Source organism: Meriones unguiculatus, chromosome X (genome assembly GCF_030254825.1).
Source record: "Meriones unguiculatus strain TT.TT164.6M chromosome X, Bangor_MerUng_6.1, whole genome shotgun sequence".
NCBI classification, from domain to species: domain Eukaryota; kingdom Metazoa; phylum Chordata; class Mammalia; order Rodentia; family Muridae; genus Meriones; species Meriones unguiculatus.
The window spans coordinates 14,043,239-14,109,060 of NC_083369.1; the positions used below are offsets into that span (position 1 = coordinate 14,043,239).

The 65,822-nt window shown below is 38.2% G+C and overlaps 1 protein-coding gene across 2 annotated transcripts; it reads left to right on the forward strand.

Moving 5' to 3' along the window:
- The first annotated feature begins 5,839 nt into the window (after nt 1-5,839).
- On the forward strand, nt 5,840-42,572 carry Cysltr1 (cysteinyl leukotriene receptor 1). Of its 2 annotated transcripts, XM_021664651.2 has the most exons (3): nt 5,840-6,200; nt 34,513-34,599; nt 40,410-42,572. In XM_021664651.2, the coding sequence occupies exon 3, from the start codon at nt 40,436-40,438 to the stop codon at nt 41,456-41,458; it is 1,023 nt and encodes a 340-aa protein (XP_021520326.1). In that variant the 5' UTR covers nt 5,840-6,200; nt 34,513-34,599; nt 40,410-40,435; the 3' UTR covers nt 41,459-42,572. The 2 variants fall into 2 exon arrangements, with proteins under 2 accessions (XP_021520326.1, XP_060230855.1); XM_060374872.1 differs by lacking the exon at nt 34,513-34,599.
- Nucleotides 42,573-65,822: the final 23,250 nt, after the last annotated feature.

A 65,822-nucleotide genomic window follows, 5' to 3' on the forward strand; every position in this document is an offset into this window, starting at 1 on the left:
TGTACTGTATTTTCTGGCTTTTGTTTCAGAGACAGAGACAGAAACAGACTGGCTCCTACATAGCCCAGGCTGGCCTCAAACTTGCTATTTAGCCCAAAACGAAATTAAACTTGTCATGTTCCCTCTGCCTCCTGGGTGTTAGAATTACAGATATATGCCACCACATCCAATTCATATGGTGCTGAGGATCAAACTTAGGGTTTCAAACATGCTAGGTAAGCACTCTTCCAACTGAGCTATATCTCCACACCTTATCTGAAATTTAAACTTTGTGAATAGGAAAAGTGGTGGTATCATCTTTTATTATTATTATTATTATTCCTAATAAGAACGCTAAGACTTACAATGACAGAATAGCTTATTGAAGGATGGCAAAGTTCATTTTGGAAGAGCATGGCTTCAAATTCTTCATCTTCCATATAAGACCATCGGGATATATTTAGTCTGCAATAAAACATGATTAACAGTACAGCTAAATTACATCATAATTGTCTCTATGGGAATGGAATCTAAAAGACTACAAACTCATGCATGACATGGAAAGTCAAACCCGGATCCAAGTTCTTTGTCTCCTGAACCTAGCTGTTGATTCACCATGGGAAGCATACTTTGAAATCTCAACATTCTCTCTCTATATCCCCTTCAAGAGTCTATCTTCAAAGGAGGATAGATTTCTCACTTCCCCCAGTCCATCATTGTATAATCCTAAGATAGTTTTTTACATACAATTTCCCCGCCCAGAGTGGATGACATTCCCTGTGAGAGTCAATCTTCTTCTCCTCAGTGGATTTGAGTCAGAGCCATCTCTTAGAGGACTTTTGGCATGAGCAACATAAAAGAATTTCTAAGTAATGCCAAATCACTTTGAATATCAAGAGATTTCAGGAGCTACAGACTTTAGACTCTCTTAAAATAACTCTCAATAGACTTGAATTATAGCATCACATTTACTAGGAATTTGTAGCGAGATGGTTTATCAAATTTTTTCCTTTCATTTTCCTCAAACAAATATAAGCTTAGCAAAATTTTAAGTGGTTATGGAGCAGTTAAGGAAAAGCCTTAGTCATTAGATGGTCCTTCTCTAATTCCAGCCCTACAATCATCTTCTTGGAGCAGAGACTGAGATGAAGGTAAGTCCAACTAGCCCTGTGTGCTGACATAACTTGACATAAAGCTAAAGTCTTCTGAGAGGAGGGATCCTCAATTGAGAAAATGCCTCCATAAGACTGGGGTGTATGCAAGCATGTAAGGGATTTTATTAATTAATGATTGATGGGGAATACCCAGTCTACGGTGGGTGGTGCCATCCGTGGGCTGGTGGTTGTGAGTTGTATAAGAAAGGAGGCTAAACAAGCCATAGGGAGCAAGCCAGTGAGTAGCACTACTCCATGCCCTCTGCATCAGCTCCTGCCTTCAGGTCCTTGGCCTGCTTGAGTAGCTGCCCTTACTGTTTTTGATGATGAACTGTTTATACGGAACTGTGAGTGAAATGAACCCTTTCCTCCCCAAGTTGCTTTAGGTCATTATCTTTCATCACAGTGATAGCGACCCTAACCAAGACACCCTATTTCTTAGGTCTGGGTGGTATTTGCAAGTTTCCTGACCACACACACCCAACAGACTCAGATACCAAAATGACCTACCAAACCAGCTCTTTTCATCTTTCGCACTAATCACTAGCCAGACACAGGGACAAACATTGTGTAAGGGAAGGTAAAACTGGAGAGATCGTCATAATTAACACAGCTTTTATTTTGCATAGTTTGTTATTTTTAGTGCAGTGTGCATTTGTTCTTTTGGACCTATCAGGATAGGAAAAAAAAACTAATCAAATGTCTTTTTTTTCCTCCACACCAAAGCCTTCAACGTCCACACATAGTCACACAAACTCTGCCTTAAGTAGTGCTCACAGATACTCCTTGATATAAAAAATGAAACTGTTTATACTTGACTGCATAGAAAATTTGGGTTCTTTATGGACATTTGTCAATTATTTATATGATGTTAACTAGTGACATTCTCCACTGCAAACTAAGTTAATAATTATAACACTTCTTCTAAATTACTGTTTTAAAATACAATAGTCACATCCACATGTGGCTATGCTACTGAGCACCTGAAGTGTAGCTAGAGTGGATCAAGGTTATATTTTTATGTTTATTAATTTACATTCCAGTATAAATAACTGCATGTGGCTAGCAGCCATAACACTAAACAGAATATTAAAATGTATGGACAATTAGCTTAGATGATGAGCATCATGGTCTACACTATTCTTCAGGAATTTCATTCTCAATCTAATGCAGTAACAATGTCCTTAATTCACTAGAAATATCAACTCAGCACTGCTTTGTATTTACAGGCTAGGTACTGGAGAAGAAAGAAGGAAATTAACTGGTGAAGACCATGTTTCAAAAGCCAGACTTATTTTCCCTTTTTCTGCAAACAAACAAAAAAAAACATTAATGAATAATGTCCCCCCAACCATGTGTGTGTATGTGTGTGTGTGTGTGTGTGTGTGTGTGTGCATGCTCGTGCTTTACTATAGGTATAGTAGTAGTAGTTTACCCATTTTTCCAAAGCACCATTTGTATTGAGTATTGACTTGTAAGACAATTTTAGTACTAAAGGGAAAATTACACTTCTTGACTTGGTGGTGAATGAATATTCTTGTTGCTTTTGGGTCATTTAGACCAAAATGTTTGACAGAGAAAAGTTAAGGGAAGAAGATTCATTTTGGTTCACAGTTTCAGGGAATTCAGTCCACCAGGATGGGAGGGGGTAATAGTGAATTAGTCTTAGTCACTTGTGGTGGGCTGAGCATGACAGAGACTGTTTATACCATGACAGACCAGGATTTAGGGAAAGCTGAACCAGAAGCTGAACTTCAATGCCTGCCTCTAGTGACCAATTTCTAACAGACAAACAGCAGCTCATGAAGGCTCACAACCCTAAAATTCCACAAGCTGATGAACAAGTATTCAAAATGTGAGCCTATGCTCAGAGAGTGAGAGACATTAGAACACTTAATTTTAAATGGGGCATGTTCATCAAATCCCTTGCCTTGGAGCTCAGAGAACTCTGTCGAAGAGGAGAAGGAAAGAGTGTAAGATCTAGAGGAGTAGTTGATACCAAAGAAACAGTGAGATACAACAAGATTGGCACACACATGAACTCACAGAGACTGTGCTAGCATGCAAAAGGCTTGCACAAGTCCAAGCCAGATGGAGTCCCAGCACTGAGATGTGGAAGTAGACATGAGCTCCCATCTCCAATTAACAAGTGCTCAAAAAGGAAAATTAGGGGTTTTTTTTTCCAATGTAATCTCACTTAAGGGCAGGCTCCCATGACCAGCAGGAGATGGTCAACACAAAACAAACACAAAGGTATTCCGTAGATTGTTTTTGTCTCATGTTGCTTTGTTTGAGCATTTTTATGGTGTGTGTGTGTGTGTGTGTGTGTGTGTGTGTGTGTGTTAGGGAATATGTTGGTAATGTCACAGAATAAACAACTAGGAGAGCTAAATTGTAAGGTGTTGGAGAGAAGTGTGTAAAGACATTTTTTTTATTTTTATGTTCTTCACATACATGTGTTTATGCATTTCTCATGATATTTCTTTGTTTCTTTTTTATTTTTTAGTTAGTTTGCTTGGGTTTTTTAATTCTTGATTTTGTCTTTTTCATTTGCCTGTCTGTTTTTTTAAGAGAGAAAGAGAAGAAATGGAGTTGGAAACACAGGGAGTTGAGGAAGATCTGGGAGGAGATTGGGGAAGAGAAACTGTCATCAATTATATTACATGAAAATAACTTTATTTAAAATAAATAAACAAAATTTTGAAAAGTGAACATACGGGGGACCTTTTAGATTTAAGCCAAAACACATTTTGTGAGAGCCTCTTCCCCTGTGGTCTATTTTCTTATCTGCAATATGAGAAAGCTGAATGGTGTTACTTATTAAACAAACTAAACAAAGCAGTGAGCTAACACCTGGAGAAAACAATAATAAAACAGGTATGCCATGCCTGTTTCAATTAAAATTAATATAAAATCTAAGCAAGATCCTTTTAAAAGCCCCTTTTCACCTCTGAGTTTGTATAATCTCCTTGCTGTGTAAATACCACATGACTGAAAACTTATTAATTTTCTACCTAAGTGGTGTTTTAATAGCACAGATTCCTCATCTAATACATATGTGAGTCTTCATTTTCCTTGCCATCCCTTACTTGGTTTTCTCTAGCACACTTTTTTTTTTTTAATGTCAGAACTGAAAAGATCTAGGAAGTTTACAAAAAGTGAGACGATCGAAGCAGAGAAGTGTCAGTCTACCCAATTCACCATTTCTGAAAATGTGAGGAGACGAATGTGAAGAAATTAGATGGAGAAGATTAGATGGTGAGGAGAGGAAAGGAGAAATGGAGTAGAGTCAGTTATGAAAAACACAGTAAGAGTCAGCAGCTATATAGGGGAGTGCCTCCTCACTGCCACACCTAAGGCAGTAGTGCTGCTGTCTTAAAGCTTTCATGTCCCCTGGCAGCTCAGTGTCCAAGTGGGTATCCTAGTAAGGGGAACAAGGACTGTTTCTGACATGAACTCAGTGGCTGGCTCTTTGATCACCTCCCAAGGGAGGAGCAGCCTTGCCAGGCCACAGAGGAGAACATTGCAACCAGTCCTGATGAGACCTGATAAGCTAGGGTCAGATGGAAGGGGAGGAGGACCGCCCCTATCAGTGGATTTAGAGAGGGGAAGACTTAGAGAGGACGTGAGGGAGAGAGGGTGGGATTGGGAGGGAATGAGGGAGAGGGCTACAGCTGGGATACAAGGTAAATAAACTGTAATTAATATAAAAATAAAAATTAAAAAAGAGGGGAAAAAGCTCTTTTCTTTAGTATCTAAATATAAATATCCCTTCTACCATAAGTCAAACTGCTTTTAAAGAACACATGTTAAAGGGGAAGTAAAAATGCATACTCTGTATCTCTTGTAAACTTCCTTATAGATCTCTTGGAATCCCAACTCCACTGAAAAAATACTAGCTAAAATACCAGTTAGTAAATTTCCGAAGGATAGGCTTAACATCTGTTGTTGAATCCAAAGTTATCTTCCCTTTGAAATGTTCTTGGATGACCTTTTCTTTCAAGCAACTTCTGTAGAAGAGGATAAAGAGTGATTTAAGTCACTCTGCTACCTAACGAGACAAAATTTTAATAATTTCTTCCTTGTAGCCCATAACAGGCCAGAAAGCCATTGGTAGACACTTATAAGTACATTTGCAAGATGTTCCACCTAGTTATTAATAATAAAGCTATGTTTAAAAAATGTTGATATATATGTCTATCCCAACACAGGACTTTCAAATTTCATGTAGCTCATTTACCCAGTTTACTTCATAGTCTTATCAATTTGTTTTTAACATTGAAATTTTGCCTCAGGTTCTAATTAATAGGCACACACAAGATTGGCATGTCATTTTTCTCCTAGGGTGTAAGGCACGAAAATGAAAAGAGGCTTTTAAAAAAAATTTTACACAGTCACAAATGTCATGAAAGAAGAAAACACACACAGAAACTACAGGGGGTGAGGGACATGAAAAGAGAGTTGGAAGGAAAGAGGGAGGGAGAGAGGAAATATGTCTTAAGATCTTTTCACATAATGCCAGGATTATCTTTCCCCGCCTACAAACAGCCTAACCACCCTCCAATCATAAAAAAATGAGAGAGAATTAAGCTGAACACCACTCACTCCTCCTTCCTCCCCACCTCAGAGCAGTTGCATGACTTCCTGAGGTTTCTATTGCAGTAGCCAGAGATAAACACATAAGCACATAACCTGCAAGTTTCGAGCTTCTGGTCTTTCTCCCTCTCTGTTCTTTCCCTTCCCCCACTTTGCACCAGGGAAACTAAACTCTGGCGTGGTTTAAGCAGTTTGAGAACGAATAAGAAAGAGGAAGAAGAATCCAATCCGTATACATTGGCTGGCAACTCTGCCATGCCCTGACCTCTCTCCTCTTGAAAAGAAGCTTTCCTAAAGAGCAGGAGCCCTGTGAATGGAGTGGACTGTCCAGAGTATCCAGATTTATTCTGCAGCTCACCAGCCAGCGTTAGCTCTAAGGCGGACTGGCAGGTTGGATTTTCTGAAGATTTGGATCTTGCTTCAGGGAGGAAACTCAAAAGAACCTTAAACTGTGAAGCTCCGAAGCAGCAGGTAAGGAAATTGGGTGCGTGGAGTAAAGTTCAACTGAAGGCAGCTTTTACAAACTACCTCTCACAGTTTGGGGATAGCTGCTCTGCCTTATCTGCCTTAAATCAGGCTGCTAATCTAAATTCTTTCTGCTGTGGGTCTTGGCCAGAGATTTGATCCTCTAATCAGCCTGTCAACAAGTGTTGCTCACTGCCTCTGCTGCAGGCAAACCATGGCCAACAGTCAAGGCAACACTCCCCAAGCCTCCAGCACCTTTACAATTCAGCCAGAAGTGCAAAATAGACCTGAAGCTCCTATCTTAAGGCTACAGTTTCTCGAATGCAGTGAGTGGTGGGAAGAATATATACAGTGACTGCTGCAGATAAAATGGAACAGTGGAAGTCTGACCTAGAATTTTCACAAGGCAGTTTCACACCTTTAAACTTCTAGGCATCCTATAATTGAGACAGGATGTTTTTCCCAGCCCTCTCCTCTCCTCTCCTTCATTCTCACTAGTTCTCATTCTACCCTCTCCCGACTGCTCCCCCTCTTTGATAAAAGAGAAAAGAGACTCAGATGGGTTAAGGGATTTCCTTGAAACATACCACTTTGTTAGAAATTAGCAATTTGACTAAAGACTACAAAAAGAAGACCCTTTCAACTACAGATAAATAGGAGAAATGCCTTATAATCTACTTTGTCACTTAGAAAAAGAAGAAATGCCTCTACTTTGTCACTTAGTAATGAACTCACTAGGCTAACACAGAGCTAAGAAATCATAGTATTTAATAAAATGTTTGGGGCTAGAGCATTTTTCTTCTTAGCAGTTAAGACACTGTTTTCAATGGTATGCAGATAGATTGGCACGTACTGCTTCTGTTCTGAAACCAAGGAGATCAAACTATCATTTATTTAGAGTGCAACTAACTTGGACTTGTTTGTGTAGTGCTTTAAGAGTGATAGCAAGGATTTGTTTGTATAGTGTTTTAAAAATGATAGCAAGCATTTTATAGTGATTTATAAAGTACCATGACCACAGTATATTTTAGTTGAAATTTGTGTCTACATGCTTTTAAACTTATCATATCTGTAGCATAAAGTTTAAGTCACTGAAAAATGATTTCCTGTTATAATTTTATAATTAATACTCCAATCATCACTAAAAGCTACCTGTGTCTACATACTAAATAAACACAACCAAAAATATTATATTTTACATCTATTTCTTTTAAAAATACTGCTCCTCATTCTCTGAAAATCCTAATTATGCTGGTAATCCAGGTCCAACAAAAAAATAATCTAGATCATGGTCCAATCAGTCAAAACAGAAAATTTCACAGATTGGGGCAAGGCTGAACCTGCGGTGTCATACTGTTATCCTTTCTCACTTCCCATTACTTGCTCCTCCTTCCTTTAATCAAACTTATGATGCATTTATAAACTCTCTATCTGAAAAGAAACATTCTTTTATGGCCCAGGGAATTATGAACAGACCCTGGGAGTATCAGGGGCTGATAATGAGGAATTCTAAAGAGAAAGAACTCAAGAGCTATGCCAAACTTTGGGGCCTCAATACCATGAACACTAACTAATAAATTCTCAATTGGCATAGCTCTCTCTCTCTCTCTCTCTCTCTCTCTCTCTCTCTCTCTCTCTCTCAACTTCCAACTTTTATTTTTATGGGGAGAGGGGATTGAAGCCAGGTTTCTGAGCATACTCAGCAACCAGTCTACCACTGAGCTACATCCTTGGCTCTTACTTCTGTCTATTTTACTATTTCTCATGTTCTTAATGAAATGTCTCAATAAAGCAAATATTGTTCAAGCTCAATACAACGTCTTATCTCCAAAGGGGGTAAGACATAGTCCCTGTGCTTAGGGGAAATCACAGTGCTGTTGTGACTATAAAACATAAAGAATGTAACAGTATGAGATAATTAAACTAGTGTCATTTTTTTATTGGTAAATAAGACCAGAGGTAAAATACAGACTGGATAGAGAAGGCTTTAGAAAGGAGGCAAAACTTGGGACTACGCTCAGCAAATTTGCCTGTGGTAAATGGCCAAAATGCTGCTGTGTTTGAATTCCATTCTGGTACCAGAAATAGTATCAGGGGTGCACTTAACACCCGCAAGGTGCACCAAGAAGCCTAATTAGCTACAATGGACTGAGTGGGTGGAAAAATGACAGAAAGGAAATCTGAAGAAAAGTTCAAGGCTAGGTTGGTGGTAGCAGAAATGGGATAAAGAACTCAAAGAGACCTATAATGGAAAGACTAAATGGAAGTTGGGAAGTGATTAGAATAGAGGCATTGTTAGAATAACTGAGAAGTAATTCCAGGACATTAGTCTTATAGAATACAGGCAGTGGTACTGCTGTTATTTGTAGCAACAGATAACTTGGGATAAAAGTGGGACTGTAAGACATGATGAGCTCTTGTTTTGACCTGTTAGTTTTGAGGTGATGATAAGAATCAAAGAAGAAATGTCTGACGGTGATTAGAAATTAATCGCCAGTAATAACAGATACGAGATGGAGACCAATGTTATATCTATAGAGTGTGATAACAATGGGTAATAAAAACTCTAAATATATCTTCAGTGAAAAAATTAAAGATTGAAACAGGCAGTGCCTACATCTTCAGGTAAGAGAAAGAAGAGAAGTCCACAGGAATGTGACCCGCAAAAAGATAATTATTCTCAAAAGTCTTGAGGGAAGGTAACAGGCCATTTATTTATTTATTTTAAAATGAAAATATAATTACATTAAAACATTACAATAAAATATAATTACATCATTTTCCCTTTCCTCCTTCCAACCCCTTACATACACCATTTCTTGCTCATTCTCTGTCTTGCTTGCTCTCTCTCGTGTGCGCTCTCTTGCTCTCTCAAATAGGTTATTCATTTTTTCCTTATGAATATGGATGCAAAAATTTTCTTTTTAAGTATAAAATCCATTTCAATTTATTTATTTACTTACTTATTTATTTAATCACTTTACTACCTGATCCCAGGCCCTTCCCTCCTCTCCTTCCAACGTCACCCTCACATTCCCTCCTCATTTCCTCAATCCCCTTATTCTCAGAAAAGGAGAGACCTTGCATGGGTACCAACCCACCCAGGTACATCAAGTTGCAGCAGGACTAAACACATCCTCTCCCACTGAGGGCAGACAAGGCAGCCCAGCTATGTGAAAGGGAGCCAAATGCAGGCAACATAGCCAGAGACAGCCCCTGCTCTAATTGTTAGGAGACCAACATGAAAAACAAGCTGCACATCTGCTACATATATGTAGGGGGTCTTGGTCCAGTCCATGCATGTTCTTTGATTAATGGTTCAGCCTTTGTGAACCCCTATGAGACCAGATTAGTTGATTCTGTAGGTCTTCTTGTAGTGTCCTTGACCCCTCTGGCTCCCTCTATCCTTCCTCCCACTTTTCCACAAGACTCCCCAAGATTGATCAATTGTTTGTTGGTGGGTCTCTGTATCTTTTTCCATCAGCTGCTGGATGAAGCCTCTTAGAAATAGGTTATTCATTTTTGAACTACCCCCAGCCAGCCAGCAAGAACTAGCATAGAGTCTCATACACGCTATGAACACAAAAATGAACATTAAATACGCTAATATAATCAAGCCTTGGGAAGGTCTGACTCAAGATTAAATTCTTCCAGCTTAAATTCATAAGTTCCTTGCAGCCTTGCAGTAGTTAACTCTGAACTTTCCTGTGGCAGATCTCAAAAGGAAAGAATCGAGGCCAGAGAAATAGAAGTTCAACCTAGCTTTGGCTCTGGCATTTAACCAGCTATGTTCTGACAAATTGAGGCATATCAATATTTCTTGGTTTCTTTGTGTATCAAATGACATAAGATAATGATAGGGGTATTTTTATGAATCTATTGCAATAATATATGTGAAAGCAACTGCACAACTCATCATCCAAAGGGTTTTTATTTAAAGTGCATTCAATTGAGAAACAAACAAACAAAAAAAGCATCATAACTGAATGCATGTGGGAGACTGTTGAGTTAGCTGCTTCCTACTTTCTATACCACACCTGTAGGGCAAAGGCCTTTTAGTATGATCTACCCCTAGGTTTGCCACTAGCACTGCATGCCAGTATGCTCTATGTATGTTCAAAAGTGAATTTTGAAAAGAGTAAAATGGCATTTAAGAATTATTTACTTGATCATACTACTTTTGATTACCCTGCTTCCATTAACCCTAATTCTTCTTTTTCATTTTTTATCAATTGATTCAATATACATCCCATTCTTAGTCCTCTCCCTCCTCTCCTTTCAGTCCCTCACTCCCTCCCACACCCCTCCTCCCTTATTCCTCAGAATAGGGGAGCCACCACTACCCAGAGAGCCCAGCACATCTACTCACATGGAGCACAGAGTTCATCTTCCTCCCCTGTGACCTAGTAGGGCAATCGCACCAGGGAGAAGGGATCAAAAAGCAGGCAACATAGTCCTGGCCAGAGATATCCCCCACTCCCCTAACTAGTGGGCCAACATGAGGCCTAAGATGCCCATCAGCTACTTATAAGTAGAGGACCTAGGTCCAGACAGTGCATTGTGCTTGACTGGTGCTTCAGATGCCATAGGCCCCTTTGGGCCCTGGTTGGTTGGCTCTGATGGTCTTCTTGTGGAGCTTTTGTCACCTCTAGGTCCATTTATCCTTCCCCCACCCCTCTTATCCAGTAGACTCCCTATGCTTTGCCCAATGTTTGGCTGTAAGTCTCAGTATCTGTTGCTGGGTGGAGTCTCTGAAAGGACAACTCTGGCAGGCTCCTGTCTGCAAGCATATCATACTATCGCTAATAGTGATAGGGGATGGCTTTTTTCCATAGGGTTGGATCCAGCATTGGTTGGAAATTCCTTCAATCTCTACTCTATCTGTTTTATCTTTGTCCCTGCAGGCCTTATAGGTAGGATAACTTTAAAATTGAGGTTTTTGTGGGTGGGTTGGTGATCTCCTCTGTCCACTAAAAGCTAAGAATTAAAATAACGTTTTCCATTAAATTCAGAATGTAATACAAGCACTTCACTACTGTATCTTAAAGTCATTTGTATAACAGATAGTCATAATGCAAACTCCTTTCCTAAAAATAAATAAATACATTATATATTTTATACACACATATATAAACATTTATAATATATCCCTTTTTAAAATACAAATACCTTACATCTACTATTACTCCTTACCTCAATGTCATCTGGGATTTTGGCCATGTAAACACCTATGTGGTCTGATTCAAGGACTGTTGAGAAAAGCCTTCCTAGCATAAACAAATACCTGAGCGATATATTTATACTACTCACCCTACAAAAAAATTGCTTCACAAGGGAGAGTGCCAATTTTCTGGTCCTCAGTGAGGAAATACAAGTGCTATAAAGTCTGACAGATTCATTGCAAGTAGTGATATATCCTTATGCCTACAAAAAGGCAATAGAGGAAGTCATTTGATTTGGTTAAATAAATACAGATATCATAAGTACTTTAATACAGGTCCTAAAATACCCTCAATTTGCAATTACTTTTGCCTTTCAGAATTCTTCATGGGTTACTAGAGGGTACTTGTTTAAACATAGCTTTGTACTACATCAAAGTCTTATTCTGCTCATTCACTCTATTCCACTTTGTACTATCACATCATGGTTTCTCCCTTCTCTGTGCCCTGCCACTCCTTCTTGTAGGTTCGAGAAGTGAGTAGGTTCATATGGGGAAAAGAAATTGAAATTTCATGGACAATTTACTAGAAAGGGAACCTTGTAGGAATAAAGGGAGGAAGGAACATAGCAGAAGAATAATTAGACAATTAAACACACTCTATACCTGACCCTAGCCTATCAGGTCTCATTGGGACTGGCTGCATTGTCTTCCTCTGTGGCCTGGAAAGGCTACACTCCCCCTCCCCCCAGAGAAAGGTGATCAAAGAGCCAGCTGAATTCATGTCAGAGACAACCCCTGCTCCCCTTACTGATCTGCTATGGGCTATGTCTGAGCAGGGGTTATAGGTTATCTCCATGCATGGTCCTTGGTTGGAGTATCAGTATCAGCAAAGACCCCTGAGCCCAGATTTTTTGGTTCTCTTGGTCTTCTGTGGAGTTCCTGTCCTATCCAGGTCTTCATCTCCCCATTCTTTCATAAGAGTCCCTGCACTCTGATCAAATTTTGATACCCTGCTGGGTAGAGTCTTTCAGAGGCTTCTGTGGTAGGCTCCTTTCCTGTTCCCTGTTTTCTCCTGCTTCCAATGTCTATGCCGTTTGCCTTTCTGAATGAGGATTGAGCAACTTCCCTAGGGTCTTCCTACTTGTTTAGCTTCTTTAGGTGTACAGATTTTAGCATGTTTACCTTATATTATATGTCTAATATCTTCTTATGAGTGAGTATATACCATGTGTGTCTTTCTGCTTCTTTCTCGGGATGATTTTTTTCTAGTTCCCACCATTTGCCTGCAATTTTCATGATTTTCTGTTTTTTAATTGCTGAGCAGTATTCCACTGTGTAAATGTACCACAATTTCTGTATCCATTCCTCAACTGAGGGACGTCTGGGTTGTTTCCAGATTCTGGCTATTACAAATAAAGTTGTTATGAACATGAGGCATGGGGGGTGAGAAGGAGGGAAGGACTGGGAGGAGAGGAGGGAGGGAGGGGGTTACAGCTGGGATACAAAGTGCATAGACTTTAAAAAAATAAAATAAATTAAAACAAAAATAAAATTTTATTGAAGTAAATAAACAAATTTATGTTTAAAAAGACATTTTGATGAACAAAATGAAAATTTTAAATTTTAGTACTTGTAGAATGAATAATACATTTCAAGCACTTGGAATCCCACTTTAAAGAAATTGGCAGAAAATAAAAAAGAGTTTAGATACAAACTTATGGAATCTCCAGGCACACTCAGGGCTTTTTGTCTCTTTGCTTTGCTTGGTTTTTGGGGTTTTTGTTGTTTTTGTTTTTGTTTTATCTTTCATCAATTCCACTTCAATAAAAAGGACTGGAGAATACAATTGGCATCATATTTTTTGAATCTTAAAGCCTCAGATTGAATAAGCTTTTTCATCTGTCAGATCAGTAGCCTTTGTTTTAGCATAGGATTATGCATGTCCTGTCATGAACTAAAACAGGCTCAATGAAGCTAAGCTAACAATAACAACACTCAAACAGCTCTGACATTCTGTGTACTTGTTCCAATGTTCCTAAGAAGTCTCTGTGTTTCATGTGATATTAAAAGCTGCTGTTTTTCATTCCAAGCTTAATCTTAACTTGAATTCTTATTTAACATAAATAAATTATCTCCTTAATAACAGATAGTTTGCGTCCAAGATTCAGGGATCCCAATAGTGAGAGGTTAAGATCATGACTGAGAACTAGCTGTGAGCAATAGCCATAGTGTTTCATGAAATTCCAAATAGTTGTTGATTAGCACAGAATTATTTTAGTCTGGAAGACACTGAGCCATATACTTAGTCCTTACAAACTATTCAAAAGCATGTAGCTTTTCTGTAACATATTTTTATCACCCAATCTAGGGGTAGAGGTACCCACCACCATCTCATTACCCACACTTAGGCATTCATCAAGATCTCTGTAGCCTTTCTGTGATTTGTATTTCCCTTCTTATTAGGTCTTATATAGCTTTGATCTGACTACCATGTACAGTGAGACACTCAGTACCTTCATCTGTAATGCCACCAACTTAGGTTCTTTGGAACTTCAGAGTGTCCTGTGTTTGTATTCCAACTATCCAACAGCAAAACTGCCTGTCTTCTTAACAGAAAGAAGCTCTTGTTAAAGCAACATCTAAGAGTTGTCACCAATGCAGTCTCAACACGCCTGGAGCTTTCCATAGCAGTGAGAATACTTGCTAACCATGACCTTGGAAATACCAAGAGGGGGGAAAAAACTACCTATTGCCCCTGAGTGAAGATCTTTTATTACCACAGGGAAAAAAGTGATGAAATCATAGCTACCGCTTGACTTTCTATAGATGAACCCTTATGAAAGATGGGGTATCTTGCTCCAAACAGTCAATAGCCCATCACTCAATAACCACACACCAGGAACACTGTATATGAGTATAGCACATAAGGAGCTCTGTTTCAAGTTTCTTTTTTTTCCTTTGTCATACAAGTAGAAGCAATAAAGCAGTTGAAAACAAGGGTCATAAGTTCAGGTATATAGGCTAGGCTAGACTTATTCATCACCATGCAAATAAAGCTAGAAGTCTAGATGAATTCACTTCATCTAGTCGAAGTAGGTTGAAAATCACAAAATATTGTTGGCTAAACTATTAGTACAGATAATTGGTATAAATGTAAGTACAAATTGAGAGAATGGAGGGCTTATGCAGTCGACGTATCAGAACATAAAACCTGATTTCACTCATATTTGTTTATCTTCCTATAAGTTTGTATATCCATCTAACAAATATTAGTGAGTGGTTTCTCTAGCAATAGATTAATATAACAGAATTCCTGCCCTCCCTGGCCTTAGACTTACAAGATTAACAACACTACAGTAGACAAGTAGAGGGCACTTAGAACTTGCTCAAACAAATTGGGGATACACAATGCTGCACCTTCATAAAATATATTACCTAAATTTTGCCACTGCCCAACAAAAATGGAGAAAGTATCTGTTGGAAGAGTCTGAGCCCTAAATTCTGGCCTCCCAAACTTCCTCTTCTATTTTGGCTTTAGCCTAACTACCCCACTCGTGCTGGCAGCCATCCAATAGCACACACAGAAAACATCATTTACTAGAATGGTAAAGGAAGTCTTGAGGAAGCATTGAACCCAAAACAATTACAAAACTGCATCCGGCTACTGATTTAATCTTTTGATCTCTTCTGTTTGCAGTTTGAAAGCACCCATCATCAGCCACACCCAGGCTCATATCTTTGGCTCTTCAGATTCCCATCAGTCTCAGAACTAGTCAATTTTTGAACTCATAGTCCTCTGTATCTCTTATATATTTTTCAAGTAGCCTCTACCCTCCTATAGGCATTGACATTTTATTTCCATTTTATACAATTATTTATATTCCTGCACCATGGCACCCAAATTCCACCCCCTCCCCAAAATATGACCCTCACTCTATCTCTTAGACACCCACCTTTGGAAGTTAAGTACTCTGACATGAAAAAAGCACTTAAAACTATAGTTACCCCTCTGAAATTGATCACCTAGGGGGAAAAAAGGAGCAAAACTGAATAAAGCAAACTCACCCGCATTACTGGGTTCATTACCTGCCTAGGAAGTCCTGTTAACAAAAGTAGTCACACACACAAAATATCATTACCGCACAGTAATGAATGGGATAGTAGATTGTGTACATGGATTCCTTCATAGAGGAAAACTTTAAACCGAACCTTGAAGTATAAGCAATGATATCTCAAGCTCCCAGGCTCACCTCTGGCTGTGTGGAGGCACAAAGAGATACATACTGGCCAAGTGTCAAATAGACAAGGAATAAAGAGATACGGATTCTGAAATAAGGTGATAAAACAAACAGAGTCAAATATTTCAAAATAAGACTCAAAAGCACTTGATAAAGGATACAGGTGGTGTGGCATCAAATACAACTACTAGATTCTATGCACTCATAATTAGAAAGCTACTTGCGCATCCAGGAGGTGGTGATGAATTCCTTTAATCCCAGAAATTGGAAGGCAGAGGCAGCCTTGTCTACAGAGTAAATTCTAAGACAGCCAAGACTACACACAGAGACCTTGTCTCCAAAAACCAAAAATTAAAATTAAAATTAAATTAAATTAAAAAAAACAGAAAAGTCACTTGGAGAGGCTAAGTTGAGATGAAGATGGTTAAGTATTTTTTTATAAATTAAGTAACCTATGTATAGCAGTTGAATGGAGAGCTGAAAACAAGAGACTCAAGTTTAAGCAATACATTTGTTTGTTATATATTTCTGTCATCCACATGAAAGTTGATAAATATTGCAAATGGAGAAAAGCAAAAAACTGAAGGCTGAGCCAGGGATGGCCGTGCACACTTGTAATCCTAACACTCAGAAGGCTAAGGCAAAGGATTTTGATTTTAAGTTCAGCCTAAGATACATAGTGAGACCAGTCTCAAAAACAAAGGAAAAAGAAAAGAACAGAGAAACAAATGCTGGCATTTTGCAGACCTTGACTACACTAACAACCTCAATAAGCTGTCTTCAAAATACATTGCTGATGATATTAAAAGAAGGAGAAAAGAGGGACCAAGTCAGGAACCTGACACAGAGGACCTCTGAAAGGCTCTGCCCTGCAGACTATCAATGTAGATGCTGAGACTTATGGGCAACCTTTGGGCAGAGTGCAGGGAATCTTAGGAACAAAGTGAGAAACAGTAAGATCTGGAGAGGACAGGAACTCCACAAGGAGAGCAACAGAACCAAAAATCTGAGCACAGGGGTCTTTTCTGAGACTGATACTCCAACCAAGGACGATGCATGGAGATAACCTAAGACCCCTGCACAGATGAAGCCCATGGCAGTTCAGTATCCAAGTGGGTTCCATTGCAATAGGAACAGGGACTGTCTCTGGCATGAACTGATTGGCCTGCTCTTTAATTACCTCCCCCTGAGGGGGAAGCAGCATTACCAGGCCACAGAAGAAGACAATACAGCTACTCCTGATGAGACCTAATTGACTAGGATCAGAAGGAAGGAAAAGAAGTCCTCCCCTATCAGTGGACTTGGGGAGGGGCATGCAGGCAGAGGGTGGAGGAAGGGAGGGATTGGGATGGGAGGAGGGAGAGAACCACAGAGGGGATACAATGTAAATAAAGTGCAATTAATAAAGAAAACAATTAAAAAAAGAAAAAGAGACAGGGTTGCAATCTTAAAAAAAAAAGGAAACAATAAGGATGGATATAACAGTATGGTAGAAGAATTGCTCTAATTGACAGTGGATTCTCATCCACTGTATGATAGGTATCTGCCTTCCAGTGCTGGCTTTCTTATTAGTTTCTTGCTTGCTTGCTTGCTTTCTTGCTTGTTGAGACAGTACATCATTTAGTACCCCTGCTGGCCTAGAACCCGCTACATAGACTGTCTCTGTCTCCTGCGTTCTGGAGGTAAAAGGCATGTGTCACTATATAGGACTAATTATGTGTTCAGCTTTACCTTATGTTCAAAAACCCCTCAAACTCAAACCAGTGAGAATTCTTGAAGTAACAAAGGGCATATTGTCTGTACATGAGCTAGTAAAATGTTTCTTTTGAAGGTCTGGCATATGGTAAGCCAGCCATTCACTGCGTTTCTGTTGCAAATGCAAGGTATTATGTTAACTACTCAAGAGAGAAACTGGAGAAGTAGAATGAGAAATCAAATAGTTAAAAGAGGAAATGTGAAGATGTAATCCTTGTGTCCGCGGTACTTACAATACAATTGAACCTAGCCTTGCTTTCAGCTACATTAAACCATCGTTCAGCGGCCACACTTACCCATTGTCTTTTTCCTTTGTCACTATTCCTTTCTCAGTATACACTCTGTTGTACGTAAGTTTACTATTACCCAAATGAACTAAACTTTTCTAGAATGGTATATAACACTTTTATCAACTTGCTGTGACCTAGTTCCTGCATTCTTTCCCAAATTGATTCCCACTTTTAGTCCTCATAGTCCAGTCAAGCCACAGATGGCCACATATCCAAATATACACTCATGCATACAAATAACCTGCCACCTTATATGGCAGCTCAAGCAAATTTACATATCCCCTAATTATGCCAGGTTGTGCCTCACAATGACGTATCTCACTCATTCCACTTCCTTCTCACTGCCTTCCCTAACATTATCTTTTAGAAGGCCTTTTCTAACATATAGTCACTATTCATAAATTATATTACATTTCATTCTGCTTTGATTATATTTTGTTTTTCTAAGGTAAGGACTTACTATGTAGCTCAGGTTGGCTTGGAAGTCACTGGGTAGCCCAGGTAGGAGTTGAACTCACGGTCCTCCCACTTTTTCAAAAAATGGGCTTTTAGGTATGAGCCACCATGCAGGGAATTTATCTGTGTATTTATACATTTCTGTTGCAGCAGCTGTGATGACATTGTATTTAAACTTGTTAATATATCTGTGTCTTTCCCTAGGATGAAGGAAAATATTCATGGGGAGGGTGTATGTATTCTTTTTCAACGAGCTTACATAGAATATAGACATACTAAATGGCTAACACAGTATCTTTTAATATAACTATCATATCATGGGATAGAAAACTAATTTTTTTTAGTATTTTAGAATTTTTTAAATTATTTTTTATCAATTACAATTTATTCACTTTGTGTCCCAGTTGTAGCCCCATAGCTCATCCCCTCCCAATCCCACCCTCCCTCTCTCATCTCCTCCCTGCTCCTTTCCAAGTCCACTGATAGAGGAGGTCCTTCTCCCCTTCCATCTGACCCTAGTCTATCAGGTCTCATCAGGACTGGCTGCATTGTCTTCCTCTGTAGCCTGGTAAAGGTGCACCCCCTGCTTAGGGGGAGGTGATCAAAGAGCCAGCCACTGAGTTCATGTCAGAATCCCTGTTCCCTTACTAGGATAACTACTTGAACACTGAGCTGCCATGGGCTAAATCTGTGCAGGAGTTCTAGGTTAGCTCCATGAAGGGTCTTTGGTTGGAGTATCAGTCTCAGAAAAGACCCCTGTGCCCAGATTTTTTGGTTCTGTTGCTCCCCTTATGGAGGTCCTGGTCCCCTCAGGTATTTCTATCTCCCCGTTCTCTCATAAGATTCCCTGCACTCTGCCCAAAGTTTGGTTATGAGTTTCAGCTTCTGCTTTGATACCCTGCTGGGTACAGTCTTTTAGAGGCTCACTGTGGTAGGCTACTGTCCTGTTCCCTGTTTTCCCATTTGCAATTCTGAGTGAGGATTTGTCATCTTACCCAGGGTCTTCCTTCTTGTTTAGCTTTTTTTAATTTTTATTTATTTTTATTAATTATAGTTGATTCACTTTGTATCTCAACTGTAGCCCTACCCCCACCCCCCTCCCAATCCCACCCTTCCTCTCTCTTCTTCTTCTATGCCCCTCCTCCAGTCCAATGATAAGAGAAGTACTCCTCCCCTTCCATCTGACCCTAATCTATCAGGTCTCATCAGGACTGGCTTCTTTGTCTTCCTCTGTGGACTGGTAAGGCTGCTCCCCCTTCAGGTGTTGGTGATCAAAGAGCCAGCCCCTGAGTTCATGTCAAAAACAGACCCTGTTCCTATTATTGGGGAACCATCTTGGACCTTGAGCTGCCATGTTCTTCTTCTGTGCAGGGGTTCTAAGTTATCTCCATGTATGGTCCTTGTTTGGAGTATCAGTCTCGCAGAAGACCCCTGTGCCCAGATTTTTTGGTTCTTTTGCTCTCCTTGTGGAGCTCCTGTTCCCTCCAGGTCTTTCTATCTCCCCCTTCATTCATATGATTCCCTCCCTGCACTCCACCCAATGTTTGTCTTTGAATCTCAGCATATGTTTTGATACCCTGCTGGATAGGGTCTTTCAGAGGCCCTCTGTGATAGGCTCCTGTCCTGTTCTTTGTTTTCTCCCTCTTCCGATGTCCCTCTCATTTGTCTTTCTAAATGAAGATTGAGCATCTTACCCAGAATCCTCCTTCTTGATTAGCTTCCTTATGTGTACAGATTTTAGTATGATTATGCTATATGTCTAATATCCACTTATAAGTGAGTATGTACCAATGTGCATCTTTCTGCTTCTGTGATACTGCTCTCAGGATGATCTTTTCTAGTTCCCACCTTTTGCCTACAAATTTCATGATTTCCTTGTTTTTAAATTGCTGAGTAGTATTCAATTGTGTGAATGTACCACAATTTCTGTATCCATTCCTCAACTGAGGGATATCTGGGTTGTTTCCAGATTCTGGCTATTACGAATATATCTGCTAGAAACATTGTTGAGCATCTGTACTTGCTGTATACTTGAACATATTTTGGATATATATGCCTAGGAGCGGTAGAGATGGATGTTGAATTAACACTATTCCTAAGTATCTGAGAAAGTGTGAGATTGATTTCCAAAGTAGTTGTACAAGTTTACATTCCCACCAGCAATGAAGGAGGATCCCCTTTCTCAACATCTTCTCCAGCATGTGTTGTCACTCGAATTTTTTTATCTTAGCCATTTTGATGGTTGTAAGGTGAAATCTCAAAGTCATTTTGATTTGCATCACACTCATGACTAAGGATGTTGAGCATTTCTTTAAGTGTTTCTCTGCCATTCCATATTCCTCTCTTGAGAATTCTCTGCTTAGTTATGTACCCCATTTTTTAATTGGATTACTTGTTTTGTTGCTTTTAAACTTCTTCAATTCTTTATATATTCTGGATATTAGCCTTCTGTCAGATATAGGGCTGGTGAAGATCCTTTCCTAGTCTGTAGGCAGTCGTTTTGCTCTAATGACAGTGTCCTTTGCTTTACAGATGACTTTCAGTTTCATGAGGTTCCATTTACTGATTGTTGATCTTAGAGCCTGTGCTGTTGGTGTCCTGTTCAAGAAGTTGTCTCCTGTGTCAATGAGTTCAAGGCTCTTGCCTACTTTCTCTTCTAACAGGTTTAACGTGTCTAGTTTTTGTTGAGGTCTTTGAGCCACTTAGACTTTGGTTTTGTGCAGGGTGAAAAAAATGGATCTATTTGTATTTTTTTGCATGTAGACATCCAGTTAGACGAGAACTATTTGTTGAAGATGCTATCCTTTTTTCTATTGTATGGTTTTGGCTTCTTTGATAAAAATTAAGTATCCGTAGGTGTGTGGGTTAATTTCTGAGGCTTCTTTTCAATTCCATTGATGCATCATTCTCTTTTTATGCCAATACCGTGAAGATATTATTACTATTGCTCTATAGTATATCTTGAGATCAGGGATGGAGATACCTCCAGACGATCTGTTGTTGTACAGGATTGTTTTAGTAATTCTGATTTTTGTTTGTTTGTTTTTGTTTTTCCACATGAAGCTGAGACTTGTTCTTCCAAGTTCTGTAAAGAATTGTGTTAGTATTTTGATGGGAATTGCATTAAATATGTAGATTGCTTTGGGCAGGATGGCCATTTTCACTGTTAATCCTACCTATCCATGTACATGGGAGATCTTGCCATCTTCTGATATCTTTTTTAATTTCTTTCCTCAGAGACTTGAAGTTTTTGGTTTTTCATACAGGTCTTTCAAGTGCTTGGTTATAGTCACACCAAAGTACTTTATGTTATTAGTCGCTATTGTAAATGGTGTAGTTTCCCTTATTTCTTTCTCAGTCTTTTTGTCTTTCATATACAGGAGGTCTACTGACTTTTTTTTAGTTAATTTTGTATCCAGCCACTTTGCTAAAGGTGTTTATCAGCTGAAGGAATTCTCTGGTTGAATTTTTGGGGTCACTCATGTATACTGTTATATCATCTGCAAATAGTGATACTCTGACTTCTTCCATTCCTATTTGTATCCCCTTGGTCTCCTTTAGTTGTCTTATTGCTGTAGCTAGAAATTCAAGCACTATGTTGAAGGGATATGGAGAGAATGGGCAGCTCTGTCTTGTCCCTGATTTCAGTGGGATTGATTTAAGTTACTCTCCTATAGTCTATAAGTTTGATGTTGGCTATAGGGAGCAGGATACAGCTGGGATACAAAGTTAATAAACTGTACCTAATATTAAAAAATAAAAATTTACTTAAAAAACAATATATACAAGCAGGTACTGCTATATACAAGCAGGTACTCTTGTATATAGGGCATAGATGTTCAGAATTGTGATGTCCTCTTGGTGGATTTTTCCTTTGATGGGAATGAAGTTTCCATCCTCATCTTTTTGATTAATTGTGAAAGTCTATTTTATCCAATATTAGGATAGCTACCCCCGCTTGTTTTCTGGGTCTGTTTGCTTGAAAAACACTTTTTACAGCCCTTTACTCTGAGATAGTATTTATCTTTGCTGCAGAAGTGTGTTTCTTGGATGCAGCAGAATGTTGGATCCTGTTTCTGCAATCATTCTGTTAGTTTGTGTCTTTCTATTGAAGAGTTGAGTCCATTATGTTGATAGATAATAGTGACCAAAGACTGTTAGTTCCTTTTACTGTGGAGTTGGTGGTCTTACTGTGTTTCTATTAATTGTTTTCTTTTAATTTTTTGTTGTGAAGTTATCTATATCCTGTGTTTTCTTGGGTCTAGTTGATTTTGTTGGATTGCAGTTTTCCTTCTAATATCTTCTGTAGTTTTCGAAGTTGCTGTGTAAATATTGTTTAAGTTTAGTTTTATCACGAAATATTTTGTGTTTTCCATCTATGTTGATTGAAAATTTTGCTGGGTATAGTAGTCTGGGTTGGCATCTGTGGTCTTATGAGTCTGCATGATATCTTCCCAGGCCCTTCTGGCTTTCATAGTTTCTGTTGAGAAGTCTAGTGTGATTCTGATAGGTCTATCTTTATATGTTACCTTGCCTCTTTCCCTTGCTGCTTTTAATATTTGTTCTTTGTTCTATAGATTTACTGTTTTGACTATTATGTGTCATTAACAGTTTCTGTTCTGGTCTAAGCTATTTGGTGTTCTGTAGGCCTCTTGTATGTTAATGGACTTCTTTCTTTAAGTCAGGAAAATTTTCTTCTATGATTTTCTTGAAAATATTTTCTGGACCTTGGAGCCTAGAATCTTTTTTTCATCTCTTCCTATTATTCTTAGATTTTTGTCGTTTCATGGTGTCCTTGATTTCTTGGATGTTTTGTGTTTTCCTGATTTTATTTTTCTTTGAGCTATGTATCAATTTCTTCCAGTGTATCTTAAGGACCTGAGATTCTCTCTTCCATCTCTTGCATTCTGTTGGTGATGCTTACCTTTTTTGGTTCCTGATCTTTTCTCTAAGCTCTCCAGCTCCAGGGTTTTCTCGGTTTGTGTTCTCTTTATTGACTCTAATTCTATTTTCATGTCTTGCACCATTTCATTTCCTTCGTCTGTTTGAATGTGGATTCTTGTCTTTCTGTGATGGCCTTTTTTTAATCCGTTTCCTCTTTATGTGCCGCTATTTGTGTGGCTATATTTGCCTGTATTTCTTTGAGTGCTTTGTTTGTTTCCTCTTTATTTGCCTCTACTTATGTGGCTATTTCTTCGAGAGTTTTGTTCGTTTCCTCTTCGTGTGACTCTAATAAATCAATAAGCATAGCTTTAACAAAAAGTTTCCTGTGTTTCCAATGAACTAAAATATCCATTGATTTTGGGGGTTGCTGGTGAAGCCATGATATCCTGATTTTTGTTGGATGTTTCCTTACACCAACTTCTAGCCATCTGCTTATCAGTAACCTTCGCTGTTTGTTCCTGGAGTCTGTACTTCTGACTGGGTCTGTCTGTCTCTGGAGTCTGGAGTGTTCTTCGGGAAGATGAAAGAGCTCCACCAGTTTGAGAGTGGATGTTCGTGTTTCAGCTGTAACTAAGGTTGCAGGCTCATGTACACAAGTGTAGGTGTGTGTGTAGAAGTGTGCCTTCAGGGACAGGGTGCTATATCTTGTAGATGTCTGGAAGGGTAGAGCTTAAGAGCAGGAGTGGATACTGCCACTGTTCACAGGCACAATGCACATGTGCAAGTTCCCTGAATAGCTCAGTGGCCTAAAAGCCTCTTGTACTGTCCTTCTGGTATTCAGATCTGTCTGGGCTCCAGGAATTGTTTGCCTAGACTCCACTGGTAGACCCACAGAACAGGGTCTTCAATGTTAAGAACGCTGTCCTAAGGAACCCTGTGTTGCCCACCAGTGGTGGTGGGGAAGTGTGGGTAGGAGAAATACAATATCTGGCTGCTAGCATAGAGGGACCCTGGATCTGGGGCTCTGCAAGCACTCACTTGAAGGCACTCTCACTCTCTCTCTCTCTCTCTCTGGCTTAACAGGAAAGCACAGGGGTTCCCTCTGTTCTATATTCTCAGATTTGGGCTCACAGAGGTAAATGAGAGTGTAGGAGATCCGCCAGCTCAGTGGTGTCTACTGCTTGCCTGCCGGGCAGAGAGACTTGTACTTGGGACAGCCACCTCTGCTGTCTCAGGCATAGGGCATGGAGGCTCCTGCTTGGGTCAGTTGCCTCTGCTGTGTCTGTCACTGAGCAGGGAGGTTACTGTTTGGGCTAGCTGCAGTTACCTACCTGGGAGGCCCTTACTGCCACTGATTCTGCTGCCTCAGTCACCCAGCCCAGAGGCTCCTGCTTGGGACAACCACAGTGGTCTCTTCCAAGGAAGGAGGTCCATGCTTGGGGCAGCAGCTAGTGCCTGCCACCTCTGCTGAACCAGGAGGCCAGTGCTTGGGGCAAGGGAAAGTGAAGGGGGGTTGAATATTCACCACTCTCAATCCCCAGAGACAGCAATGGGTGACCTAGATCCAAACTGTCCCTGCTCACGGGTTGTCCTCTCTTGCCCAGAAATCCTTAAAGTCAATGTTCTGGCTTTAGCTGCCCTCCATTCACCAATTTCAGAGTTTCTGATCCTGTGTCCCTCAGATACAGTGCACACTGGTCGATGCCATCTTGCACCCCCTAAAAAACTATTTTATGGAGACTATAAAGTAATAAATTGGCTTAAAGATGGGTTGGATTGCATGTGATATTGATAGGACAAAGAATACACATGGCCTGGGCAAATAAAAGGAAATCAAAAGATAAATGGAGTTAGTCAGAATGTCATGCTTATAAGCTGTCCATATACTAAACAAGAGGAAAGTTAATACAAGGCTGAATGAAATGCTGTTGTACTACAGAACAGTTCTTCAAATTGAATTAAAAGCTTATTGGACATTCCTGAGAGGGATAAGTGATAAGACTGGACTGTGCTATAAGACAGGTTAAACTGAAGAGAAACAAGAATTTTTTAAAAACTTGAAATTTCTAATATTCAGTGAATGGCATTTCTATATTATGACCAAAAAGAAACAAAATGCACAGATGAGTCCTTGGCATTTATGTGACCCTTTGTATTCAATCGCCATGGCTTGCACATTACCTGGCATTGCTTTATGTATCAAGTGTTTAGTGAAACACATTCAGGCTACTGAAAAATAGAGGTTCACCAGACTATTCTGGTGTCTAGGGTTGGCCCTAATTCATTCTGCTACTAACAACAATGCTTTTGTCTTTCTGAATCATAAAGAAAATGGGATACAATGAGATGTTCTCTGGATGCTCTTCTATCTCTAATAGAGAATAAAGACAAATTCATTCCAAACACTTTTTTTCTTTGAAGTAGATTCTTCTCTCATACAATACATCCTAACCACAGTTTTCTCTCTCCACTCTTCTCAACGATCCACTCACCCTCCATTTCCCTACACAAAAGAGCAGACCTCAGAGAAATAACAATGAAACACAACAAAGCAAGATACAGTAAGACAATGCAAAAACCTCTCATATCAAGGATGAAAAAGGCAAACCAGTAGGAGGAAAAGGGTCCTAAGAGCAGGCAAAAGAATCAGAGATACAGCTGCTCCCACTGTTAGGAGTCCCACAAAAACACCAAGCTAAGAGCCATAGCATATATACAGAGAACAAGGTATAGGCTGGTTCCATAATTGCTGCTTTTGTCTATGTGAGCCCTTTTGAGCCCTGTTTAGTTGATTTAGAGGATCTTGTTTTCCTGGTGTCCTCTATCCCCTCTGAATCCTAAAATCTTTCTTCCACCCTCCTGTGGGATTTCCTAATCTCCTTGAAGAGAAACCCCAATGGAGATTTTCAATTTAGACTCTCCACATAATTCCAAACAACCTTTTTTTTTATGAAAAGTGCTAAGGAAAACCATCTTTATTCACAGAAAACAACATTGTCTACTTAAGAATCTCAAAGAGGTTACTAAAAACGTATACAGTAACAATTGAAAATTGACAAAATAATAATCAAAATATCTTTGAATGAAATAATTAGGCATACATCTGACAAAACTAAATATAAGATTTATACTATAAGTGTACAAAACATTGCTGAAAGAATAAAAATGAGCCCTGATAAATGAAGCAAGGTGGGTGGGTATATGGCTCAGTGAATAGAACACTTGCCACAACAGGGTGATCTCCAGAACTCAATCCAGATATGGTAAGGTACATCTATAATCCTAGGCCACCTGTCCTAGTTTTAGTTCTATTGCTGTGATAAAGTTCCTCCAAAACACAGCAACTTAGAAGTGAAAGGGTTTACTTTAGTTCAGAAGTCCAGGTTATAGTGCATCATTACAGGGTAGCAAGGCAAGAACCTAAAGCAACTAGTCACATCCTCACTCATGAGAAGAAAGAGAATAAATACATGCATGATGAGTGATCAGCTGGCTTCCTCTACTCATATAGATGCCAAATTGAGATTAACTTTGGAATAAAAAGTCAATTGGTAAAATTTAAAAAGTGAGATTTCATGGCATCACTATCGAAATGGTAACTGAAAGGGGGGCTCCAGAATAGAACTTTAGGAAATCTTTTTTATAAGGTTGAGGACAGAATCAAGAATAGGTGAGAGAGAGGCTAGGAGGGAGTATGATACTACCAGGCTCTTTAATATTCTGAATGTAAATGTTCTCTCTTCTTTTTTACTACCAAACAAACATTTTAATTGTCAAAATTTTAAGTTACCATATAATAAAGTGTTAAATATTATGACATTTTAGAACAAAGTATATTTTTGTGATCTCCCTTCCTTTCCTTTCCATCTTCCTGACCCTCCTACTACTCTGATCTCCCACTTGTAGCTTCCCCACTCCAGTCTCTTTTCCTCTTTTATGGATATCAGGTCGGTTTTTTTGGTTTTTTGTTTGTTTGTTTGTTTGTTTTGTTTTGTTTTGTTTTTATAGACCCTTCCAGTAGCTTCCTTTTTACTGAGGTTTCTTTCAATATTCTAATTTGTATTTCATTTTCATTGGCTTGTTTAGTAATCTCGTTCACCTTACAGTGGATAAAAACATAGCTTTCATTAGCTTTCATACCTTTTCTTTTTTATTTAAAAATTCAAGCAATATTTTTAGCTCCTATTCTTTCCTCTCCCCTAACTCTTTCCAGATCTTTCTCAGTCAATTTCTTGTTCATTCAGAGGCTGTGGGGCAGATAAAAAATACCAATGCAAAACAGGGTGCTCTGGGGTATGGTTGATATACTAGTGTTATTCTATTGAATAAAACTGATTTCTCCTTTACCAGCAGGCATCAGTTGTAAATAGACTCTTGTTTAGAGGTGGGATTTTGTGTCCATCTCCCTTTCTCAGGGTTGGGAACTTTTCTGGTTTGAACCGTGCAAGTCCTGTGCATGCTGTCACAGTCTCTACGAATCAATGTATATCAATCCTGCTGTGTCTGGAAGAAACTGTTTCCTTGGAGTCATCCATCACCTGTGGCTCTTACAATCTTACAGTCTCTTCTGCTTAGATCCCTAAGCCTTGGGAAGAAGGGTTTGATAAAGACATCTTATTTAGGGCTAAGTATTCCAAAGTCTCTCACTCTCTGTCACTGTCCAGTTGTGTGTCTCTTTGTTAGCATTCGCTGAAAGAGAAAGTTTCTCTCATGAGAGTTGAGCAATGGATATAGAAATGGATCTATGGATATAGCAACATGTCATTAAACATCATTTTATTGTTAGGTTCCGTATGATTCATTCTATGATCATGTCTGGTATTGGAGTCTTATAAAAACCCTGAAGTGTGACACTATCCAGTTACTCTTTGAGTAAGATTGTATAGCAGAATATGCATTAAAAAAGCAAATTTGAAATTATGATGATATATTTATAGTTCTTTCAAAAAACTGTCACTGAGTGAGACATATACTCTTGCTTCAGGCAATCAGGACCTTCTGTGGTAGGAGGAACTGTGATGAATATGCAACTAATTTTGCATTTATGATTTACAAACAAATTGAAGTTTGCATTTTTTTCTAACTGGGATAAAAAGTTTTAATTATGTATTTAAAGTAGAATATATGTGCAGAAATTAATTCAATAAACAAACTTATCTATCATCAAATATCTTTAAAGGTACAATATAATTTGATTATTAAAGTTTTATTCACATGGCAGATTGCAAGAGAACATGAAAAGGTGACTATTGTTATAGTACTTAATAGGCATGTATAACAGTATCACCAAAGAACCCATTGCCCTCAATGCAGAAATTATAATAAAAGTCCTTTCAAAATAAAATATATCTCTTATAAAATTAAATCCTGGATGTTAGGTGAATAATTTCAATTATATATTTATATGTGTGTATACATTTCTAGAATCATTGTTTTATTTTTTATATTTTTTTATTTTTATTATGAGTTAAATTTTATTAACTCTGTATCCCAGCTGTATCTTGCTCCCTCATTCCCTCCCAATTTCATCCTTCCTCCCTCATCTCCTCCCTGCCCCTTCTCAAGTCCACTGATAGGGGACTTTAGTAACTTATATAGATATACTTGCTAGCAACCTTAGTACATCACCTATCTTATTTAACTTTTTTGAAGTTATTCAAAATTCTAACTTCACCCAACTGATAACATCTGAATAATTTCCATTTGTTTCCTTTGTCTAAGATAGAAATAAGACAGATAGCTAAGGCTAACATGGACGACGTATTATTCCTGGACACAATAAGAACCACAAGTGTGAATAAAACCCCAGCCTTAAAAAATTAAAAAAAAAAAATTAGTTGCCAGTCCACAGAGGAAGATAATGCAGCCAGTCTTGATGAGACCTGATAAGCTAGGGTCAGAGGAAAGGGGAGGAGGACCTCTCCTATCAGTGGACTTGGAGAGGGGCATGGGAGGAGATGAAGGAAGGAGGGTGGGATTGGGAGGGAATGAAGGAGGGAGCTACACCTGGGATAAAAAAAAATAAACTATAGTTAATATTTAAAAAAAAAAAAAACTTACACCCCAAATTTGTCTTGCCTATAACATGTTCAGGTGTAAAGATACAGCAGAGATTGAGGGAATAGCCAACCAATAACTGGCCCAACTTGAGACCCACCCCATGGAAAGAGCCAACCTTTGTCACTATTAATGATACTCTGCTATGCTTGCGTACAGGAGCTTAGCATAACTGTCTTCTGAGAGGCTCCACCCAGCAGATGATGGAAACAGATGCAGAGATCCACAGCCAAACAATAGGCCAGCTAGGGAGTTCTGTGGAAGAGTGGGAGGAAGGATAGACGGAGCTGGAGAGGTCAAGGACACAAGAATGCCTACAGAATAAACTAACTTGGGTCTATGAGGCCTCACAGAGACTGAACTACCAACCACAGAGCATGCATGGACTGGACCTAGGCCCTAAACGTATGTAGCAGATGTGCAGTGTGGTCAGCATGCAGGTCCCCTAAAAATGAAAGTAGGGGCTGTCTTTGAGTCTGTTGCCTGCCACTGGATCCCTTCTCCCTAACTGGATTGCCTTGCCAGGTACCACTGGGAAAGGATGCACTTGTCCTGCTGTGACTTGAAGGGCCTGGGTGGATTGATACCCTTAGGGTACTCCCCTTCTCTGAGAAAAAGGAGAGTTGGGGAATGAGGGGAGGGGGACATGAGGATGGGACTGGGAGAAGAGGAGGGAAGGGGCCGGGATCAGGCTGTAAAGTGATTCAATTAATAAATAAATGGAAAAAAGAAAAAAAAAATACTATTCTAAAAATAATAAAATATACAATAATGATAAAAAATTTAGTTGGATCTCAGTAGATTTATTAAAAATAATTAAACTAGCAGTTCAGAATAATTTAGATAAGCTTCACTAGACCTTTCATTTTACTCTGTTTATGATTAGACCATAAGCTTTGACTTGTGTAGGCAAAGCCAGTTCAATCCAATACATGTTAATTCAATTTATAACTTTCATTCTCCGTTTATTTATGTAGCCACAGGGCTAACTTACAATTCACCCTATCCACTAAGGGACATGTTACCTGTACTACTGTTTTGCCATACTTGAGGACATATGGTAAAAGTTGTTTCTTTAAATCAACAGTGCCCAATAGCAAGCAGTGATGATCAACTTTCCTCTTGGATTCTTCTTCAGTGGCAACTTGTGGCGTTTTGGAATTATTACTATTTTTTTTTTTACATTCCAATGCAGTTTCTCTTCTCTCCTTTCTCCTAGTTCCTCTCCCCATCAACCCCGACCACCCCCACTCCTCTTGAGTTTCCCTTTAGAAAAGGGCAAGCCTACCATGGATATCAAGCAAACATGGCATACAAATTTTCAGTAAGACTAGGGAACGCCCCTTGTCTTAAAGCTAGACAAGTATGAGGGAAAGGGTCCCAGAATGCAGGCAAAAGAGTCAGACAGCCCCTACTCCCGCTGTTAGGAATCCCACAAGAAGACCAAGCTATGCAACTGTAACATATGTCCAGAGGGCTTAGGTGAAATGATGATGTGCACAACAGATATTATCTAAAAAAAAAATTAAACTAACTCTGCACTTTAGATCTCAGAAGATAAGAAATTCTCCATAAACCCACAAGAAGTAACAGTTGTCGTAAGTGAAAGTTGGGATCTTTACATCACTGATTCCACTTAGTTTAAATGAAACAAATTTTGAAACCTTTCTACTTGGGAAGGAAAGAACCTGTTTATTTAGGTTATTAAAGGCACAAAACAGATATTGTCCACATTAAGGAAAAGACATATTTTCCCAGCAATCCAATCCTCTTTCTTATAAACTTTGCAAAGCAGATTTCAGGCATCCACGAAGATCTGGGTGGATAAATGACTGTCCCTGGAACACTGGAGCCTTGTGATCAAGCAAGATGGAAATCTGGGCATCTGATATAGGAGATGATAAACAAACAACAATAACTTCAAGGATGAATGAACACCAAAACTGGTTGTTGCTCTTTGCCTCAGCATTCCCAAATGTGAAACAGGGATCACAATGACATTTACTTTACAGCATTACCTTCAAGCTTATAGAGTGAGTGTATGTAATTGTGTAGTCTATTTTAGAAAGTTCATTGTGTAGAGATATACAACCTGGATATGAGTATAAGTTATTAAATCTATTTTCACATGAAAATATATACTAACAGAACCAGAGATGTAACTTTAAAAAGGGTAAGAACCCCGAGAAGGATCTGTGAGCCCTGGAAAGTAGAGCAACTTCTTGTTATAATAATAATCATTTAGTTTGGAAAACAGAATCATATCTAGAGCTATTGTGCTGCTTTTAGAAGGCCTGGCTAACTATATTACATTCTACATACAGCCAAGATTACAAACTAGTTATGTCTATTTTCTTCACTGCAGCTATAAATCACTTATATTACATGCTCTGAAGGAAAAAAAGAATAGCCCTAATCTTTGCAGATTTATTGAATGATAAATTAGAAGGGACTTTAAATATCATAAAATCGAACCCTATTATATTACAAGTAAGTGAAGGCTTAACATAGAGGAAGTTATTTTCCAAAAATCACTTAATTAATCATCCACCACAGCCTGAAGTATGAACCAGGTCTGCTGGCACCTAGTCCTTCAAATTTCCAATCATGTTTTTTTTTCCATATAAGAATTCCCTCTTATTTTGAAAACACATAATAAAATGATACAGAAAATAGGTTAACTCAAATAAACCAATGTTTAAAATGCACTATGTACTATGCACAACAGGAAATATAAAATTAATCAAATGTTATGTTTGATGTTGGTGCTAGCAGAACTCAAGCAATAATAATAAGGAACATTATACTGTGTGCTCACAGATGACTATGACAAAGCAATAAATAAAAATCATCAAGAATGGTACAAACAATATATCTCATCACATCAAAGTAGAGAGATGTTAAATTGAGTTAAGATGCTCAATAATGACTCTTTGTTTTACTAAAAATAAAAAGAGCACCAGTACCATTTCATTTATAGAAGATACCAGCCTAAGGACTACTTGGGTAAAAATAATACATAGTTGTTACATGCATACATAAATACATACATATACATGTCACATCTACAAAACTCTAGGCATTTAAGTTTGGTCCTTGTGTTCTTACAATATTTTTGAGCTCTCTTATTTACTTTGTTAATTAATTCTCTTATTTGCTTTTAATGTATTCAAAGTCTAGCAAGCAAATGCCTTTTTCCTTATAAGAAAATATCCTTTATAATAATAATAATAATAAGGGATCTATAAATTTTATTAGCCAAACATGAGCTAACTAAAAGAATTAAGTTATTTGAATCAGAATCATATCAGGGCTGGGAATTATGGTTCAGTGGTTAAGAACACTTACTATACAAGGATCAAAAGCCTTGTTCAAATCCCCTGCACCCACGTAAAAACCCAGGCATAGACACATACACCAATAACTCCAGCTCTGGGGGTATGGGGATAAGGACAGGAAGAGTGCCTAAACTTGCTGGCCAGCCAGCTCAGTCACAAAAGGACATCTCCAGGTTCACTGAGAGACTGTCTTGAGGGAATAAAGCAGAGAGAGATAGAAGACACCTGGTATCCTCCTCTGACCCCAGTGCATACACCACACACAGCATATGTATCTACGGCACACACTCACATGCACACACACATACACGCACACATGCACACATGTACACATGCAGGCTGTTGATGAGGTTATTGTCATTGGTAAGGGACTGGGGTCCATAGCCAGCACATACACACACACACACAAACATAATATACCTCTTCCTTGACTTCATTACCTCCCCTGCAGACCGTTAAAAATGGCAACATCTAAGACTGGCAGAAGCCGCTATCAGAAACGGGAGTCTGCAAGTCAACCAAAACAGAAAGAGGGTCAAGATACAGGAGTGCGTATCTTGTCGAGATACTGAATGTGTGCTATATGTAAAAGAAAAACTCAAAAGGAACTGGGGTTCCTTACAGTTACTAACTTAAAGGAAAAAAAAAACGACACTATTCACTGGCAATGTGACACTTACTGACTTGTGCATATTAATGTTAGGTTAGATTTTAATTGCACAACCACCATGGAAATGAGTAACTCCTTAGCATGCTAAATTTGTAAGATCACATTTCTCATATACGCATTTTAGGGATTCATAAGCTTCCTTTCTTGCAGCAGTCTCGGGAGAAACGGCAGCTTTGTTTAAACAAAATTCTATGACAGTGCTGAAGTTATTATTTTTTCTAGATTAGATGAGCGGAATCATATAATTTAATGATCAGAACTATTTTATATGTTTGAAATTCATTTAGTATATCTTTACCAGTGTTTTGAAACATGGGAAAAGCAAATAATTTTTTTAAAAGTTACTTCTTGATTAACAAAATTTAAAAGCCAAAACTGAGTAATTCTCAACCAGCAACCAATAGTTGACAAAGACTACAGAAGGTTCCGAGGTCAACTCTTTACCTGGAGAAAGCAGGATGATGGAAGGGGGAGAAGAACCTGGAGCTGCTCTGAAAAACAGTTATCTAAATATGGGGTGGGCACATTTTATGTCTTTGAATTTCCTTTCTTTTCTTTTTGATTTCCCCTTTTTTTTTTTTTTTTTTTTTTTTTTTTTTTTTGGTTAGTTGATTTCTGTTGGAAAGCTCCAGCTTGCTTCTGCTTTATGAAAATAAACTGGAGGAAGGTGTTTATTTTCTTAGCACTGGGACCACACAGAAAGAAACAGTGGCCAGCCTCTGGGGAATCTTAATGGAAGACAAGAATGAGGGTCGCCATAACACAACAAAAACTGAGAAGTGTCAGGTTGCTACTGCCTTGGAAAAGCCTTTCTTTATTCATTTCTGGCATATTTGTTGCATCTGTTTGATTCTTAATAGTAATTTTGTTGAAAGGATACACAACCCTTAAAGTTAAGTACCAAGACTCTAAAACTATTGCTCTCCAGAGTATATATGTGAAACTAGTGAGCAAAACCAGCAAGTACTACTATAAGTCTGGGAATCTAATTCAAGCTTTATTAAGCCATTCTTCTTTCAAAAACCACTGTGCCCCAAGCCATTTAAGACATTTTTGTTTGATAGTCTAACTCCTACTCCTAACAAACTAAGTCCTTGGATGAGAATTTCCAAATTATTCCCTCTTTGAACTTTATAGTTAAATCTTTATGAGAGAAAATATTATTTCAGATAAAGAAACATTTTATAACATTATGTTTATCTTTAGGTGAAAAAGCTGAATGCACACATCAGCAAACATAAGTGACCATTCATGGTCCATAATCCAAGTCTCCTACCCCTTGGAAATGTAAAAAAGGATAAGTGGAAAACAAGGAGCCGTGGACGCCAGTGGCCAGCCCTAAATCTGTCAGTATAGCTTTGATGTCCCCTCACGCTCTGGATCTGCACTTAAGGCTGCTAGGTTCTCATGACCTTCCAGACTTCTGAGGTCACTAACTCCCTTTCTTTTTTTTCATCTTCTGATTTCAGCTTGAGCATACTCTGACGTTACAACGTAAGAACAGTGGCCACAATAAGAAGGAAACTTTGTGAAGGGTACTGTGGTGCCAGAAAGAGGTACAACTTGAGTTTCAAAATGGATCTCATTTGCGTTCAATTTGCAGTTTTCTTAATGAAGTAATGTTCCTCATCATCTGCCTTGAAATAAAGTTGACACCGTTTGTGCTTACTACTTCCTTTCACTAATCAGTTGATGATTCATTAGCTTTGTGCTAAGGTGGCTTTTACTGGACTTATCACAACCTCTCCAAACATCTGATTTATTACTCCCCAGCACCCACTTCCTTCCTCAACTAAGAGCTGTGTAAAGGCAGGACTGGGTTCTTAAGAAATCAGAGCCTTCCAAAGGAACTCTCTATACTCATCTCCTAGGAGGCACATCATTAGAAAACTCCTAGCAAATTATGGAAAATCTAGTTAAATGCTGCTCAGACATTTTATGTCTCATATGTGAAATGGTTACTTTACACTAAATTATCTCTACCTCTTGAAAAATCTAGTGCTTGTTTAAAATTTTTATAGTCTTCTTTTTTACAGCTTAATATAAATAAATGGTTTGATTTTTGTGTAAATAAATAATCAAACCTAAATGCTGAGATTTATAAGGAATATTATTGTTTCAAAGGATAAACTAGTTATTTTGAAAGAATATGCTGGGTGTTATGGGAATTAGATGGTTTTCACTTTGTGTACTTTTCATTGTTATTTACCAGCTCTATTTGGCATCTTTTGTTCAAGCAGCTCAAATTTCAAATTTATTTGTAACATAAAATGGACCAATCAATAATTTGTGTATCAACACTATGGGATTTTTATCCCTTGCAATTAAGCTTTATAATTTAATACCTCAGTACTTTAGGGAGCAATTTTGTCTACATCAACATATTTAGTCTCTAAGGTTGAAAGACTTTAAATTATAGTGCAATAAGATGGTCATTCTAAGTGGTTTCAAATGGATAATTAGAGTTTCAAATGATATACTTTCAAATGGTTTCTATCATGCCAATTAACACTGAGCATTTATAGGCAAACAAGATGAGAGACTGATCCTATACAAGGCACTGTAAAGGTTATTTATCAACCAGAGAGTCTGGAAGGGAGGATAACATACCATTGATTTGCAAAACAGATTGAAAACTCTGTAGGAGTTATACAAGGAAAAAAAATTTCTATAGATGAAGAATGAGAGAAGACAGAGTCAAGAAGATGCTGTCTAGTCTGCACCATAAAATAGGAAGAATATGATGTGATGGATATAGTTTTTATTTGGTTTGTGTATTGTTTTTGAGCCAAGGTCTCCCTTTATAGAGCCCATCCTGATCTCAAATTCACCATCTTCCCACCTCAACTTCCTAGGGCTGGGATTACAGAAATGTATGCCCAAGATGAACGTGTTTTTTTTTTTTTAATTTTTATTAATTACAGTTTATTCACTTTGTATTCTCCTGTACCTCCCTCCCTCTTCCTGTCCCAATCCCACCCTCCTTCTTCCCCACCCATGTCCCTCTCCCAGTCCACTGATAAGGGAGGGCTTCCTCCCCTTCCCTCTGATCCTAGTCCATCAGGTCTCATCAGGAGTGGCTGCATTGTCTTCTTCTGTGGCCTGGTTAAGGCTGCTTCCCCCCCCCCCAAGGGGAGGTGATCAAAGAGTAGGCCAATCAGTTCCTGTCAGACACAGTCCCTGTCCCCATTACTATGGAGACCGCTTGGACACTGAACTGCCATAGGCTACCTCTGTGCAGGGGTTCCAGGCCACCAAGATGGACTTGTAATGGAGTTACTAACTAACCTTATAGTGTCAGAAATCCCACTATCTATTCATGTATCAATCATCATTTTATGATGTGATTAGAAATCATTTCATGGTGACCCTATAAGACTGTGTATCATATTATAAACACAGATTTTAAACATGCTACATTTATTTTTCAAATATTTTGAATGAAACTAAAAAGGAGAAAACTATATCAAAAATCTCAATAGCACCATCTAGTGCCTCATAGCATAAAATGGTTCAGTTTGAAGAAAATGTATATATTTAAAAAAAAAAAAAAGAAAGAAAGAAACAGTACCAACAAAGAGTGCATTAGTTTAGGGAGTTTTCCTTCCTTTATCTGGATTCATAGAACCAATAGGAAAAGAAATCTAATGCAAATTAAAAACTAATGAAGACATTAGGAATGGTGGGGTGGTTTTTGTCTTTAGCCTTAGAATTATTCCTATCGATTTTTAAAAATCTTATTTTAATAGTTCTTGGGAAACTGGAATTTTAATGTTATTATTTTTACAATTTATTCACTTTGTATCCCGTCTGTAGCCCACTCCCTCATCTCTTCCCAGTCCTACCTTTGCTCTTTCTTCTCCTATGTCACTCCTCAAGTCCACTAATAGGGAAGGTCCTCCTCCCCTTCCATCTGACCCTAGCCATCAGGTTTCATCAGAACTGGCTGCATCCTTTCCCTTTCTGGCCTGGAAAGGTTGCCCCCCCCGGGGGGGTGATCAAAGAACCGGCACTGAGTACATGTTAAAGACAGTCCCTGCTCTCCTTACTAGGGAACCATATAGAGACTGAGTTACCTATAGGCTACGTCTTAGCAGGGGGTCTAGGTATTTTCCATGCATTGTCCTTGGTTGGAGCATCAGTCTCTGCAAGCCCACCTGGGCCCAGATTTTTTGGCCTTGTTGGTCTCCTTGTGGAGCTCCTGTCCCCTCCAGGTCTTTCTATCTCTTCCTTTTTCCATAAAATTCTCTGTACTCTGCCCAAAGTTTGGCTATGAGTTTCAGCATCTGCTTAGATACCCTGCTGGGTAGAGTCTTTCAGAGGCCCTCTGTGGTAGGTTCCTGACCTGTTCCCTGTCTTCTCCTGCTTCCGATATCTATCCCATTTGCCTTTCTGAAAGAGGAATGAGCATCTTACCCAGGGTCCTCCTTCTTGCTTAGCTTCTATAGGTGTACAGATTTTAGTATGATTATCCTGTATTACATGTCTAATATCCACTTATAAATGAGCATATTCCACGAGTGTCTTTCTGCTCCTGGGATACCTCACTCAGGATGATCTTTTCTAGTTCCCACCATTTGCCTGCAAATTTCATGATTTCCTTTTTTTTTTTTAATTGTGGAGTAGTATTCCATTATGTAAATGTACCACAATTTTTGTATACATTCTTCAGTTAAGGAATATCTAGGTTGTTTCCAGATTCTGCTATTACAAATAAAGCTGCTTTGAACATACTTGAGAAAATGTCTTTTCTGTATGGTTGAAAATCATTCAGACATATGTCCAGGAGTGGTACAGCTGGATCTTGAGGCAATACTATTCCTAATTTTCTGAGAAACTGTCAGATTGATTTCCAAATTAGTTATACAAGTTTACATTCCCACCAGCAATGAAGGAGGGTTCCCCTTTCTCCACAACCTTTCCAGCATGTATTGTCTCTTGAGATTTTTATCTTAGCCATTCTGATGGGTGTAAGGTGGAATCTCAGGATTGTTTTGATTTGCATTTCCCTGATGATTAAGGACATTGACCATTTCTTTAAATATTTCTCTGCCATTCTATATTCCTCTTTTGAGAATTCTCTATTTAGCTCTGTACCCCATTTTTTAATTGGATTACTTGTTTTGTTTTGTTTTGTTTTGTTTTTCTGTTTGACTTTTGAGTTCTTTATATATTCTGGATGTTAAGCTCTCTGTCAGATGTAGGGTTGGTGAAGATCTTTTCCAGTCTATAGGCTGTCATTTTGTTCTGATGACAGTGTCCTTTGCTTTACAGAAGGTTTTCAATTTCATGAGGTCCCATTTATTGATTGTTGATCTTAGAGCCTATACTGTTGGTGTTCTGTTCAAGAAGTCGTCTCCTGTGCCAATGAATTCAAGGCTCTTCCCCACTTTTTCTTTAACATGTTTAGTGTGTCTGGTTTTTTTGTTGAGGTCTTTGATCACTTGGATTTTAGTTTTGTGCTGGGTGATAAAAATGGATCTGTTTGCATTTTTCTACATGTAGACAAATGTACCGTTAGACAAGTACCGTTTGATGAAGATGTTATTTTTTTCCATTGTATGGTTTTGGCATCTTTGTCAAAAACTCAAGTATCCACAGGTGTGTGTGTTTATTTATGGATCTTCTATTCGATTCCATTGATCCACCAGTTGTTTCTATGCCAGTACCGTGCAGTTTTTATTACTGTTGTACTATAGTACAGCTTGAGCTCAGGAATGGAGATACCTCCAGAAGATCTTTTCATTATACACAGTTGTTTCAGCAATTCTGGGTTATTTGTTTTTCTATATGAAATTGAGAATTGCTTTTATTTTCAGGTTTTATAAAGCATTGTTTCGGTATTTTGATGGGAATTGCATTGAATATGTAGATTGCTTTTGGTAGGATGGCCAGGAAATGGAATTTTAAATGCTAGAAAAATAGAAACAGCTGGAATGGCAAGATGATGAATAACATATCATGAACCACAGGCAAAATTGTTCTTGGTGGGAAATCTGGCACATTGTATCCCACCTGGAACAACTACCAGAGCTGTCTGTGTCCATATCCCCACTCTGTGGACAAGATCTGTCTTATCCCATACTGATAGCCCTTGAACACTCCAGCATTCTTCCAAACACCTTGTGTACTGGAAATCAAGAGCTAACTAAAAGTCAACAAATAATTATGAGACTAAGTATTGAATCGCTTCCACTTGGTAAGTAAATAAAAGGACAGAAATCACTACATCTATGCTATCTCATCCCTTGCTATTTCTAATCAGAGGTCAGTAGCTGCCCAGATGGACTTGATTAGGACCAAACAATAATCTTTTCCTATGAAAGAACCGTGTATAGCTCAACTCAAAGCTTTTAATACAAGTCTTGATAAAAGAACAGGAATGAACAGCTACAGCAATTTCCTCACCCAACAAGTATATTCCAATTAAAAATACCACATCATTCCTTGGAGCCTTAAATTATGGTACCAATTTTTTTCCACTGTAAATTTCACCTCTCTGGAACTTTTCTCTCATCATTATTATAACTGTCCAGCCACTAGGTTTCTCCTACTGCAGGGTTCTATGGTTCTGAAAGAGCTTAATCAGGATTAAGAATCTCTCCCACAGGAATGAGTTTCACCAAAGTGACTTAGATCCCTTTTCCTAGGTATGACCTGCATCCAGAAGATGTCATCTAGAAATTCTCTTTTAGGAGAAAGCAAGTGTTTCTGTGCAGATTTTAGTCTGTAACTGAACTTAAAGCTCTTGTAAGCAATACATTGATAATTAGATGATGATGATACATGCATACATACTCATATATATATAGCAAAACTCGTTTATTTAAAGTTTTTTCTATTCGTGAAAAATTATAAATTCATTTGAAGAAAAATTTTAGAACAGTACAATCTACCATATGAGGGGGGTATTTTAACCTAGGTTTGGGGGTTAAGAAAAAGTATATATATGGAGTCTGTCAAGGAAACATAGATGGAAAAGGGGAGAAAAGTTTTCTGCATGTCTGGAGGACCCAAACCTTTTTCCTGGGGGCAAAGTTCAACTGACTCTCTCCTCATAACCTGACAGCAATTGTTTTGTTTTCAGCTGGAGTGGATGTGCATGTGAGCACACTAATAATAATTATCCACTAATTGGACTCAGTGGATTATTTTTTTAAAAGGAGAAAGGACATGAAGTTGGGAGAAAGACATGCTGGGTGGGAATTTAAGATGAAGCTGGACATGATCAAACCACGTCATGTGTACATATTAAATTTTCAAAGAATAATCAAAATCTATTAATTTTTAATTGCATGGAAAATGTATAGCGCACTATATTGTAAAGATTTAGTTTAAGTGACAAGATCTTTTTTATATGTTGTAGGCACCAAGCAGACATTCCTGGAGAACATGGATGCAGCTGAAAATGTGACAGTATCTTCTATCAGTAACAACACATGCCATAACACAATTGATGAGTTCCGCAATCAAGTGTACTCCACAATGTACTCTATGATATCTGTTGTAGGTTTCTTCGGCAACGGCTTCGTGCTCTATGTCCTCATAAAAACATATCATGAGAAGTCAGCCTTCCAAGTATACATGATTAATCTAGCTATAGCAGATCTACTCTGTGTATGCACATTGCCTTTTCGTGTGATCTATTATGTTCATAAAGGCAAGTGGCTCTTTGGTGACATTTTGTGCCGCCTCACCACCTATGCCTTATATGTTAACCTCTATTGTAGCATCTTCTTTATGACAGCCATGAGCTTTTTCCGGTGTGTTGCAATTGTTTTTCCAGTCCAGAACATTAATTTGGTTACACAAAAAAAAGCTAGGTTGGTGTGTGTTGGAATTTGGATTTTTGTGATTTTGACTAGTTCCCCATTTTTAATGTACAAATCTTACCAAGACGAGAAAAACAATACTAAATGCTTTGAGCCTCCCCGGGACAATCAAGCTAAAAAATATGTTTTGGTCTTGCATTATGTGTCATTATTCTTTGGTTTCATCATTCCCTTTGTCATCATAATCGTCTGTTACACTATGATCATTCTGACCTTACTAAAAAATTCAATGAAGAAAAATCTACCAAGTCGTAGAAAGGCTATAGGAATGATCATAGTTGTGACAGCTGCCTTTTTAATCAGCTTCATGCCATATCATATTCAAAGAACTATCCACCTTCAGTTTTTACACAGTGAAACCAGACCCTGTGACTCTGTCCTTAGGATGCAGAAGTCAGTGGTCATAACCTTATCTCTAGCTGCATCAAATTGTTGCTTTGACCCTCTGCTGTATTTCTTTTCAGGTGGAAACTTTAGGAGAAGGCTGTCTACATTTAGAAAGCATTCTTTGTCCAGTATGACTTACATGCCCAAGAAGAAAGCTTCCTTGCCAGAAAAAGGAGACGAAATCAGTAAAGAATAATTCAAGCTTGTCTCCAGTGCGGAACAATGAAAAGAATTTCCCTAAAAGGTGTTTTTTTTTTTCCAAAACTACAATAAAAAATAGTTTCCTATTAATAACTTACAAATAATTATATCTATCTCATCCATAAATTCTATTATTCAATATTTTAAGTGTTCAAACTTCAGTTTATAACTGTGAACTAACCCACAGGGTTTTTTTTTGACCACTCACCACAAAATGGAGAATATTTGTGGTCCTGAACTATAAAACTAAGTATGAAATCAAGATTTCTTTCCTCCTCAAATAAAAAGGGTTACAAAGGCTATGAGCTAGACTTTTGAGTCCAGGTTTTAAATATAGCTTTAAAATTAGCAAATAGTCATCAGTCACCCTAACATGGCCCTTTGCGTGAATGCCATCAGATGAGATCTGGAGATGACCCGGGACCTACAGAAGTGTACAGTCACCTTTTTCCTTTGTAGTACTGACTAGCTAGGCAGAGTAGGACCCTATCTTCCAGAAGAGAATGTTCAAGGGCTAGAACAGACCAATATTCAGCCAAATAGCTCCACAGGTTGCATGCAATTTACAATGTGGAAACTAAGCAAGATAATGATCAAAGGCTAGCTTGTCTCCAATTCTCTTCAGCCCTTGACTCAAGCCGCTCCTCCCTGCAAAAGAATGCTGTTTGTCCTACTCACTGAGTTTCATATTAGGATTTCAAGCCTGACTCAACATTTAATTCTTCTTTAATGAGTAAGGCAATTGACATTCCCACATATGAGCAGAAACAAACAAAATTCATCAGAAGAAAAGGAAAAACTCCTACCTTGCTACATGAGTTTTATTAGAATCAAAATTTACTGTCTAAAGTACCAGAAGAAATTTTTTAATATCCACATCATTGTTTAAATAAGTGCACGCAAAAAAAATAAGTGCACGCATTTTTGTATATGTATATAAATATGTGTAATCTATCTTTTTCTATGATATGCATTTATAGTTAGCTAATTATAAGATTTATTGTATTATACTTCTTGCTTTTTATTAGCATGTTGAAAGTAATATCATTTGTTTACAGTGATTTTTTTGTATTATAGCAGAAGCTTTGTTCTTAAACCATTTGAAAGAGCTTGGTTGTGACTAAAATATATTCATTGGCAAAGTTTTGTCGAAGGTTACTCTGTTCTTAATGCTGAGTTTCAAAAGTCACATTACCTCAGAAGAAATAAATGATAATAGAGGTGGAGAAAAAAAGAAAACCATGAATGGAGTTTTGTCTGCATTTTCCACGTGTAAACTATTTCTATTTCACTTTTATTGCTGCACCCCTGGGAAATTTTTTAAAAGAATATAATGAAGAGAGCCCTCCAAGGATCGAAAATAACTGGAACTTCTTGATTTCGGATGAACATGGCTGAAAATTGGCAGTACCTATACTTTTACTCTATATTGTTTTCTCTTTCTCGAGACAAATATCACATATGTTTGTTATAAGGAATTAGGTCTCATTTTCTACATTCATGCTTTGGGTCAATCATCATAGCATGGTAGAATGGCGTCACACTAGAAATCAAGACACCTGCATGCTAATCTGGTCCCTATTAATAGTTATATAACTTTATGTGAATCCTGTAAACATGAGAATGATATCTGTTTTGCTTTCTTGTGGGCCTTTGCAAGATTCAAATGTTGTTAGATATGCTAAAATTTTACCCTAATAAAATATATATTGAAATGTCATTTTAAAGTACTTAAAAAGGGTTTTTAAATATGTTGATTCATATCTATTGAATCAATTCTCAATTTTGAATGTATTAAAACAAAATATTGCCATAGTTAAGTTCTATTGCATATAAATAATCATGTTGCTCATTTACTCCTACATCCAAGATTTTGTCTGTGTTTGCATTTCTGCTTACATGTATGCATGCATACCATATAGATATGCCACAAAACCTTCAGTCCTCTGCAATAAATGTATTTCTTTCATGAATTATGTCTTTATAGCCTACCATACTACTTACTTTTTACTACTTTTGCCAATTTCTCCATGTGTTTTTGCATTTTCTCCCAATGGGAAGTGCTCCATGTAGAAATATCAATTTCTTGAGGTTACAAATTACATTGCTACATGGAAGTATCTAACATTTAATTATTATATTATATTATATTATATTATATTATATTATATTATATTAATTATTATACTCTGGTTTAAATGCTTTACCTGCATCAGTACAAAAATACAAGCGCCCTGCAGAGTGGGTACCATTACTATCCTTATTTTGCCTGCAAGCTTCAGAACTAAGATTCAACCCCAGGCATTCTGTTGCTAGAATCTATGTTCTTAATTTGCCACACATCTGTGCCGCCATTTTCAGGTACAAAGTTTCAGGTATACATGACAAATAGGTCTTAGAGATTTACTATACAAAACTATGCCTTCCATTGTCACTCTATCTTTGATTTTTAATAGGACAGATATGTTATACTCTTACCACAAGCAGGTAAGAAATAAACGAATGGCTGATGAGAGACAGAGAGATTGGATGAAAGAAAGATACATTAAAGTATATGCTTTTTATAGAAGGTTTTTTATTTTATTTTCTACATGTACATGTGTATCTTCATGAGTTTATTTTTTATTCTTTTTATTTATTCTTTTACATATTACATCTCAATCCCAGTTTCCCCTCCCTCCACTCCTCCCAGTTCTGCCTCCACCCTTAGCCTCTCCTCTCTTCCAGATCCACTCTTTTTCCACTTCCCTTCAGAAAAGAGCAGGCCTCCCAGGGATATCAACCAAACATGCCATAATAAATTACAATAATGCGGTGCAAACCCTCATATCAAGGCTGGATGAGGCAACCCTGTAAGAGGAAAAGGGTCCCAAGAGCAGGCAAAAGAGTCAGAGACAACCCTCTGTCCTAATGTCAGGAGTCCCACAAGAAGAAGAAGCTACTCATCCATAATACAGAAGACCTAGGTTAGACTCATACAAGCTCACTGGCTGCCACTTCAGACTCTGTGAGCCCCTATGAGCTCTGTTTAGTATATTCTGTGGGCCATGTTTTCCTAGTATCCTCAAGTGCTTAAATGTGTAAATTATATGAACACATACCCACGATTTAGTCAGAAGAATGTTATAAGAGTCACTTAGATTGTCGAAATTAGAAGGAGCTTCATATTTCTAATTCCTAGTAGCAAAATAATAATAACCTATTACATTAACATTTCACAGTCTTCACATAACCTTTCGGTCACCAGCAGCCCTTTCAAATCTCATCAGCCAGCCATCCTATCTCTCATTATGCACTTAACTTTTTATTTCATTCAGCAAATAATTGCTTCTGTATCCTTAAAAAGTATTTATGCTTGGTGCAGTGGCACATGCCTGTAATCCCAGCACTCAGAGAGACAAAAGCAGGCAAGTCTCTATGAGTTCAAGGCCAGCCTGGTCTACAAAGAGAGTCCAGGATAGCCAGAGCTCTGTTGCACAGAGAAACCCTGTATCAAAACAACAACAACAAAAAAGTATTTCTGATCTTAAGCAAATGCTCTGCGTGTTACTTTTCAGAAAAAAATATAATTGGTTTCGTGTGTTCTTCTTAGATTGAGAGCTGGTTTTCTTGGTTATAAAGTCTCCTAAGTTTGCAGGAAAGTAAATATGCAAGTACAATTTTAATTGGCCTTTTAAGATAATCAAGTGTATCTTTCAAAAATGTCCTTTTACTAAAACATTACTGACTCCAACAATGAAAATCATAGAACCCTGAAAGGTGAGATTACTATTGCAGCAATATAAATTCAAAGAATATATTTTAAAAAGCATCATCACACTAGACAGTAGGAAAATCATTTATTCTGTTCTGCATCATGTAAATAACCTGGGTTCGATTGGTTTTGCATAATACAAAGATATAAAGGTGTTCTTTGATACATCTGAAAGTTCTCTGTTACTCTAAAAGAAAATATAGATCATTTCTCAGCCTTTGGGCTAACATCAAATATAAAAACAAAAGTCAATTACTATCTCCTCATTCATTTGCTCATTGTTTCACTTTTATTTGCATTATATATAGCCCCTTTATATAATTCATTTTATCATCACTGCTAACTCATAAGAATATATTTATATCATAAATAATGATGAAATGACCTAATTTTTTTATTAAATGGATTTATGCAAAGCATCTTCTCAAGATACATTTAAGGAGGAAGTGGATGCAGGCTCCCACCTCTAATCAAGAAACTATCTTCAAGTGAAATCCACTGGAAAAGAAAAAAAAAAAACAGTTTTTCCAGCTGAGTCTCACTTGGTATATTACTAACTACTCATGTCTAAGAGTAGCTGGTCAACACAAAACAACCTGAATAGCATTTTTGTAGATTTTTTTTCTCATTTTGCTTTGTTTGAGTGTCTTTTGTCAAACTGATCTTTTGCTTGTTTGTTTTAACTTTTGTTTTTGTTTGCTTGTTTGTTTTGATTTAGGGGAGATTCATGAATGAGTGTGTTTGTTGAGGTTCTTTTGCTTGTTTACCTTTGATTTTGTTAGTTTTTTTTTTTAAAGAGAGAGAAAAATGAATATAAAGTTTGGGTAGGAAGAGAGGTGGGAAGAATTTAGGAGAAAAAAATATGTTCTGTAAAATTTTCCAATAAAAAAAATTCAATTTTGTATCTCAAGTACCTGGCCTTTATAGTTTCTCCTGATAGCTAGGAGAAACTATATAGGAAGTTCATTGCATGACATTAGTGCTGTCCTAGAAATTTAATATTTCACACAGTCTAATTTTTCTACTAGAAAATGACTTTTAATGCAGAAAGTTATACTGTAAAGTACTGAATGGTAAATATTAATGTCTGTCATTACTCAATTTCACGATACTATAGAAAAACAAAAGTTATCATACATGTTCCTAAACACAAATGACTGCTTGGATTTAGTGTTGTTTTTATCTTAACTTAAAGAGTTATGATCATGAAAACATGGGAAGATATGAATATTAAGTATTGAACTACACCATCGGATATAAATAGAAATATCCTCCATCCCATGAAAAGCAAATTATGCTTTCTACAACTTTGAGAAAGAATAATGAAAATTAATATCTAATTCTAATTTTCTTTTTAAAAGTGACTTCAAACAACCAACAAAGAAAAACCATGATCACTCTTCAAACTTGTTTTCATTTTTTTTTCTAGGATGAAGGTTATAATAACTTGCCAGGAGATTTGGTTTTTTGTTATGTTTATTGGTCTAGGATTAAGATCTTAAAATTTTAATATAATTTTTATTTATTATAATTTATTCACTTTATATCCCAGCTGTAACCCCCATCTTCATCCCCTCCCAATCCTGCCCTCCTTCCCTCCCTCATCTCCTCCCATGTCCCTTCCTCAGTCCATTGATAGGGGAGGACATCCTCCCCTCCTATCTGACCCTAGCCTATCAGTCACATCAGGACTGTCTTTTATAGTCTTCCTCTATAGCCTGGAAAGGCCACTCCCTCCTCAGGGGGGAGGTGAAGATCTTAAATTTTTTATATTATTGCTTTTCTTTAAACTATCCATGTATTATGTTTTTTAAATTATCTCCTTCATTTTTGATACTAGAATTATATCAATTCCCCCATCCCTTTCCTCCCTCCTAATTTTTCTGAATATTTCTCTTTGCTATCTTTCAAATTCATGGTCTCTTTGTTTTCATTGTTGTTATAATGCACATATATGTATATACAAATATATTCCAAAACATATAAATACAACCTGATCAGTCTTATAATACTACTTGTTTGTAGTATGTTTTCAGGACTGACAATTTTGTATTGGATAACCAATTGGTGTGCTCTTCCCTGTGGAATACTTTTCTGCCACAATCATCATTCCTTAGTTGATGATAGGGTTAAGACAGTTTACATAATGAAATACCTACTACTCAAAAACAGAGAAGTCATGAAATTTGCAGGCAAATGGATGGAACTAGAAAAGATCATCCTGAGTAAGGTAACCAAGACCCATAAAGAAACATGTGGCCTGTACTCACTTATAAGTAGATATTAACCATACTACAATTCACAGACCCAAACTCACGGCTGAAATCAATAAATTGGAAAAAAAGAAAATGATAAAAAAGAATCAATGAAACTAAGAGCTGGTTCTTTGAGAAAATCAACAAGATAGATAAACTCTTAGCCAAACTCAGTAAAAGGCAGAGGGAGAGTATTCAAATTAACAAAATCAGATACAAAAGAGGGACATAACAAAAGACACTCAGGAAATCCAAATAATCATTAGGTCTTAATTCAAAAACCGTATTCCACAAAATTGGAAAATCTAAAGGAAATGGACAGTTTTCAAGATCAATTTCACTTACCAGAGGCAAATCGAGATCAGGTAAACAGTTTAAACAGCCCTATAACCACTAAGAAAATAGAAGCAAGCAAGCAAGCAAGCAAGAAAGAAAGAAAGAAAGAAAGAAAGAAAGAAAGAAAGAAAGAAAGAAAGAAAGAAAATAGAAGCAGTCATCAAGTCTCCCAATGGGGGAAAAACAGGTTTTAGGGTGGAATTCTACCAGATATTAAAAGAAGAGCTAATATTAATATTCCTCAAACTATTCCACAAAATAGAAACTGAAGAAACATTGCCAAATTCATTCTATGAAGCCACAATCACACTGATTTCGGTAAACGACACACACACACACACACACAAAAAAAAAAACTCAACAAAAAACAGTATTTCAGACTAATCTGCCTCATAAACACTGATCCAAAGATACTCAAAAAAATACTCATGGGGCTGGAGGGATGGCTCAGTGGTTAAGAGCACTGGCTGTTCTTCCAAAGGACTCAAGTCCAATTCCCAGCACCTAGATAGCAGCTCATAACTGTCTGTAACTCCAGTTCTAGGTGATCTGACATCTCCACACCAATGCACATAAAATAAAATTAAATAAATTATTTGGGGTTTGGGGATTTAGCTCAGTGGTAGAGCACTTGTCTAGCAAAAGCAAGGCCCTGGGTTCGGTTCTCAGCTCTGGAAAAAAAAAAAAAAGTACTTGCAAACTGAATCCAAGAACACATTAAATACATCATCCACCGTGATCAAGTTGGCTTCATCCCAGGAATGCAGGGATGGCTCAACATATGAAAAACCACCAACGTAATCCACCATATAACAAATTCAAAGAAAAAAAATCACATGATCATCTCATTTGATGGAGAAGAAGACTTTGACAAAATCTAAGACCTTTCATAATGAAAGTCTTAAAGAGATCATGGATACAAAGTCCATATCTAAACATAATAAAGGCTACATACAGCAGGCTGACTGCCAACATCAAATTAAATGTGGAGAAACTCAAAAAAGAATTCAACTGAAATCAGGGTCAAGACAAAGCTGCCCACTCTTTCCATACCTTTTGTTCTAGTTGGAGCAATAAGACAACTAAAGAAGATCAAGAGCATACAGATCAGAAAGGAAGAAGTCAAAGTATCACTATTTGCAGATGATATGATAGTAAGGGTAATATACATTTTTTTTTAAAAAAGGAAAGAAAAAGATAGTACAGGTAAGCAACCCCAAAAATTCCACAAGAAAACTCCTACAGCTGATAAACAGCTTCAGGAAAGTTGCTTAATACAAGATTAATTTAAAATAAAATCAGTTGCCCTCCTGTAAACAAATGACAAACAGGCTGAGATAGAAATTAGGGAAACAATATCCTTCAAAATAGCCGTGAATAATATAAAGTATCTTAGTGTAACTCTAAACAAGCAAGTCAAAGACCTGTATGAAAGAACTTCAAGTCTCTGAAGAAACTGAAGAATATATCAGAAGATGGAAAGATGCTCCATTATTGTGGATTGGTAAGATTAACATAGTAAAAATAGCCATCTTAACAAAGGCAATCTACCTATTCAATGCAATCCCCATTAAAATACCAACACAGTTCTTTACAAACCTTGAAAGAACAATTCTAAACTTCATATGGAAAAACAAATAACCTAGAATTGCTAAAACAACACTGTACAATAAAACGCTCAATCCCCATCCCGAAAGGCAAAAAGGATAGACATCAGAAGAAGAAGAAAACAGGAAACAAGTTAGGAACCTGCCACAGAGGGCCTCTGAAAGGCTCTCCCCTACAGACTATTAAAGCAGACACTGAGACTTAAGGCCAACTGATGGGCAAAGTGCATGGAATCTTAAGTAAGAAGTGGGAAATAGTAAGATCTGGAGAGGACAGGAACCCCACAAGGAAAGCAACAGAACCAGAAAATTTGAACACAGGAGTCTCCCCAGGGACTCATATTCCAACCAAGGAACATGCATGGAGATAACCTAGAACCCCTGCACAGATGTAGTCCATGACAGCGTAGTATCCAAGTGGGTTCCATAGTAATGGGAAGAGGAACTGCCTCTGACATAATCTGATAGGTCTGTTCTTTGATCACCTCACCCTGAGGGGAGAGCAGCCCTACCAGGCCACAGAAGATGACAATGCAGCCATTCCTGATGGGATAGACTAAGATCAGAAGGAAGGAGAGGAGGACCGCCCCTATCAGTGGACTTGAGAGGTGCAAGCGAGAAGAAGGGGGAGTGAGGGTGGGGCTGGGAGGGGAGGAGGGAGGGGCTTATGGGGGATACAAAGTGAATAAACTATAATTAATAAAAAATAAAGTATCTTCTGGAGGTATCTCCATCCCTGATCTCAAGCTGTACTATAGAGCAACAGTAATAAAAACTGCATGGAACTGGCATAGAAATAGACTGGTTGATCAAAGAAATTGAATCAAAGACCCAGAAATAAATCCACTTACCCATGGTCACTTGATTTTTGACAAAGCCAAAACCATACAATAGGGGGAGAAAGGTAGCATCTTCAACAAATGGTGCTGATCTAATTGGATGTCTATATGTAGAATAATGCAAATATATCCATATTTATCCCCCTGCACAAAACTAAAATCCAAGTGAATCAAAGGCCTCAATATAACACCAGATACACTAAATCTATAGAAGAAAAAGTGGAAAAGAGCCTTAAACTCATTGGCACAGAAGACAACTTTCTGAATGGACCACCAACACCTCAGGCTCTAAGATTAGCAATTAATGAATGGGACCTCGTGAAATTGAAAATCTTCTGTAAGGCAAAGGACACTGTCAGTAGAACAAAAGACTATGTACTGATTGGGAAAAATCTTCACCAGTCCTATTTTTGACAAAGGGCTAATATCCAAAATATATAATGAACTCAAAAAATCAAACAGCAGTAAACAAAACAACCCAAATAAAAAATGGGGCACAGGACTAAACAGAGAATTCTCAACAGAGGGCTCTTGAATTTTGGAGAAGTACTTAAAGAAATGCTCAACTTCCTTAGTCAGGAGGGAAATGCAAATGAAAATTACTCTGATTCCATCTCATACCAGTCAGGATGGCTAAGAGCAATATATCAAGCTACAGCACATGCTGGTGAGGGTGTAGAGAAAGGGGAACCCTCCTCCATTGCTTGTGGGAGTGTAAACTTATAAAACCACTATGGAAATCAAGCTGGTTCTTTCTCAGAAAATTGGGAAGAGCCCTACCTCATGACCCATCTATACTATTCTTGGCCATATACTCAAAAGATACTCCACCATACAAGGACATTTGCTTAACTATGTTCATAGCAGCTTTATTCATAATAGACAGAATTTGTAAACAACCTAGATATCCCTCAACTGAAGAATGGATACAGAAATTTGGTACATCTACACAATAGAATACTGCTCAGCTATTAAAAAGAAGGAAATCATGAAATTTGCAGACAAATGGATGGAACTAGAAAAGATCATCCTGAGTGAAGTAACCCAGAAACAGAAATACACACATGGTATGTACTCACTTATAAGTGGATTTTTGTCATATAATACAAGATAAGCATACAGACACAGAAACAGACCCAAAGAAGATAAGTAATAAGGAGGACCCTAGTGAGGATGCATAATTCTCACTCTGCAGGGTAGATAGAATAGACAGAGGTAATAGCTTAAGAGAGAACAAGGTAGCAGAGGGGTCATAGAGAGTCAAGAGGGTGGAGATCAGACCTGAGGAGAGCAAGGGCAAGAGGACAGAAAGCCTGTAGAGAAAAGAGAAACTGAGAGTGAAGACATCTCTATGACAAGTTGGAAACCTAAATCAGGGTAGGCTCCCGGGAGAATATGAGGGGGATTCAAGCAGAGATTCCTAGTAGTAGAGACCATAGATATCAGTCTCTGTGGTCTCAGAGACCACAGAAGAGGACACTCTCTAACTAGACTAGTCTTCTAGTAAAGCACAGGGAACACCAACCCACCCACAAAAACTTTGGCCCAAAATTTACCACACCTATGAGATGTGCAGAGACAAATATAGAACAGATAGAGCAGAGATTGAGGGAATGCCCAACCGATGCCTGGCCCAGGAAAGACCCACCCTATTGAAGAGTGCCAACCCCTGACACTATGAATGATCGGCTACTAAGCTTGCAGGCAGGAGTCTGTCAGAGTTGTCCTTTCGTAGTTTCTGTAGTCTACTTCAAGATATGTACTCACATCTGAAGATTTGCCATATGGCATTTGTCTTTCTGGATAGGGGTTAACACATTCAATATTTTTTTATTTTTTTAATTCTTTATTAATTACACTTTATTCACTTTGTATCCCCCCTGTGGTTCCTCCCTCCTCCCATCCCAATCCCTCCTTCCTTCCCCCTCTGCACACATGCCCTTCCCCAAGTCCATTGATAGGGGAGGACTGCTTTTCCTTCCTTCTGATCCTAGTCAATTAGTTCTCATCAGGAGTGGATGCATTGTCTTCTTCTGTGGCCTGGTAATGCTGCTCCCCCCTCAGGGAGAGGTAATTAAAGAGCAGGCCAATCAGTTCATGTCAGAGACAGTCCCTGTTCCTATTACTATGGAACCCACTTGGACACTGAACTGCCATGGGCTATATCAAGAGGGAGGACTCTTGCTAAAATGCTCAATTCCCATCCAGAAAGGCAAAGAGGATGGAGATTAGAAGAAGAAGAAAAGAGGAAACAAGTCAGGAGCCTGACACAAAGGATCTCTGAAAGGCTCTGCCCTGCAGACTATCAAAGCAGGTGCTGAGACTTATGGCCAACCTTTGGGCAAAGTGCAGGGAATCTTATGAAGGAAGTGGGAAACAGTAAGATCTGGAGAGGACAGGAACTCCACAAGGAGAGCAACAGAACCAAAAATTAAAAAAAAAATCTGAGCACAGAGGTCTTTCCTGAGACTGATACTCCAACCAAGGACCATGCATGGAGATAACCTAAGACCCAAAAACTCAAGTGACAACACATGCTGGAGAGGTTGTGAAGAAAGGGGAACCCCTCCACTGCTGGTGGGAATGTAAACTTGTACAACCACTCTGGAAATCAATCTGGTGCTTCCTGAGACAACTAGGAATAGCACTTCCTCAAGATCCAGCTATACCACTCCTAGGCATATATCCAAAAGAGGCTCAAGTACACAATAAGGACATTTTCTCAACCATGCTTGTAGCAGCTTTATTTGTAATAGCCAGAAACTGGAAACAACCCAGATGTCCATCATTGGAGGAATGGATACAGAAATTGTGGTACATCTACACAATGGAATATTACTCAGCAATGAAAAATAAATAAATCATGAAATTTGCAGGTAAATGGTGGGATCTGAAAAGGATCATACTGAGTGAGCTGTCCCAGAAGCAGAAAGATGCACACGGTATATACTCACTCATATAGACATATAATATAGGATAAACCTACTAAAATCTGTACACCTAAAAAAAACACATTCAATATTATCTTTTCTAGTTTCATCCTTTTACCTACAAAGTTCATGATTTCATTTTTCTTTACAGAAATTTTCATGATCCATTTATCAGTAAAAGAACATATGAATTGTTTTTATTTCCTAGCTATTGTGAATAGCACAGCAATAAATATTGCTGAGCAAGTATCTATAGAGTAGAATGTTGAGTCCTTTAGGCATTTGTCAAGAAGTGATATAGCTGGACCATATCATAGATTTACTTTTACGTTTGGTTTGGTTTGGTTTGGTTTGGTTTGGTTTTTTTGTTTGTTTGTTTGTTTGTTTGTTTCAGCTGGCTTTTTTATTTTAATTATTTTTATTATTTTTTTTCAATGCAGTTTATTCAGGAACCTTGAACAATCATCTGACCCTGGGGAAAGCCAGCCCACAGCTTAAATAGCCTCTGGGTAGCCAACCCAGGCGTGCCACGTCGGCAATGCAGATAGGTCCACATACATGGAAGCAAGCCAGATCCTCAGCCTTAGCCAAATGTGGAATTGTTCGTGACAGAGAGCACTCACCATCGGGAAGGTGGAAGGCGGAAACCAGCTCCATCTTTAAGGCATAGCATTCCGCAGCTCTCTACAGTTCCCCCTTTTTGTTTTAGACGCATCAGGCAAGAGTAGAGGTCTGATCTCTGATATTAGAAATAAATTGGGACTTTGTACCGATGTTCATTTAGGTGTCATCCACCCAAAGAGCATCAGACCCGTCCAATACCTTTTTCTCAGAGGCGGGACCTGGGGCATCAACCCGCATGCAACCAGACATGCTCTTCTCTGGGTCCAAAGTGGCTGACCCTGAGTGCAGTGCTTAGCCTCGCATCCTGAGCATAACATTTTAGCTTTTTATGGTAGCCAACCATGCTTGGGGAGAATGTCCTGCTTCAATGGCTGTAAAGGCCTGAATGATCATGGCTGCATCACACTGTTGTGAGACTCTAATCTTGCATATATACCACAGGCAAACCAAGGAGACCAACACCATTTGGTTTGGTTTGGTTTGGTTTGGTTTGGTTTGGTTTGGTTTGGTTTGGTTTGGTTTGGTTTGGTTTGGTGTGGTTTGGTGTGGTTTGGTTTGGTTTTTTTGAGAATTCCCCACCCTAAATTCCAGAGTGGCTGGACCATTTGGCAATCCTACTAACAGTGAATGAGGTTTCGCTTTTCTCTACACCCTTCCGAATTTTTGTCAGTTGTTTTGTTGATCTTTATCATCCATCTCCCAACTACTAGGATGACAGATATATGACTACCCACTCAAGTTCTAACAAGCCTTCGGGAAAAACTAACATCAACACTTCTCAAAGTTATCCACAAAATAGAAAATAAGAATGGGCTCTCTGAGACTACCACATATGCCTGCTAGTGAGTTCACACAGAACCTCTACACTCCACACACTCACCTGCCACTGTGTTCACTGGCCCTTGGCACTTTCCACAACCGCTGGCCAGTGAGTGCTTCTGCGAGTGAGTGCATACAGAACCCCAGATCTGGGGTCCCTCCACTCCAACAGCCAGACCTAGGGTACTGCTCACCCACACCTGGGCAGATATCATGCAGACTCTAAGAGAACACAGGTGTCAATCCCAGACTACTATAACCATCAAAGCTTTCAATCAACATAGATGGAGAAAACAAAATGTTCCATGACAAAACTAAACTTAAACTATATCTACATAGCAACCCAGCCCTACAGAAGATACTAGAAGGAAAACTCCAATCTAACATACAACAATGACAGACACTACTTCAGAGTAAAGGCCTGGGAAAAGCTTTTTCAAGCAAACTGAACTAGAAAATAAGCTGTAGCAACTATCCTAATATCTAATAAAATAGACTTTCAATGAAAATTAATCAAAAAAGATGACGAGGAGATCCTCTTCTTCTTCCATCTCACTCTAGCCTATCAAGAATCTTTCACCTGACTTCCTTGTGTTATTATAATTGGTAAATTTTCTGCCCCAGACATACCATACCTAGTGAGACTTAATAATTTGTTGAACCAAGGAATAAAATGAAATATTCACAGTCCCTAATAAACAAAATGATGAGGACAAACACTTCATTCTCATCAAAGGAAAAATCCACCAGGCGAACATTACAATCCTGAACATCTATGCCCCAAATACAATAGCACCTGCATTCATAAATGAAACATTATTAAAGCTCAAATCAAACATCAATTCCAACACCTTAATAGTGAGAGACTTCAGCACTCCACTCTCACCAAGGGACAGATCATCTAGACAGAAGCTAAACAGGGAAATAATGACATTTACAGAGGTCCAAAATCAAATAGACCTAATGGATGTCTACAGAACTTTTCACCCCAAATCATAAGAGCACACCTTCTTCTCAGCACCTCATGGAATCATCTCCAAAACTGACCATATAGTCAGGCACAAAGCAACCCTCAACAGATACACGAAGATTTAAATGATTCTTTGTATCCTATCAGACCACCATGACCTAAAACTAGAACTCAACAACAACAAAAATAACAAAAGGCCTACACATGCATGGAAACTAAACAATTCTCTATTCAACGACAGCTGTATCAAGGAAGAAATAAAAAAAAAAAAAGAAATTAAAGACTTCCTAGAATTCAATGAAAATGAAGGCACAACTTACCCAAACTTATGGGAAACAATGAAAGCAGTGCTAAGAGGAAAGTTCATAGCATTAAGTACCTCCAGAAAGACATCTCATACAAGCAACATAACAGCTCACCTAAAAGCCCTGGGGGGGGAACACCCCCAAGAGGAGTAGACAGTTGGAAATAATCAAATTCAGGGCTGATATCAATCAATTAGAAACAAATACAACAATTCAAAAATCAATGAAACCAAGAGCTGTTTCTTTGAGAAAAATCAACAAGATAGACAAACACTTAACCAAATTAACTAAAAGGCAGAAAGAAATTATCCAATTCTGCAAAATCAGAAATGAAAAGGGGGACCTAATGACATACACTGAGGAAATCCAAACGATTATGAGGTTATACTACAAAAGCCTATATGCCACAAAATTTGAAAACCTAAATGAAATGGACAATTTTCTTGATAGATTCACTTTATCAAAGTTAAACCAAGATCACATAAACGGATTAAACAGTCCTATATGCCCCAAGGAAATACAAGAAGTCATCAAAAGTCTCCCTGAAAAAAAAAAAAAAAAAAAAAGGAACAGATGGTTTCAGCACAGAATTCTACCAGACTTTGAAAAAAGAACTGACACCAATACTTGTCAAACTATTCCACAAAACAGAAACAGAAGGAACATTACCAAATTCATTCTATGAGGCCACACTAACCTTGATACCTAAACCACACAAAAACCCAACAAAAAAAGGAGAGTTTAACCTATCTCTCTTAGGAACATTGACACAAAAATACTCAATAAAATACTTGCAAACCGAATACAAGAACATATAATACACATCATCCACCATGACCAAGTAGACTTCATCCCAGGCATGCAGGGGTGGTTCAGTATAAGAAATCCATCAATGTAATCTACCACACAAACAAATAGAAGGAAAAAAAAAAACACGATCTCCTTAGATCCCAAAAAAGCATTTGACAAAATCCAACACACATTCATGTTTAAAGTATTTGAGAGATCAGGGATACAAGGCACATATCTAAACATAGTAAAGGCAATATACAGCAAGCCTATAGCCAACATCAAACTTAGTGGAGAGAAATTTAAATCAACCCCACTGAAATCAGGGACAAGGCAAGGATGCCTACTCTCTCCTTATTTCTTCAACATAATATTTGAAATCCTAGCTAGAGCAATAAGACAACTAAAGGAGATCAAGGAAATACACCTTAGAAAGGAAGAAGTCAAAGTACCACTATTTGCAGATGATATGATAGTATACATGAGTGACCCCAAAAATTCTACACACTAAACCTGTTAGAAGAAAAAGTTGGAAAGAGACTTGAATCATTGCACAGGAGACAACTTCCTGAACTGAACACCAATAGCATAGGCTCTAAGACCAACAATCAATAAATGGGACCTCATGAAACTGAAAAACTTCTGTAAAGCAATGGACACTGTCAACAGAACAGAACGACAGCCTACAGATTGGGAAAGGATCTTCACCAACCCTACATCTGACAGAGGGCTAATATCCAGAATACATAAAGAACTCAAGAAGTTAAACAGCAACAAATCAAGTAATCCGATTAAAAAAAAAAAAGTGGGTACAGAGCTAAACAGAGAATTCTCTGTGGAGGAATATAGAATGCCAGAGAAACACTTAAAGAAATGTTAAACCTCATTAGCCATTAGGGAAATGCAAATGAAAACAACCCTGAGATTTCACCTTACACCCATCAGAATGGCTAAGATCAAAAACTCAAGTGACAACACATGCTGGAGAGGTTGTGGAGAAAGGGGAACCCTTCTCCACTGCTGGTGGGAATGTAAACTTGTACAATCACTCTGGAAATCAATCTGGCACTTTCTCAGACAACTAGGAATAGCACTTCCTCAAGATCCAGCTATACCACTACTAGGTATATATCCAAAAGAGGCTCAAGTACACGAAAAGGACATTTGTTCAATCATGTTTGTAGCAGCTTTATTTGTAATAGCCAAAGCCTGGAAGCAACCCAGCTGTCCCTCAACGGAGGAACAGATACAAAAATTGTGGTTCATTTACACAATGGAATACTACTCAGCAATTAAAATCAAGGAAATCATGAAATTTACAGGCAAATGGTGGGAACTAGAACAAGGGAGGTATCCCAGAAGCAGAAAGAAACACATGGTATATACTCACTTATAAGTGGGTACTAGATATATAATATAGGCTAAACCTACAAAAATCTGAACACATAAAAAAGGCAAATTAGAAGGAGGAGCCTGGGTAAGATGATCAATCCTCACTCATTAAGGCAAATGGGACAGACATTAGAAGGAGAAAACAGGAAATAGGACAGGAGCCTACTACTAAGGGCCTCTAAAAGATTCTACCCAGCATTGTATAAAAACAGATAATGAGACTCATAAACAAACTTGGGCAGAGGGCAGGGAATCTTAGGAAAGAAGAGAGAGATAGAAAGACCTGGAGAGGACAGGAGCTCCACAAGAAGACCAATAGAGCCAAAAAATCTGGGCCCAGGGGTCTTTGTAGATACCAATACTCCAACCAAGGAACATGCATAGAGATAACCTAGAACCCCTGCTCAGATATAACCCATGGCAGCTCAGTCTCCAAGTGGGTATCTTAGTAAGGGGAATAGGGACTGTCTCTGACATGAACTCAGTGGCCAGCTCTTTGACTATCTCCCCTGGATGGGAAAGCATCCTTTCCAGGCCACAGCCAATTCAGATGATACTGGATAAGCTAGGGTCAGATGGAAGAGAAGGAGAACCTCCCGTATCAGTGGAGTTGGAGAGAGGCATAGGAGGAGATGAGGGAAGGAGAGTGGGATTGGGAGGAGAGAAGGGAGGGGGCGACAGCTATGATAGAAAGTGAATAAACTGCAATTAATATAAAAAATAAAAATTAAAAAAATGGGGTACAGAGCTAAACAGCGAATTCTCAACGGAGGACTATCGAATGGCAGAGAAACACTTAAAGAAATGCTCAATGCCTCTAATCATCCAGGAAATGCAAATCAAAAACAACCCTAAGATTCCACTTCACACCCATCAGAATGGCTAAGATCAAAAACTCAAGGGATGAGGCATACTGGAGAGGATATGGAGAAAAGGGAACCCTCCTCAATGCTATTGGGAATGTAACCTTATACAACCTCTTTGGAAATCAATCTGGTGGTTTCTCTGAAAAATAGGAATAGTGTTACCTTAAGATCCAGCTGTACCAATGGATACAGAAATTGTGGTACATTTACACAATAGAATACTACTCGGCAATTAAAAACAAGGATATCATGAAATTTGCAGGCAAATGGTAGGATCTGGAAAAGATCATCCTGAGTGAGGTATCCCAGAAACAGAAAGACACACATGGTATGTACTCACTTATAAGTGGATACTGGACATACAATATAGGATAAACATACTAAAATCTGCCCACCTAAAAAAGTTAAACAAGAAGGAGGACTCTGGGTAAGATGATCAATCCTCACTCAGAAAAACAAATGGAATGGACAGTCGAAGAAGGAGAAAACAGGACAGAAGCCTACCACAGAAAGCCTCTGAAAGACTCCACCCAGCAGAGTATCAAAGCAGATGCTGAGATACATAGCCAAACTTTGGTTAGAGTACAGGGAATCATATTGAAGAAAGGGGAGTTAGTAAAACCTGGAGAGGACAGGATCTCCACAAGGAGAGGAACAGAACCAAAAAATCTGGGCACATTGGTCTTTTTGAGACTGATACTCCAACCAAGGACAATTCATGGTTATAACCTAGAACCCCTGCTCAGATGTAGCCCATGGCAGCTCAGTCTCCATGTGGGTACCCTAGTAAGGGGAACAGGGACTGTCTCTGACCTGAACTCAGTGGCTGGCTCTTTGACCCCCACCCCTGAGGGTGGAGCAGCCTTGCCAGGCCACAGAGGAGGACAATGAGGCCAGTCCTGATGAAACCTGATAAGTTAGGGTCAGTTGGAAGGGGAGGAGGACCTCCCCTATCAGTGGACTTGGAGAGGGGCATAGGAGTAGATGAGGGAGGGAAGGTGGGGTTGGGAGTGTTCAGGGAGTGGGCTACATCTTGGATACAAAGTGAATAAAATGTAACTAATATAAAAAATAAAAATTTAATTAAAGAAAAAAGATCAAGCTATACCACCCCGAGGCATATATCCAAAATATGCTCAACTATTCAAAAAGGATATTTGCTCAACCATGTTTGTAGCAGCTTTATTTGTCATAGCCAGAAGCTTGAATCAACCTAGTTGTCTCTCAACGGAGAAATGGATACAGAAATTGTGGTACATTTACACAGTGGAATACTGCTCAGGTATTAAAAACAAGGAAATCATGAAATTTGCATGCAAATGATGGGAATTAGCAAAGATCATCTTGAGTCAGGTAACCTAGAAGCAGAAAGACACACATGGTATATATTTACTCATAAGTGGTTATTAGACAAACAGTATAGGAAAAACATACTAAAATCTATACCCCTAAAGAAGCTAAGCAAGAAGGAGGACCCTAGGGAAGATACTCAATTATCATTCAGAAGGACAAATGTGATAGACATTGGAAGCAGGAGAAGACAGGGAACAGGACAGGAGCCTACCACAGACAACCTCTGAATGACACTACTGATCAAGGTATCAAAGCAGAGGCTGAGATTCAATAGATACTCTATTCAATTTCTCCGCTCTTCACCCTCTGTTTCTTGGATAATAGTTTCAAACAACCTGACCTGATTATTCATGTTGCCTATTTATTGTCTATTTGAAACATTTCTATTGATGTTTTCAATTCTGTTACTGTATTTTCAGCTCTAAAAATTGTGTGCTCCTTCCTTATAATGTTTTTATCTTTGTTTTTATTTTCCTTTGCTCACATATAATTCCCCTGATTTCCCTTATTTTCTTTGTTTATTTTTTCTCTTAGTGCTCTAGAAGTTTTAAGACAATTTTTAAAAGTACAATAACATGAATATATATGTAATAATGAAACTCATTACATGTTTACTTCAAAAATAATTTCAAAATAGAGAAGAAGTTGTTTTAAAGTATTTGTCCTAATACAAGCATGAATGTGGGGAAAAAAATGAAACTTTACAGTTGGTGGAAATGTAAACATTTTAGCTGCTATGCAAATAAATATAGAGGTTCTTCAAAAAAACTAAATGATAGAACTATTATATGAATAATAGTATTTTTAGATATATACCTGAAGGGCTCTAGTTATATCACAGAGATACTTGCATACACATGTTTATTGTTGCATTAGTAAAACAGAAGCCACTTAGATATCCATCAACAAATGGGAAAAAAGGCATTCTGTGCAGCTACTAAGAAAACTAAAATCATGGCAGATACAACTGGGAATCACTTTGTTAATCTAGACTCAAAAAAGCAAATACTTCATATTTTCTCCAAAGAGCAGAACATAAATTTTGATTTATGTATGTATGTTTGTATGTATGTATTTGTAGGTGGGTCATGAGAGAGGAAGAAGAGATCTTAAAGGGGTGGGAAATAAAGAAGGTCATGAAATGCCTACAATAAGAAAGCAGAAGCTTTAACTGAGAAAAGAAAAAATCCAGCTGGAAAGGAGAGGAAGCATGGAAGACATCAGTGTTGGAAAGGAATGGATGAGGACAAAATATAATCACATACAAGTGTGAAGATGCCATTACATTTCATGGCAACCTGAAGTTATAATTTTTAAAATATAAATAACAAAAGTGTTTGACTCACATGTTTGATGTCTGTTTTCCCTCTGAATGTTTTATGCCAGTTTATTTCCTTTTGATAATGGGCATGTTTTTATTCTCCTTTTTTAATGTCTTGTGAATTTGGGTTACTAGGAATTTAAAAGTATACTCATCTCTTCTGGTTTACATAGTTTAACCAGCCATGAAAGGCCTTTACTGATTAGCAAGGCACAGTCTCAGGCTTGAGGTCAGTGTAGAGTGGAAAGTTAAGGCCCTTGGGTCTTCACTGAGCACATGTCTCTGCTGGGTCTTGATAGATACATAGATGGATGGATAAGTGGATGGATAGACAGACAGGCAGACAAATGATAGACAGAAAAATATCCATTTCGTTTATATGTTTTTTCATTAATTAATTATTTACTTTATATCCTGATTATAGCTTCCTCTCCTTCCTTTCCTCCCAGTTCCTCCCTCTCACCTCACCTTCCCCCATTCCATCCTCCCATTTTCCTCAAAAAAGGGAGTCCCACCAGAGATATCAACCTGCCTTGGCATAACAGGTTGCAGTAGGAATAGGCATATTCTCCAGTTGAGGTTAGACAAGGCAGCCCAGTTAGAGGAAATGGTCCCAAAGGGAGGCACCAGAGTCAGCTGTTAGGGCACCCCCATGAAAACTAACCTGTGTAACTGTTGCATATGTATATGTATAGGGGCCCTAGGTCCATCCCATGCATGCTCTTCGGTTGCTGGTTCAGTCTTTATGAGTCCCTGGGGGGCCAGGATAGTTGATTCTGGAGTTTTTCTTGTGGTATCCTTCAGCTCTCTGGCTCCTTCCATTATTCGACCCCCTCTTCCACAAGATTTCCCAAGCTCTGCGTAATGTTGAGCTGTGGGTCTCTGCATCTGTTTCCATCGGCTGCTGAGTGAAGCCTCTTGGAGGACAGTTAGGCTAAGCTCAAACCTGAAAGTGCGGAATAACGTTATTAATAGTGACAGGGGTTGCCCATCTTTCTCTCATGCAGCCGGTCTCAAGTTTGTCCAGGTATTGGTTGGCCAGTCACTCAGTCTCTGCTCCATTTTTATCCCTGCACATCTTGCAGGAAGGGCAAATTGGGGGTTGAAGGTTTTGTGGGTGGATTTTTGTCCCCATCCCTCCATTGGAAGTCTTGCCTGGTTAAAGGAGGTAGCCATTTTAGGTTTCATAGGCCCTGTTGCTAGGAGTCTTAGCTAGGGTTGCCCTCATAGATTTCTAGAAGTTTCCCTTGTCCAAGGTTTCCAGCTCATCCCAGAGCCACCCCCAACCTCCACACACTCACCACCAATTTCAGTTCTCTTTCCCAGTTCTCTCTCCCTTAGTCTTCTCTGCACTTGATCCCTCCTGTTCTTCTCCTCACCCCCTCTCTCACCCAGTTCCTTCCCTCTGTCTGCTTTAGATCTCTATTTTATTTTCCCTTCTGAATGAGATTCAAGCATCCTTCCTTGGACCTCTTTGTTACTTAGTTTCTTTGGGTCTATGGATTGTAGCAAGTTTATCCTGTACTTTATGGCTAATATTCACTTATATATAAGTACATACCATGTGTGTCTTTCTGGGTCTGGGTTATCTCACTCAGGATAATCTTTTCCACTTACATCCATTTGCTCAAAATTTTTATGATTTGTTTTAAATAGCTGAGCAATATTCCACTGTATAAATGTACCACAATTTCTTCCCCCGTTCCTTAGCTGAGGAACATCTATGTTGTTTCCAATTTCTGGCTATTATAAATAAAGCTGCTATGAACATAGTTGACCAAGTGTCTTTGTGATATGGTGGAACATCTTTTGGATGTATGCCCAGGAGTGGTATAGCTGGGCCTTGAGATAGAACTATTCCCAATTTTCTGAGAAACGACCATGTTGATTTCCAAAGTCAATATAGAAGTTTGCACTCCCACCGTCAATGGAAGAGTGTTCCCTTCAGCCCTTTCTCCACAACCTCTCCAGCGTGTGTTGTTATTTAAGTTTTTGATCTTAGCCATTCTGACAGGTGTGACATAGAGTATCACTGTCATTTTGATTTGTATTTCCCTGATGACTAGGGACATTTCCTTAAGTGCTTCTCAGCCATTCTATATTCCTGTTGAGAGTTCTCTGTTTAGCTCTGTACCCATTTTTTAATTGGGTTATTTGGTTTGTTGGTGTTTAATTTCTTGAGTTCTGTATGTAGTCTGAATATTAGCCCTCTGTCAGATGTAAAATTGGTAAAGATCCTTTTCCAGTCTTGTAGGCTGTCATTTTGTTATATTGACCATGTCCTCTGCCCTATAGAACCTTTGTATTATCCCATGTATTAGTTGTTGCTCTTAGAGCCTGAGTTGTTGGTGTTCTGTTCAGGAAGTTGTCTCCTGGGCCAATGAGTTCAAAGCTATTCCTTATTTTCTCTTCTATTAGATTTAGTGTATCTGGTTTTATGGTGAGGTCTTTGATCCACTTGGACTTGAGTTTTGTGCAGGTAGTAAATATGGATCTATTTGTATTCTTCTACATACAGACATCCAGTTTTTTAAATGACCTAATTACCAAAATATATCACTCTGGATTCTTACAGACAGTTTAAACAATCTCTCATATTACTCTGTGATCTCTTATCCAAAGTCTTTCCCCTTTCCAGGTACTGAAATATGAGCTATATCATATTTCCCTATCTGATTTCAGTTGTCTCTCAAATATTTACCAAACTGAACAGAGCATTTTGCAAATAATATCCACCATACTTCCTGCAGTTCAACACAGGGAAATGTATCTTTGCCTTATCTTGGGTACATTATATCATAAAGTAACTTTATAGTAAGGAAAAATATCAGATTTTTGGAGGACTACTAGACACTGGCTCTAAAATGACAGTCACTTCTGGAAAATTGAAATTTCCCTGATACAATGTTTATAGAGTTTAAACTCAAATCTATCCATGACTCTAGTAGATTCCTGAACATATGCTGTGGCTAGTTCACATATTCTGTAATGCATAGTGTGTATAAACATACTCAAAGACTTGTAGACTCTAGAACCTCCTGTACAAAAAAAAATGTAACTATAAAGTGATACTGCACTTCTGGAGAGATTTCAGAGATTAATGCCACCATCAAGAGACTAAAAGATACAAGGATAGTGATTTCCACCGCAGTGTCACTAAACTCACATAGTCAGCCTGTGCAGAAAACAGATGGACTTGGAAGAATAACCACACAGTATTGTAAGCTTAACTTGGTGATGACTGCATTGCAGCTGTTACAGCAGCTTCATCCAGTTCAGCTACTTCAGCCAATGAACTCATCCCCTGGAATCCAGTCTGTAGCTATTTATATGCCAAGTCTTTTATCTCCGTATCTGTTCAAAAGACCATGGAGCAGGTCATTTTACAGCCAGCAAGCCTACTAATATACTTTTACCATCCCCTCCTCAGAGATACATAAATTCTCTGTCCTTTGTCATAATTTAATCTGAAGAACACTCAATTGCCTCCACATATCCAAAGATTCCATGCTGGACCTTTCCATTAGTGATACTATGTTGATTAAACTCAGACAGAATACCTACAGTATATATATTTCAAGGTACTTGAATGTCAGAGAATAGGGTATAAATGTAACCCAGATTCAGAGGTGTTCTACCTTAGAAAAATTTTAGGGAACCAGCAGTGTGAGTCTGCCCAGCTACCCCTTCTAAGTCAATCCTATTACCAAATGAGGAAGAATGTTCAGTGAGCATCTTTGTATTATGAAAGCAACCTTTTCTTGTCAGTTGCACTCAGGCTATCTACCACAAGACTTAAAAAGGCTACTGGTTTTGAAAGTACATCTTACAACAATAAAAAGCTTTGCAACAGGTCCCCTATCATCATAACACTATCATCTAACACTTAGAATTTTGGAGGAAGCCCTAATATCTTCCTCAGATCACTATGCTCTTCTAATAACTAGTTTGGGACTTGCTACCAGACCATCATCATGGTCCACAATGAGATGCCTTCAGTGGGTGAGGGCATTTGTTGTCAAGCCTGACACCCTAACTTTTGTCCTTATGACCGAAATGATGGAATGAGAAAACCAAAGCCCACAAGCCATTAGCTGACACCCATACAAATTCCAGGCTACATGTTTGTGCACATGTACATGCAAACACACTCAAGAAAAAAAGAAAGTCAGAAATAGACTAATAGAATTGCTTAAGAG

What these genes read in the sequence shown, in the direction of transcription:
- Cysltr1 (XM_021664651.2), top strand. Translation starts at nt 40,436, where the DNA reads ATGGATGCAGCTGAAAATGTGACAGTATCTTCTATCAGTAACAACACA.